This window comes from Magnolia sinica, chromosome 18, assembly GCF_029962835.1.
Source record: "Magnolia sinica isolate HGM2019 chromosome 18, MsV1, whole genome shotgun sequence".
Lineage (NCBI taxonomy): Eukaryota > Viridiplantae > Streptophyta > Magnoliopsida > Magnoliales > Magnoliaceae > Magnolia > Magnolia sinica.
Window position 1 is genome coordinate 18,997,369 of NC_080590.1, and position 60,948 is coordinate 19,058,316.

At 39.9% G+C, this 60,948-nt stretch overlaps 2 protein-coding genes and 1 long non-coding RNA gene across 3 annotated transcripts; 2 read left to right on the forward strand and 1 right to left on the reverse strand.

The window, feature by feature from the left end:
- Positions 1-6,958: 6,958 nt before the first annotated feature.
- LOC131233629 (BON1-associated protein 2-like) lies at positions 6,959-7,808 on the reverse strand. The gene has a single exon (XM_058230412.1). The coding sequence runs from the start codon at positions 7,770-7,772 to the stop codon at positions 7,299-7,301; it is 474 nt and encodes a 157-aa protein (XP_058086395.1). The 5' UTR covers positions 7,773-7,808; the 3' UTR covers positions 6,959-7,298.
- Positions 7,809-44,245: 36,437 nt separating this feature from the next.
- Positions 44,246-45,727, forward strand: LOC131233440 (uncharacterized). The gene is made up of 2 exons (XR_009165244.1): positions 44,246-45,347; positions 45,445-45,727. It is a non-coding gene; the product is annotated as an uncharacterized LOC131233440 (long non-coding RNA).
- A 10,558-nt stretch (positions 45,728-56,285) lies between these two features.
- Positions 56,286-60,504, forward strand: LOC131233345 (leucine-rich repeat receptor protein kinase EMS1). Its single transcript, XM_058230036.1, has one exon. The coding sequence runs from the start codon at positions 56,402-56,404 to the stop codon at positions 60,281-60,283; it is 3,882 nt and encodes a 1,293-aa protein (XP_058086019.1). The 5' UTR covers positions 56,286-56,401; the 3' UTR covers positions 60,284-60,504.
- The last annotated feature ends 444 nt before the right edge of the window (positions 60,505-60,948 follow it).

The following is a 60,948-nucleotide window of genomic DNA, read 5'->3' on the forward strand; positions in this document are numbered from 1 at the left end:
TGATTTGGGTCAGGTTCCCATCTGAAACTACTAAACCAATATATAAAATCAAATATCTAACCATATAGCACCATTAGGCCGCTCATCATCTAGCTCTGGCATTAATGGACTTGTTGACGCAGTTTTTCGGTGGATCTAATGTATGGGCCTTCCTTGGACCTGCAGAGGTTGCAGAGGTAAAAAAGAGGGACAAAGGAGGCCCTGGTTATCACAGGGGACTCTCCGATGCCTAAGTCAGGATGGAGGTCTTTGAAAAGGGAGTAAGATCTTCCAGAAAGTTTTCAACGTACTTTTGATGATTAATGGTGCCTTTATTTATAGGAGATTCTATATATTAATTTGGTTGGACTCTTCCTTGATTTTGCAGCTGTAATCCAAGATTTCCGTATGATGAGGGATTCCCAAGATTATCAGGATCTGGTATTATCCGTCAGAGATCTCAACGGATCCCCCGGGATGTTAGGAGATTAACCGAATCTTCTAGGTCGGCCTTAGGTCGGCCTTGAGGCAGGAACAGAGTGGGCCCTGGCTTGGGTCGGCCTTGAGGCGGGACCAAAGTGAGCCCCGGTCCTTCTTACGAATCAGCCCTTGCTATCCATGAACCACTTAAGAGTATTGTTGATATGTAACCGTGTGCGCCCGACCTATAGTCGATCCATAATCAACTTATTGCCAAGCTATAGTTGATTCGTAACCAACTGTCAGCTGAGATGTGGTCGATCCATAATCGACTTATTACCGACCTATGGGCTAGGTCGGTAGTACACGGCTATTAAAAGAGCTCTTTGAGTATCTTTAAGGTTGCATCAACCTCCTTGAAGGCTTCGCTCTCTAGACGTATAAGCCTTGTTAGGCTCGACGCTCGATGGGCCTGAGCTATTTCAGTAGAGTTGGTCCATTCCATAAGCCGACTTGTCAACTTGTCCATTTTCCCCCCAAGACTCATGAACCTTATTTTCCATGCATGAATGTCCTATATAGCTTTAGGTTCATAGCTTAGCTTGGACTTGATACCTACAGGAAAAGGAATAGTACTAGACAGCTTCTCATGGAACATAGGCCTCCCAACAGGTAACTGGGCTTATTTGGACAGTCTAATTAAATGGTTTGGAATTGCATTAGATGAAATTAACTTCATTATTGTACAATGATTACGTGTCTGGAAATACCATGGTATTTTCACTCGTCCAATCCCATGTTGGGAATTAAATTCCTCCCTTACAATACCAACAAAAAAAAAAAAACTGTATTAAGCGAAGCTTGCATTTAGTGGATATGAAATTATAGTTTACTGATCACATTTTATAGTTGATGCTGGTCACCTATACACGTATGCAACTTGAATGTCACATGTAAAGGACATGTAGATAAAACATACGCATCAACATGGTCCCATAGATGTAGCGGATATTGAAATCCAGCAGAAATCCTATAGTATTTACTATTAGTTCTAGTGACACAATATCAGGATTAATTCAATCCTTCCCATCGTGATGTAGAGCGGGTCGCGGACAATTTCATGGCCAAGATGGATCAGAAAAGGCCTGATCAACAATAGAAGTAATCCGGACCGTCAGACCTTTAATCGGGCGTATCTCGCAATCCAAAATGAGTTATCAAGGTAAAATATATGATTTTGGGGAAGAACGAACTACTTTAGCTACCCAACCCCGCTATGCCTGGTTGCGTAAGCCAGATTCGCGAAATACCACCAGATTGTTGGTCATTTTCCTATTTTAATTTTGTTTTTACTATAAATAGTAAGTTTTGGTTTGATTATAACTCTTCATCCGTTGGGCTTTAGGAGTTGCGAGAAGTACTTAGAATAATTAGGAGAACAGCTTGGTGAAGCCAAATAGGACACTGACTATTTTTGGCCGAAAACCTTGCCCACTAGTAGACATCACGACCATCTATAAATAGTAAGTTTACTATTTATAGTAAGTTGCTAATTCTAGGGGTTTTAGTTGTAGTTTGATTCTAATATCTCTCTCATTGCTTAGTATCCCCATTTAAAGGGTTGTGAACTTGTTTATTTCATTTATCAATCAATTTCAAATTTTATTGAATTTATTTTCTATTTTTCTTATTCTCCTGGTGGATTTGAGGAGTCTCTCTAAGGAGTCTCCCCTCCCCTTGAGGAACTACCTCACGTCCTTCCTTGCATCACATTGTTTCTATATGCCAGAGGAAATTTAGATGGGACCAAATGCAATTCCGTTCCACCTAATGTCATGCACTAAGGTCGGAGGGAAGTTCACGGTGCTACCCACCATCGTCGACGGATCCAGATCGTGTCTTTTTTCAATGAGTGTCATGATATTACGTTTGTCACATGTAAGTGATAACTCATGTGGATCTCTACAGAACGCAAGGTTGGGTTTGGATTGGGTCAGGTTGCCCTGAGACTCAATCCAAGCCCAACCCAACCTGGGTGAGTAGAGGATTTTCACCCCAACCCTCAACGGAATGATCCAGTCGGGCTTAGACCCAGTCGAATTTAGACCGAACCGAACCTAAACTTGATCCCCATGCCACAGCATGCATCAAATAAAATAAACAGAACGGTCTCAAATGTATTTCTTATGTAGTCTCTGCTGGCTTTTCGACGTGCATGGAACGCGTGTGTGAAAACCAGGCGAATCATCATGTGGGAATTCCATTTACAAAAAGCAATGGACCTATTTTCAAATTTTTATTGTTATTTTTATTTATTTATTTATTTTTAATTCTTTAGAATGGTCCGCATTGATACGATGGCTTGATGAGCAGACTGACAGGATTTTGTGGTCAGGCCATCTATATGTAGGGGAGCACATGATACACATCTCTGATTTAGCAAATCTCCATGAACTGTGATCAGGATCATTTACTAGAGAAGCGACGGCAGGGGATTTACCATGTACCATGGTTTAAAAATTATATTGGATGTGGAACACCAAGCGGAACCGTTCAACTAAGACCCATCGATTGGTATGGCTACGCCACGTAATCTCTGGGGCAATAAATGACCATCTTCACTTCTCAAATCCAATCGATGGTAGGGAACTTAAAAGCTAGGGGTTGGGTTTTGACGGGCTCAAGGTCTGTCCAAGCCCATCCTGTAAATTAAAACTTAGGTCCAAGCACATGCAAGGCTAGAACTAAAGCTCAGCCCATGATGATTACGCATCCCCTAAGCCCGATCTTCGCCACCCACTTTGGTTAAAGAAATGGATTGCTTATTAACTGTGCCCATCATTCATAATATATGGCAAAAATGCCCTTGAAATCTTAAATGAGATCGGTGCTTACTCTGGCCCCGGTGGTAAGACTCACAAGAGTTTCAACACCAGGTCAATGGTTTGAGTACCCATAGGTGGTGAAATCCCACTACTGCATGCTGTGAATAAAAATAATTCCTAAATGAGTTGGGCTGATTCCTGAATACCCAACAAGCCATAGCCGCATTGACCTCTAACGGGTTGGGTGGAGTTGGTCTATACCATTCCTGGTCTCTTAAGCCTTGGGCCTGGAATGGCCCAAGCACTAATACGCAAAAAGGCCGTTCCCCCCAAATTCCTCCGGCCAATGAAAAGAGTGAAATGGTTACGAGTATATATAAAATTAGTCCAATATAAGAATTTTATATGGCGTGACTTGGGTGAGACCACGGAACCTACGAAGTGGGTGTGACCCCAACGTGTCACGCAAGAATTGATCCAGCTAGGTGGGTGTCATGCGAGAGGAAGGCCTGGCTTCAGGCTCCCTCCCTCCCTTGGTCCAGCAGTGGTAGTAGGTTCAACACCGGGAGTGGCAGCAGGAGTGACACCGGGTGTTGGGTTTGTTTGGATTACAATCTAATCGACCGATTTGGAGACATCTAGTGTTAGGTTTGGTTGGATTACAAAAACAAAAAAACCAAAAAAAAAAAAAACAAGTAGAAAAGAAAGAAAGAAAGAAGAGAGAGAAAGTGGTCAGTGAGCTTTTGTAAGCACGCATACAAGTAACTAATGGGCTACTCCTGTGATGGTTCTCCACCATTTTGAAATGGTTGTGATTCACGTGGCCTACTATTATGTCCATCCAGACCATGCAAAGTATGCAAAATATTGTGCATGGATCATAGGTTTAAGATCACACTAATCAAGAAATCTTAACTATGCAATTGATAAATAAAAAAGAAAAAAGAAAAAGTAAAATGGTGATTGATCTGAATTCCAAGGATGCAACAGATGATTACTGTTCAATTGCCTTCAAATTTTTTCCCCTGGTTTCTTTATATATGTCAATGCCAAGTGTACAAAAAGCCATAACTTGCTTGAAACTAACAAACTAAAGCTACAGCCTGAGCAGCATCTTGCCTCTTTATTACTCTTTTGTACTGCCTGCAAAAACTAGAAGAAACTGCCCGATCTAGGTATTGAAGAAATTCATTTCTCTACAGTTCTCAAGAACATACCTTACTAAGAGGGCACTGCAGCCAAAAAAAAAAAAAACAAACAGCATCATATAAAAGCAAGAGTGTAATAAAGCATTTCTAGCATTAAGTAGAAGAATATTAATGTTAAAAATTACCTACTATATACTGGAGATGGGCAGTTACACATTCAATCATTGAGGTCAAAATAAATCTTCTATAAGTTATGTTGTAAGGAAATCATGACACTTACAAGATTAAAATAATCACGATGAAGAGTAGTAATGTTCTAGGAGAAACAAGAGCAAGTTTATCAACCTGTACGAAAATTATGCATCATAAGAAATGAACATTCCCGTTTCCCCAAATGAAAGTCTAACTAGGCACTGAAACAAGCTAATCTTATTCGTTCAAGTTGCAATATACTAGGAGGCTCTGTAAATTTCCCTGTACCAGTAGACATATTGTAGGATAGTTCAGAATCACACCAGCTTTCGAAAATTCACCTGAAAATAGGTACGAAACCGAATCTGGATAATCCAATATTTGATTCATCAATGAACCTCCTGCGACATCAATAAGTTGAACCACTCATTACATGTGCAAGGCTTTATGAAAGCTTCTTGAATTTAATAGCTCCTTTGAACTAACAGGCTTCTAAATTTAGGAACCTATTTAGGTGAATCCCTTGGTATTACAATCTTTTCATGTGTTGTATGAGATTCAACTAACATCCCATCACCTTGGTCACCTCAATAGAATATTGTATAAAGTTGTTTGATCTTAGAACCAAAGCACTGACAAGCATCAGTATCAATGATTGGTAGAGCAAAAGGGTAGCAAATTCAAGCATATGGGAGATTTGAATAAGCAATTCAAGAATGTGCTAAAAAGGGGGCTCAATCCGACAAGTAAGTCGTCAAGTGTAAGTTCATATATAGTTTTCATTATGTAAAATTAAGCGTATGTGAGTATGCAACTCAAACTCGAATAGATTCTTATATACAACTTAGGTTCTTGTATAGAACATAGGCTCTTATATGTGGTTGAGTTCACTGAACACATGTGCATACGTATTAGTTTCTGTGGAAGCCTTCGGTAAGAATAAGCATAGGTTCTTAGACTAGGACCAAAGTTGTCGGTTGGCCGATAGAAAACCAACTAAGTATCCGAGTGAGCCTCCGGTAGAAATGTATATTATATTCTTGTGTAGTATTTAGGTCCTTTTGTAGAGTTGTAAAGGTTGGAGGTGAACCTATTAAAAACATCTGATAGTGAATATCAGTACAGTCAAGAAGATTGTGTCCATCGGGATTAAAGTAGAAAAACCGAATCACTACAAATGCTTATATTTGCGATTGTGAATTACGTACATCTCTATCATTATTTATTTGATTAATTAAATCATTTGAATGCTCGAATTAGATTGTATGCTAGGTACTTAACTTATAATGCACACATAAGCTCACTATCTTTATAAACTAGTTGTTTTATTAGCATATCTCATGTATTCTATATGATTGAACTCACTATGACTTGAAAGCTTAAGTGTTAGTTGCTTTACTTGTTTAAATTGGCGAATTAATTTAGTTTGGCAATTATGATTTAATAGGCATAATTTTAATTAGTCTTATTTACCTCTATTCGAGGATATAATTATTCATTCATTTGCTCCACCAAGCTTTCACTCGCATAGCCCGTAGCCCTATCACGCGCAATTTTCATTATAAACTATTATTCACCTAGCGTATAAGCATAGGTGGACAATTCCTAGGACTACGATGTTCCTTTAGATTCGAGACATATGCACAAATAGAAGAGAATTAAAGCTATGAGTTACAATTAAGTCCATCTGGCTAAGAGTAAGGATGGACAAAATCCACACTAATAAGTGGTGGAGATGATGGTAAGTATTATGGAGGACTAGATAAGTAGCATTGTGCTAGAATGATTGATTATTTTGATATGTTGTAGGGTTTTGAATTGATGCTGGATCCCTTACTTTAAACTGTCATTTACTATTTATAAGCCCCAGAACAATGTCATGGAAATAACTGATGCTTACATGGTGACCTCACATACTATCAACCAAATGCATTCTTATCACAATAACAAGTCATTGAATGTGCATCGATGTTAATGTATCCTTAACGATTTCTCATCCTTATTCAAAGAATACCCGAATGCCACGACTTCTTGAGGATTTGCTCATTAAAAAGTTTTCTTCCTTATATTTGAGGCATGCCATGAAGATATCATGCATGCCACATGGCTACTCTTTGCACTATTAATTTAATACCGTCAAATCTTGTCCAAACAGGTGTATCTTGGACTCCAGTCAGCAACATCAAAGGTTTATAATTGTCAGGGAAGATGAAGATTACGCGAAAATCACACAGTGCCCACTCAGTCTACACACCGCACGATTCACTGTATACACCGGCAAAGTGTTGCTCTGTTTTTTCTTTTTAATCCAGAGTTTTCTCAAGCAAGCAAGCGTATCCACAAATTTGTAAATAAAATAAACGTTAGAAATGTAATCTAAGTGGCCAGTCAATATGTATAACAGATTCGTGAATTGGTACAGAAAATTTCATGGCTTGGAGTACAAATATTTAGTGGACACTCTTTAGGAACATAAAACAAGGCCCCAACGCAACGGGCTCGGATGCAAAAATTAGAGCGATAATCCCAACCGTTCGATCACTGGATTTTTGGGCTTTCTCTATTTTTTCAATGACAGCGCCACCAATCGGATGGAAAGGATCCTCATCAAGGTGCAATTTTCATGCCATGGCCCATTAATGGGGATTGCAGGACCTAATAGAAGGAAAGGAAGATCTGAAATAGCTCAAAATATCTCTTGCAACCAAAATGTAGTAACTAACTTCTGTAACCGTTAAGGCAGAGGAATCCCAATTGCAATCCCATCAGAACACTTCTCCCCCACCAACGGTGGCTTCGGCTGTTGGATGTATTCCGGGCCCACCATCCTAATCGACAAATTGACGATGCCGGTCGGCCCTCCATCTCGTTCTAGCAATCGGTAACTAAGGAAGTGAATCTGACAAGCTGGAACGTAGTCTTCTATGATATCCGATATGGGAATATTCACGCTCCCAACTTTCTTCAATCCGGTGATCCTCTTGCAATGTACCTCGACAGTGATCGACCGAGCATTAGGCGGCAATGCCAGTTGGAACTTCTCATTCCACAAGGGGTAGCTTCCGCCATCGCGATCGATGCTGGTCGATCGGTAGTTCTGGGAGTCGGTTCGGACGATCATGAAAGCGTTCTTCTTGATGGGACGGTTGGCAATTCGTAGGCCCTCAGCAGAGATGGCTGTGATCTCAATAGAGCGACCTTTCTCCATGTTTCCTTGGGTGGGTGGGGGTGTGTGTTCGTAAGTGGAACACGGTTAGATTTATGATGGATGGGATGTGATGAGAACGAGTGTAGAAGAGACGACGTACTTTCGTAAGTGGAACACGGTTAGATCTAGGATCGCGGCTAATCCGCGTTTCTAGAAAGTTGTAACCACAACGGCATCTGCGGTGACGATAGTCCGCGCCTGCGGTGACGATAGTCCGCGCACTACCCTGTTATTGTGGCCAGGAATCCCGTAGGGTTAGATCAGCTGAATGCTGGGGATGGGAGTCGCATGATGCACGGCCCGGATGCCATTCCTGATGGCAGCGGTGCCCACTGCCCACAAACCTCATCAACGTTTTGGTGGATTCGTGTACCCGCGGACTATGTTAAGATAAACTGGAACTTCTTGGAACCGATGGACGAGCCAAATGGTGTTGATTAAGACAACGGTGTCCAAAGCTATTAAAGCGATCGAGGTAATTTCTCCGTTCCGGAGGGTGATTGTCGATAGGAAAGGTTGGTGCGGCTCCGGCATCACCCAAGACGGTGCAGCCCATACGGTGGGGCCCATCATAATGTATTAATTGTATATCCACGCCGTCAATCCGTTTTATAATATTATTTTATGGTATGATCCCAAAAATGAAGTAGGTCTAAATTTCAAGTGGAACATACTATGAGAAACAGTGGTGGTTGTACAATCCACCACTAAAAACTTCTTAGGGCCCACGGTAATGTTTCTGTAATATTTTATTTTTCATCCAACCTATTGATAAGGTCTAATAAATCTGGATGAAGGGGGAAAACAAATATCAGATTGATCCAAAACATTTGTAGTCAATAAGTAGGTTTTAATAGTCAATCACCGCTGTTTCTTATTTTGTGGTCCGTCTGAGACTTGCATGTGCTTTATTTTTTGGATCATATAATAAAATATTCTAAAAAAACGGATGGACAGAGTGGATATAAAATACATACATAAAAATGGGCCCCGCTGTAAGTTCGCACCGTCTTCGGTGAGGCCGGCCGGGGCCGCACCAAGTCAGCTGGCGGACGCGGACGTACGTGGGACAACACCACGTCACACGGATTGCACGCGGCCCAGACGCGGCTGGGTGCGGCTTCGGTGGTTCCCGGATCCACCGATGTCGGTTGGATCCCTGACTGTGCTCCCCTTGATTTACGTGCCTTACATCCACGCCATCCATCAGTTTTGACAGCTCATTTTAAGACATTATCCAAAAAAAAATAAAAGATTTAAATCTTAGGCTGACAACAGCACAAGAAACAGTGGTGATCAAATACCCACCATTAAAAAAGTTTTGGGGCCACTTGAATATTTCTTTTCCATTCAACCTGTTGATAAGGTCGCAAAGACTTCGATGGAGGGAACATACAAATATCATCTTGATCCAAAAAATTTGTGGCCCAAGATAAGTTTTGAATGGTCAATCAGCTGTATTTCCTGTAGTGTGGTCCACTTGAGACATGGATCTGCTTTATTTTTGGAACCATGCAATAAAAGGATCTTTTAAAATGGATGGATGGCATGGATGTAAGGAAAATAAATCAATTTGGGTCCCACAGTCAGGTATCAACCTACCGAGCCCACCTCGGTGGATCCACCGATTCCGCGCCCGACGTGGTTGGGCGCGAATTGGCTACTGACCGGTTGAGTGGCGAGACTACTACTGAAGTGTGACGTCATCAAGTTATGAGGCTCCACCATGTTGTATGTTTTCTATCCACGCCGTCAATCCACCTGGAGAGATCATTTTAGGGTAATATCCAAAGAATGAGTCACATCCAAAGCTCCATTGACCCCATTACAGAAAACAGTGGGGAGAGTGACACCACCATTAAAAACTTGTAAAGGCCACAAAAGTTTTAGATCGAACTGATATTTGTTTTTTCCCTTCTTTGTTAACTTTTGAGCAGGTTGGATTTTGAAAAAACATCATAATGGGACTTAGGATGGTTTCAACTGTAGGATCCAATCTTCAGCTGTTTTCTATAGTGGAGTCTACTAAAGCTTTGGATCTGCCTCGTTCTCCGGTTCATGTCGTAAAATAGTATCTCCGATTTGTCGTGGATACAACAAATACATCACAGTAAGATCCACAGAACTTGGTGACCTCACTCCAGCAGCGAGTCTCACTATTATCTAATCCGCGACCGACGCGGCTGGGGTATTACCGGTCGCGGATTAGATGGTGTTGCCGACACGGACGCGGATTTGTCCTACCCCGGGCAGGACTCTGTGGGGCCACAGTGATGTAAGTATTTTATCCCCCACCGTTTGTAGATTTTCTCAAATCATTTTAAGGTATTATCCTAAAAATGATGTTGGTCCATAGCTCCAGCGGATCACAGCAAAGGAAGCTGCACTGATAATGACACCCATCATTGAAACCTTTCTAAGGGCAAACGTGATGTGTGAAAACACCAATATTAACCTGATCCGAAACTTCTCCAGCTCCCAAGAAGTTTTTAATGGTGAACGTTCAATCCCCACTTTGTAGTCTACTCAATCCTTGGACCTGCCTCTTTTTTTGGTTGATATCTTAAAAGGATCTGATAAAAGTGTTAAACGGCTTGGATAAAACGCTTACAGCACAGTAGGACCCCACAGAGCCCTGCCCGGACGGATTAGGGGTAGACGCAATCCGCGTCCTGCTGACACGACCTCCGTGGTACGTGATGTTCTAGGCGCTGTGAGGCCCACCACGATGTATCTGTTTTATATCTATGCCGCCCATCTTGAAACATCCGTTGGGCCACAGAAGTTTTGGATCAGGCTAATATTTTCATGTTTTCACTTCATCTCAGTATGCATGACCTTATCAAGGGTTTGGATGGCATATTAACATTACGTTGGACCCCAAAGAGGATCAACGGTCGGCATTTCCTTACCCACTCTTTCTTGTGGTGCACCACACTTGATCAGATATGCCTTATTTTTAGCTCATGTTAGGTCCTAACGTGATATGTCAAAACGGATGGCTGAGGTGGATTTCCCCCAAACCTAAGGGTGGGCCCCACCTAGCTTCTGAGTGCAATAACTTCCGGCCAAAGGATTTCCCAGCCAATCGGCGTCCACATCATTGCGTTATTTAATCAGGACCCGACTTCAAACCAACCTGGACTCGGCTTGAAACCAGGTGTCCAAACACTATAAATGGATATCATATGGGTCCCCAGACTCGTCCGGGTCCTCAAAAGCGATCCAGGAACTGAAGAGATCCGTACCCGGTGCTCTAGGACCCAACACAGACCCGTTTGCATGCCTTTTACTTCTGGGCTCCTGCTTGATACTGGTTGGGCTGAGATCTGTAATATATAGGACCCTGGATTGGACCAGCCCAGATTATATATGTATCGGGCTTATGAAGTTTTTCAGACTGTTCTATTAAGGACCGGTTCAGGCCTAGGAGTGAGCCCGTTTCTGCCTTTAATGATTGGGCTTGGTCCTGAAATTGAAAGTCTGATAGTGATACGGGCCATTTTACTCGGTCCAAAGCTTGATTAAAATAGGCCATTGGACCCAGCTGGCTACGCCATTTTGACCACCCATTTCCAATTTCCAGCCATGGTCCACCCGTGTGGTGACCCTTCGGGCTCGGCGACGTGGATCACAGTAAACACATGCTACATATAGCATGGACATGGGATGAAAGCAACGGCTGGCCATCTATGATTAATATGTTTGGATCATCCAAATACTGTGGTTTTTGATCGAAGTCTATTCTCTATTTGGACGACCAATATTCTACATTCAAATTAGATATGTGGCTTACTTGATGAGAGGCGGGCTTGATTATAGAATGTGGGTTGTGCTGGGTCCCACGCATCCTATTGGTGAGCGTGGGGAGCTGGTTAGTGGACTTTGAAAATTCTATAAAGTGAAATGATACTTTTACCCTTTTCACTTGGGATTGCATCTACAGCATATGTAGTTCAAAACTCGATTTGACTAGATAGCCAATCGAGTTTGGTTGATTTGAGACTTGATTCAACTCAACTCGATACCATCTGAGTTGGGTTGACCTGATGAGTCAACTCGATATTTGATAATTAAATCAGATGAGAGTGTCTTGACTCGATAGCCAGTTGAGCTGGGTTGACCGAAGACTTGATTCAACTCAACTGGATGCCAGCTGAGTGAGATTCAATTGATGAGTCGAATCAACCCAACTCCATATTTAATAACTAAACTAGATGAAAAGTTTTTTAAAAGGCACGGTTGCCCTGTGTACAACTAGCCTCCAATCTGTGGACACTGGCAGGAGGTTTCCTCCCGTTGGCTGCCCCCGGAGGAGGGCTGCCCCTGGGGTCCGGGTTAGACTGTTTGATTGGTTAGATTACACGGTTGTTCCATGCACAACTAGTCTTCAATTTATGGATGCTGGTGGAAGGTTTTTACCCCATGGGTTGTCTCCCAAGGGTCCATATCCTATCATTTGATTGGTTGCATGAGTAGAACAATGGATATATATACATATAGGAATGATATTGTATGCTTAATTGATACAGACAATAGCATGTAAAGGTTTAAGTCCAAAGCTTAAATTTAAAGTATATGTAGAGCTAGTAAAACCCATATCTAAGACCTCCATGTTCAAACCTCACAAAGGGAGTTGAGAAGAAAAAGTTAATAGTTTTATATGCTTGGTTGATAAAGGAAATAGCGTATGAAGGTTAAGATCCAAATCCTATCTAGATCCGGTGAAATCCATATCTAAGATGTTCATATCCAAAACTAATAATTATACTCATACTATTTGTAATACTTCATATAACATACTCGTATCCATCTATTGATTTGACTGACCACTAGCAAAAGAAAATGTTTTAGAATCAACAGTTGGAAAGAATTCATAAAATCGCCTAGAGATTGGGAAAACTAAAAAATTCTCTCAAATAACTCTTTGATAGATTTCGGATAAGAACCTCGATTACGGAAAAGGAAGAGGTTAGGTACCCTCTTACTACCTATGTTAAACATAGTCTCCACTTTGCTAAGTTATACACTTTTAAAGGGAGTTCAAGAAACTTCCAATAAAATATAAGATTTAGATGTCTAAATTGTAAAAGATAAACTGAAAATGAAATGAAAAAGGTAGAAAACGATTTTTCAACGAAAATAGGAAAAATAAAAATAACATGGACTTTTTTATTACTTATTTAAATCACGTATTTTGACCTCAAACTTCCTTAAGAGAAATGAGTGTATAGCATACTTTATGTGATGTCAAAGCAATTCCTATTGCCTCAAGTGTTCAAACAAAGGAGGTTGAAATGTACAGGTTGAAAAATGATAAATTGAAAATATAACATTGGCTTTGAAGTTGAATTATACTTAGAAAAGATTGAAGGAATAGAAGAGACCGAGAGAACAGAGTCTCTCTAGTCGGCTCTCTCTCTCTCTCTCCCTCTCTCTCATTCTTCACTCTCTTGCCCCCTCTTTTGTTCTGAAGGTGAGAACACCTTTTTATAGGCATTTCGGGTGTAGGTTCATACGTCACGAGCATCAGGCTTGAATGCAAAGTTAGGTTCGTGTGAACCATACCATCCCATGAGTCATGGATGGCGATTGGTGGTGCGCATGATGGCATCGATCATGGCATGGTTAATGGCAAGGATGACATCATGTGTGAGGCTTGTGCGAGCGGAGCTGACATGTTAGCGAGCGAGTGGACGGGCAGAACCAACCAAAAATGCCAAATTTTGATTTTTCGCGCGAAGACGGGCCGCAGGCTACCGCCTTTACGTAAAAAAAAACAGGCACTCAGAATGGTGCTGGGCTAATCCTGGCTCAATTAATCCAGATCATTGATTGTCTTTTTGTGGCGATTTTAACCCTTCAAATTTAAAGGTCACCCACGTTACAAAGCTAAATAATCATGCTTTGATTAGACGTGTTCTACACAATCACGGTCTACAATTAGCTCTATGGACAGGCTCCCTCCGTTAGTGTTTTCGATAAGGAACCAGTGATAACGTGACGTGTATTAACCAGATGGGCCCTGCATCAGGTGGGGTAGGCTGAGATTGTGTCATCCTGAAATTTTGGTTGATTCTCCACTTAGGTGACCCGCACCTGTTTAAGAGAAATGGTCTGTTAGAAAATATGATAAAAGGGTCCACATTCAGCATAAATTTGAGTTTGGTCGAATTTATTTGAGTTGGTAGAATTTATTAATGTCCATGCAATTTCCAATGAAGTGAATGGCTCGGATCCCACCACAAACATATAACTTGTCAGCGTGAGAACCGCGAGGACGTCCACCCGTGGTTTGGCTGGTGACGAACATCAGCCAGCTAGCTCTGTCAAAGCTCCGTGGACCCAACATAATGTCTTAGCTTTATCCACGCCGTACATCCATTTTATCAGCTTATTTAAGGGCAAGATACCAAAAAGGCAAAAACTACAGATCGAAAGCTCAAGTCGACTGCACCACGGCTGTCCACGGGCTGAGCCTGAGGTTTGTCTTGGATGGATTTTTAACTGTTTAGGGCTGGGCCGTTGGACTGGCCCTTTTCAAAATTCTGATTGAATGCTTGCAATAGAAAACTTTGTAAGGTCCACAGAAGATTTGGATTAAGCTATATTTGTGTTTCCCCTTCATCTAGGCCTATGTGACTTACCAACAGGTTCGATGACCAATAAATATCACTGTATGCCCTAGTAAGGTTTCGACGGCTGACATCATTTTCGACACTGTTCCTTTCAGTGTGATTCAAAACTTTAGATTTGCCTTGTTTTTGGGCTCATTTCATAAAATTAAATGGAAAAATGAATAGACAATACATTCCCTACTAAGGTTTCAACGGTGGGGTACATGGCGGATAGCTAGTTGAGGTTCGGGTCAATAGCCAAGCAACGTCCGAGACAGCCATTTTCACGAAAATATCAACCTTTATAGCTCACACGAACCTTCTTTCCACAGTACACGTGGCACAAATTATATCAACAGGGACTGTCCAAATAGTGGTCTCTGCAAGCTATTGCCCATATTTCAGAAATCCTAGCATTCATTTTTTTACACTTCTCTGTACTGAACTTTGAATGTCAGCTACTTCCTTCTTTAAAAAAAAATAATAAAAATTCTACCGTCGTGTCATTTTGAAGACCATCGATCATGTGGATAGGTTCGTAACCAAGCTACGCGTACTGTATTGAGATTCTGAGCTGCTGCAATGAGATCTACCCTACAAGGCTAGACTATGGGCCCAAGTTTCGAGTTAGACAGCTGAAAAGAATCATCCAGCCAGAGAAAGAAAGATGGCATGGCTTGTCGTGGCAGCTGCAACCAATCGTACATCTTTTCCTTTCAGAAATATTCAGCTTTGAAATGTAAGGCGTGAACGAGAGCAGGCTCCTTAAAACTCGCTTCTCACGCTTATACTTTGGCACACGAGTTGAAAATCTAAGCCGCTCCCTCACGTGACTGGCGTTCAGTCCCTATTGCATTCCATGGTGTTTTCTATCTGAGCTTTAGATTTGCCTGATTTTTTAGCCTATTCTCTAATATGATCTTGAAAAATGGATGGATTGTCCGGGTATATCCTATACATCATGATGGGACCCGAAGAATTTGCAGATGTGGATCCACATCGCGGAGTGCGAGTGGGCTTCAGCCTTGGTATATTTTAATTTTAGATGAATTTGAAAAGCTGTACAAATTTCGAAATACATTTCTAGTAATTCTTTTCAATTCACTTCTTATTTTTCAAAGATTGAAAAGCTAATTTTAATCCCATCTCAGACTCCTTCCAAATATGACATATCAAATTACGAAATAGAGTCAGCAATACAACCACATCTAATACAGCTTAATACCGTTGTCCAAAGAAGCCCTAAACAATCCATGTCCAATGGAAAATAAAAATAAATAAAAAACACAGCTAATGAAATAGTGATATGTTGGGTATCCCATTCAATGGTGAGGCCCATCTCATGAAACCGTATTGATCATCTGATACCCAAATCCTAAGGCTTTAGTAATCCTGAAATGCAAAGGCTTAAGTTCCACCTGTCCCAAACCTTCTATTTTACAAGAGCAGAGTCCCTCTCGTTGGGTTACTCAAAAATGGTACTTTTGTTAATCCAGAGCTTATTGAGTGAACCTTTGATAAGTTCAACCCCCTACATCAGGCACGATGCTTTATCTTCATCACGTAACATAAAAATCACCTTAACTTCTACATTACATTAAGACGATGCCATAGGAAATGGTATTAGAGTTGTGCACCAGAAAATCAGCATAGATCTTGTCATTTGATGACACGGGCATGATACTGAATTTATTATAATACCATAATTAATGTTAGTGTGCTTTAAGCATGTATAAATATTTGTTATAGGGGAAGAATTCTTTTGATTATCCTGTAAAACCTGAAATTGGATTCAATATGCATAGGCTAACAAAGAGATGTGGGACAGGGAGCTCATTATCCGTGACCATTTAAAGAAGTACTTGTATGGTTATTCTACCTTAAATGATCGATAATGAGTAAGATGGAAGTTCTTCACCATTATACTAAACAACAGGTTGGTACTTTTGCTCTATACATCGTATCATATGTACGTGTGTAGGTGGCTGCACGTGTGCGTGTATGTGTTATGCAAATAGGACGCCGATTGCCTCCTGACAGGGTAAGTAGCCAAGTGGCTACTGACAGTTCTCTGTGGGCCCGTGTAATATATATGTATTTTATCCAAGCTGTCCATCTACTTTTCTAGATCATTATAGAGCATGAACCCAAAAATGAGTGAGTTCCAAATCTCGAGTGGACCACACCACAAGAAAACAGTGAAATTGAATACCCACCGTTAAAAACTTCCAAGGGTTCACTGTAATGTTTATTTGTCATCCAACCTGTTGATAGATCACTCACACCTGGATGAATAGAAAACACAAATAACAAGTTTTGTGGCCCCTAAGAAGTTTTTAATGGTGAGTGTTCAATCATCACTCTTTCCTGTGGTATGGTCCATATGAGATTTAGGTCTACCTCATTTTTGGGCCCATGCCATAAAATAGTCTAGGAAAATGACTGGATGGCATGGGTAAGACATATACAGCAAGATGGGCCCACAGAGCACTGTCAGTAGCCACCTCACGAGTGACTATCAGTAGGCAATCCGTGTCCATGCAAATAAGATCCAAGTAATTATGGCTTGGCCGGCCTAAGTGCTCAATTGGCCCGAGTTTTAAGATCAAAACCAAGAAAGGGCGCGCGGCATGTGATGGAAGATGTGATTTCATGCATGCTACGTTGTTTTTCCCATGTTAATAGGTATTTTATGTTGTGTAAAAATGCCAACACTAAGATTTTCTTTGCTAAAAGAATAGAAATTAGGAAATATAAGGCCCGTCTCTGTTCCACTCTCCTCTTTCATGCAACTTGAGTTTTTTTTTTTTAAAAAAAAAAATTAGATAAAAAATACTAATTGCACTCGCTAGAGCGCACTTTAATGAGCCCAAGTGCATTAGATTTTACCTGACTCACGTGGAGACCGTAACTTACTAGATTCTATGCGATCCAAAACCAGGTAATCAAATTCAGCTAGTGGGCCAAACATAGGTGACGAATTTAAATCGTTGGTCGATATCACTAATCCCTCGTGGGCACTGTTATGGGAAGATCCGAGCACCTTACAATTCCAAGGGCTGACGTTATGCTAGCCCGATCGAACGACGACTACCCTATGTGATGCACACAACTGAAGGATTCACCGATGAGCCTCAAAGTTGCTTCGGCTCTGAGACTAATGATCGATTCAGCTCATGACGATTTAAGACCAAAATAAGAGGAAACTCAACTTGATAAAATAGGCCCGACACTTCATCTCGGACCTTATGAAAAAGCCGTTCAGAACATCCGACTGGCAAGAGGCTGAGGCCATCAACTCGGGTCGGACTGTAAATGCGGCCAGTATTCGACAAAGGCTTGTAACCGCTCTAATTGAGACCGTATCTGTCAGAAGGATCGAGCATAGGCTAGATCCTGAGGTGGACGTTCTATGATCTAAGCTTAGAAACTAACATAAGTGGGCATGGCCAGTTATGTCGCTCGCCAAAACGCATGATGTGCATAATATCTTATACGATCCTTGAATTACGTGCGATATCCCCACGATCTAAAAATCCTTCTGATTCAGTAAATCGTGCCGAGATTAACGATTTCAGACTATCCGACAGTCAAGTATAAATACGTCAAGACCCCATTGCTATAGGTATGCAAGATCTTGCACTCTCCCTTTACTTTTCAACTTAGACCCGGATTCCCTTGATCTAACTTAGGCATTGGATGGTCCCCCAGCTTAGCCAGGGCCTCCTTTGCTCACCTTTTGTGCAAGGTCAGGGTTCGTCGAGAGTTCCTCTCACAGAGTAGAGGGTGATCCAAATTTTGCCCTCAACGGGGACCATTTTAAGATACAGAATCAAACTTGGAATTACGTGATGAGCGGGCATCATCTCACTTAGTGTTGCTAATTCAACGCACATGTCGGAGCCCTTACATATCCACATGCGGGAGCGTGCTTCACATGCGCTGGATCTGAGCTTTCCATCACCTGACCTACGCTGTTTAGATCTTTCTGGCATAAAATCAGACAGTTTCACATGTCAGCTGGGAACATCATATTATAAAAACTGCATGGCCGTAAAATATTTATGTTGTGGCCCACTTGAACAGTGAAAATATCTAATTTTTTTGCACGAACTCTCAGCATTGTTTCCAGAAATCTCAGATCTCATCCACATGTTTCATATTAATTTGCACATTTGCCCTCGTAAGGACGTGCAGAGCATTACACGCATGGAATTAACCAACATCTATCTCGCACGTATGCACATATCTTCCGCGTGCGAGGGTAATGCACCCGATCGAGACAGCAATTAATCAGCATCCCTCCCAATCAAGACGCCTGCAGCACTGGAGGAAATGGAAATCTGGGCAGGCTTACTTTCCTAAGGCGGCGTGTTCTGCTTTGACATTTTCGCGAAAAAAGCCATTGTCCCTTTTCTCGGATCGGGTAGGTCCAGGTTGATGGGGCCCACAGTTACATATGGCTACGAGGAGGTGGACCTTTCTGATGCTCCGGTCATGTCAACCATCTCTTTCTATGTATTTTCTTACTTTTTAGGAACTTACTTTCGCAGCGGGATACAGTGTGCTTTCTTTTCTTTTAGGACGAGGCGTGCACGTTTGTATCTCTCACGACTCTTTGTATTGGCGGAGGGAGAGATTTCTGCAGGTTACTCTAAAATGGCAAATGTGCCCTTTCTCACACGACGCCCTTTCCCTGTGGCTGTGATGAGTTGGTAATTATACACTGGCTCAGTGGAGTGCAATCCTTTTATACTCCATCAGAGTGCGATCATGGTACACAGGTGACACATTTTTTATGAATTTAATAATAATCCAAATTGAACGGTCCAAATTTGCAGTGTGGTCGACTTGACATTTGGACCTGTCTTATTTTTCGGCTCAAGCCTTGCAACGAGCTCGCCAAATGGGCGGACGGTTTGGATATAAAATATACCTCATGGTGGGACCCATAGAACTTGGTGACGTCAACACACTAGCCACGTCGGTGGTGCGTGATACACCAGCCAATCCGCTTTCATTGTAGATGAGTTCGTACATTTTAGCACATGTGACCCTCTCCCATTTCGTAATGTGCCACAGCAGGATAGGGACGAGACCAATAAGCAAAACAACAATAAAATGTCTGTCCCTCAGGTGGCTGCGTATCATACATCACACTTCGACCGAGTACCACAAAGCTTTTCAAAGTACGGGGAATTGCGCCACTGGTACTATGTAGCACACTCTGTTATAAAATATTTGGAACACATGTGAAAGATCTGCACCGTTCATTTATGGGACTCTGCCGTGTATTAGAAGTACCCTTAAAACCACAGTAGTTAATTGATCACATGCTGTGAGTGGATGGTCTTTCTCCGACTACACTCTGTCAGTAGAAAAATGTTCAATTGGTGTAAGCCCATTCCAGATTGGGTACAACAGATGAGCTGTACAAGTATTCGTACATGTGATCTAGCTGCACTGTGTACACTAGTTTTCTGTCCTCACAAGTGGGGCCCATGAAAAATCCATAGTGCCGAAAAATCCTTCCTAACCGTTTATCAGAGCTGACATATAAAAGGGTTAAGACCGTCCTATAAGGTGGCAGCATCGACAATCCACGGCCGGATGCAAGTATGCAACAGCAACAGACAATTGTCTGGAATACGGAGCTGTAGGCCCCACTTGAAGAGCGGTGTATACTGTCCAAAGATATTTTCCCGTATCATGCAATTGCTACATCGCCAAGTCCATCCCATCACGTTGAGGAATCATATATTCAATCGAGGATTCGCAACGTGCGCGGCTACACTTTTTGTTCTGTCGGTACGACTGCAGCACGTGGGGATTGCATCTACACCGGTGTGTAGCTGGGTCCACAAGCATAGATCATACCTCAAAGATCTCATTGATAAAACGAATCTGTCCTTCCAATTCGTACTTGATAAATGTTTGACTCGTGTTTGGTGCATCCATTGTTATCGATGGACCTCAGCGTTTCCATCCAATGCGAAAAATAAAGAGGTTCTTCAACCACACATCAAAGAATGCTCCACACACGTGATTGATGTCCTACACACGTGATTAGGAACTCCAAAAAAGTAGAAGCGGATTGCGTGCAGCGCCTTGCTACACTTAGCCCATGTTGCAAAAAACCTAGTGAGGTCTACTGCGTTGCCCGTGTGACATCCACTCCGTCCATCAGTTTTTCAAGCTCATGCTAGGATGTGAACTCAAGAATGAGGCATATTGAAAACTCAGATGGGCCACATCACAATAAATAGTGAGGATTGAACGCCCACCATTCAAACATTATTGGGGCCCACCGCGATGTTTATTTGCCTTCTCACCCATTCATAAGGTCATTCCACCTGGATGAAAAGGGAAAAAATAAAAAAACCCAAATATTAAGCTGATCCAAAACTTATGTCGCCCTCAAGCGTTCAATCGCCTCTGTTTCATGTGGTGTGCCCCAACTCGTCTAAAGCACCTATTTTACCGTGTAAAACACCCTAGCTCTCCATGACCCACCTTGTATTTATGGCATCCACTGCATTCATCAGGTGGATCCCTATATGCTGATCCTTAAGGCAAAAAATGAGCCCAATCCACCTAGCATCTGGGCCACGTCCATGGGAAGGATGGAGAGGAGACGCCAATTGTAGGTTTGTGGCTGGGGCCTAGCATGGTATTATATTCCAACCGATCCATTCATCATGTGCGTTTCATTAGGATGACCACACTAAAAAAAAATCAGCCCGATCCGAATCTAGGGAGGCTGTGAAGACAGTGTGAAATCAGCTGCTTTAGTAGTGATTTTTTTTGCATTGGTCTGGTGGTGAGGTTTGCCTGAGTTTTGGATCGATCCTATATTTTAGATGTACGGTTAACAATTGAATACTGACCTGATGGAAGGAGTGGATGTCATACTTTCAACACAGCGAGCCCCACAAACTTAGGTGATTTCACATTGAGTAATCACAGGGGTTGTAGAGGATTCCTGTCCACATCCCAAAACCAGATTTGCCGAACCCTTAGACGCCATCTTGGCCGTCCAAACAATCGACCAGTTAAATAATCAAATAACATAAACTTTGATATCTGATCCGTCAAGAGCATCCACGTATTGGGAACGGATTACCTGCCTCCTGATGCACGGGCCGAATTATTTGTAGCACATACGTAACACACGTGTACAATGACCCGAACCAGGCATCATCCATAAGATTAGAAGGTCAAAATATCATAAAATTTTCATACATATAATCATTACCAAATAATGGTGTTAATCCCATCTAAAACAATGCAATGTATCTTTACAAACAGGCCCCAAAATTGTTGGGTTTTTTAATGAACATATGCAATTAGGTATTTTCAAGGGGTTCTACGAACCAGCTCGCGTGTCATATTTACACCCTTTGTATGCTCATGATCCTGTTACTCGCAGCAAATCCGACAAGTCCATTGGTCACTTTACACAAGTGTACACATACCAACATACTAACCATGATGTTGCTCTCTCTCTCTCTCTGTCCATTTTAGAACCGTTGGAACTGCATGAAACTTGTCACCACACATTGCCTGGGGTGCGTGACTCTTCAAATTTGATAATTGATGCTGATGGTTAATTAATTGGTACCGTTGGGACCCTTCTTGTTGTTACATAAAAATGAGTTCACCTCGTTTCTATTGTCTATAACAAGTGCAATAAAGAACCATAGTTGATGGGAGACTTGGGTCTTTACTCATGGGTTAGTGGTAGACTTACAATAGTTTCAACACAAGGCTATGGGTTCAAACACCCATGGTGTGGGTGGGCGTGAGGATGCGTGTTTAAAAAATAAATTAAAAGGTCGTTGGGAGAATAGGCAGTTTAGTTTAAATTATATGTATTCAATGCAGCAATTTCCAAGTCTCATATCATGCCTCACACTCCCCCAGAGTATCTAAGATTTTCTTCTTATGGTTGATTCAAAAGTACCAGCTGACTTGATACTTGGGAGCCGTGTGGCACCTCTACAAATAAAAACTTATTTGCTTACTTTTAAAATATAAGTTTTTAAAAATTAAATTATTTGATAATACTCTAGTGTAATATTCATTACTTTTAATTTAAGAAGGGAAATACCTAGTAAGAACTAGGTTAGTCACACTACAAAAATTACGTAAACCCATTCGTGAAGTCCTTAATTCACATGGTGTAGCCTACGTGAGCCTTGGAATGTCATGAGACTCTGTGTTTCCTTTCTTCCCCCTCCCCTAGTATGAGTTACGATGAGTAAATAGGATTGTGGTGGACATCACAATTATTTTAAAAAAATTAAGGCTACTTGGTTTTACCTGTGTGACCTAATCAACAGGTTGAATGGCAAATAAATATTACATTGGGCCGTAAGAAGTTTTGAACGGTGGGCGTTCAGTCAATACTGTTTTATCGTGGTGGGGGTGCACTTGAGATTTGAATATATCTCATTTGGAAAAATAGATCAATGGCATGCTAAGTCACCCGGTAAGGGCCCGTTTGGCCAGGCAGATTGGAAGGGATTGGATGGTATTGGAAGGGATTGGAAGTTAAATCTTGGGATTGGCAGGGCGTGTCAAACAGACTGGGTGATCTAATCCCGGGATACAACAATACCATGGATCTAAGACAATCCACTGACAACACCATCATTACCTTTAAATTTTAATCTAAATATTAATATTGATTTATTTTGATAATTATTTAATTTTAAAATAATATAAAATTTAAATTCTTATATTTTCAATAGATAAATTTAATAATATAAAGCTACCATCATTATTTCATTATTTTTAGAGGAGCAAGTATCCCTTCACATTACATTCGCAGCAGCAAGCAATCAGGCCGTTGGGGGGCGGGGGGGACTTTCCATCTGTCTCGTATCACTTTCCATCTGTCTCTTATCGGTACCCCACCTGGCTGTTTAGTCGAACTGATTTTACAACACAGAAACAAAGAGAGGGAGGCTCGTTTGATGGACGGGATGGATCTCATGCCCGTGAAATCGTTTCGATCCGTCCGGTCTACTGACGAAAGTCACGGAAACTGTCGGACACGAGTGCGTTTTAACAATGCATCCGTACTCCATATATCTTCTCAAACATCATCATTTATTACAGATTTCTCATGAGAAATGATCAAGCGACTCGCACGCGAAGATTTCAAACTTCAAACAGATAAGTCGTGCCACAACCGTAAACTGGTAATACGTGTAAAAGATCTAGTCTATGCATCTCCTCCGAATCTCCGTAAACGTGTACTTTGGAATACAGGCCATTTAATATCTATTTTAAACCTGCAATTATCTTCAATGGGGTACTTTGAAATCGGATTGGGTAATGAGTAAACTCCGTCGGGCCAGCCTTGAATGCATGTATTCTATCTACGCCATCCTCATCCGTTTTTCCATCTAATCCAAGGGAATGAGCCCAAAATTTAAGCATATCCAAAGATCAGATCATACCACAGGAAATAGTCGGGACAAAGATTTCTACCGTTGAAATCTTTCGAGGCCTCGCAGTTATGTTTATTTGTCATCCAACCTCTTCTAAGATCATACGGACATGGATGAAGGGAAAACACAAATATAAGCTTGATGCTAAACTTCTATGGCCCCTAAGAATTTTTCAACGCTAAACATTCAATTCAACTGCTTCCTTCGGTGTGGTACATTTGAACATTCTAAATGCTTCATTTTTGGGATTATGCCCTACTATTATATGGTAAAGTGGATGGACGGAGCTGATCAGATACATAAATCATGGTGGACTTCACGGCGTTTACTCAATTCACTAAGTTACTCACAAGGCAATCCGCTTCCATGTCAGGTGCCCTGTGGGCCCCACCGTGATGTATCTATTTTATCCACTCCGTCCATCTATTTTAACAGATCATCTTAGAGCATGAGCCCAAAAAGTAGGCCGATTGAATTTTAAAGTGTACCACACCATGTGAAGAAACAGGGATTGAACGCTTACTGTTGAAAACTTCTTGAGTGCTCACCTTGATGTTTTTACGCCATCCAACCTGTTCATAAGGTTGCATAGACCTGTACCAAGGAAAAATGTAAATATCAGCTTGATCCAAAACTTCAGTGGCCTGGAAGGAGTTTTCAACGGTAATCTTTCAAACCCCACTGCGTCCTGTGGTGTGATCCACTTGTGCCTTCAATCTGCTTCCTTTTGGGCTCATATTATAAAATGATCTTTCAAAATGGATGGACGGCCTGGATAAAATATATACATCACAGCGGACCCCACAGATCCCCTGACAGGGTAGAACCCAATCCGCGCCCGTTCTGGATATTCCGCTCGTGTGACACGTTCGCATGTGTTCCGTGATTTAACTTCAATTACTCTTTGCGCGAATATTGTTATCATTTTCGGTGTTTTTTGCTTGGGGCTATTCATTCGCACACCTCACCACAGTTTTCCACGTAGAACTCAATTCACTGTTTCTCACGGTCCCGTGCTGCGCTCGAAGTCGTCTCTCACGTCTCATCAAATCTCTTTTCCTCATAAGTGAGTCGATCAAAATGACGAAAACGACCCTAGTGACAATTCGAATTGCCTTTTATATACAAGACCTCCAGTAGCTTTTAAATCGCAATCGAGTGGAGTATCGTCGTTTCCCTGTGTATTTTCGTCAAGTTTCCGAATAGCCTCGAGAGTTGTTCTTTCTAATTAAAATTCGTCGTGGTTCAATGAGCCGCGCCTTTGGTGAGAGGGGAAGAAGACGTGTCAGAGATCCCTGTGCGCAGCATACGTGTTAGATATCTGAGCCATTCATCTGGTAGGGCACACTGTAATTATGTTATGTACTGTTAATCATGGGAATAAACTAATCAGCAGAGCGATACATGTGTTGGATTTTTTTTTTACGGTTGGGCATTTTCTCATAACCGTCCATTTCTTGTTAAAAATTTTGGATCTGCATGGTGGGTTTCTGTTCTTTGTTTTTTGTAATGGAATACTGCGAGTGTATCTACTTGATGAATAGATCAAATCTATGACACGTATTCTGCTCTCGCACGTAAGGGGCCGATCACGGAATCACGACACATTTAAAACGCAGGAGAACCTTGCCAGTAGTGAGCGAGAGGGACAAGGAGTTGAAGCAATCGAGTCTCTTTCGGAATACAGTGGCTAAAATGCCATGAATGCCCTAACGACGAGTAGCTTTCGTGCAGAATTTCGAGAGACATTTACCACTGTACGACCCATTCATGGCCCATTTACACGTTGAAACCCACCTCATTTTACCTTACCAGAATAAGCACCAGCTGTACGGACGCCTTCCCAAAGGTCGAAAATGCCCCTGCTTTTTGCTCCAAGCGGATCGGCTAGTGCTCGAAGACGAGCGCTGACGCTCCTCGAACTCCGAGTCGTACGAACGGTTCAAAAGATATCAACGTTACGTGGGCCCTATAGTTATGTATTTATTATATCCACAACGTTCATCCATATTTCAAGATCATTTCGGAGCATTATCAAAAAAAAAAAAAAATCATATGCAAAGATCAACTAGACCACACCACAAAGAGCAGCAGAAAATGGATTCTCACCGTTGAAACTTTTGTATGCCCACCATAACATTTATTTTCCATCCAATCTATCAATAAGGTCACAAAGACCTGGATGAAGAGGACAAATAAATTTCATAATCATCCAAACTTCTCTAACCCCTAAGAGGGTTTCAATGGTAGACGTTCAGAGCTGAATGTTAATGTCACAAGACACGAACAAACCTATAACTACATATTATAACCAATCATAGATGGCCCCCCCAATTGTTGGCCTGTTCGGCAGGGCCACGCCCACCTGGCGCCCCAATGGCTATAAATTATAATCGTAGCCATAGACAAATAGCTTTTACAATTATTTTTTTCATTTTTTTACATAGATAACGTTATTCTAATAATAATTTTCACTAACACACACACACACACACACACACACACACACACACACATATATATATATATATATATATATATATATATATATATAAATTAATTAATGGTGGGGCCACGGATCCCTTACCAGGACCATATGGTACACTGATCATTTGGACGTATCCTATATGATTTTGGGGTAGGAGAAGCTACTTTAACCAACTAGCGTAGTTATTTTCCAAGATTTCATCAGTCGATGGTCGAAAATCCATTTCATTCACTTAGCGGTCAATTTCAATCATTTCATTTACTTCGTGATCAATTCCATTTCATTCACTCACGGTCAATTCCCCTCACTTCACGGTCATTTCGATGCATTTCACGGTCAATCCCGGCGATTCCGTTTTGATTCACGGTCATTTCCATGCATTTTATGGTCAATTCGCTTTACTTCACGGTCATTTCCATGCATTTTACGGTCATTCCCGGTGATTCCGTGTTGATTCACGATCATTTCAATGCATTTCACGGTCAATTCTCTTCACTTCACGATCATTTCCACGCATTTCACGGTCAATTCGCTTCACTTCATGGTCATTTCCATGCATTTCACAGTCATTCCCGGCGATTCCATGTTGATTCACGGTCATTTCCACGCATTTCACGGTCAATTCCCTTCACTTCACGGTCATTTCCACACATTTCACAGTCATTCCTAGTGTGGAAATGACCGTGAAATGCATAGAAATGACCGTGAAGTGAAGCGAATTGACCGTGAAGTGAAGCGAATTGACCGTGAAATGCGAGGAAATGACCATGAAGTAAAGGGAATTGACCGTGAAATGCATGGAAATGACCGTAAAATGCATGGAAATGACCATGAAGTGAAGTAAATTGATCATGAAATAAGTGGAAATGACCGTGAAGTGAAGGGAATTGATCGTGAAATGCATGGAGATTGATGAGGGTCAAATATTGCATATCAGACACCAATTATTGCTTGAGTTTACGTACATGATAATGCTTAATGTCATATTTTAATCGTGTTTTTGTTGTAGGGAGTAATCAGGGAAATGACCGTGAAGTGAAGCGGTATCGTCGAAATTGAAAATTGTAATGTCCGTGAAATGCATGGAAATGACCGTGAAGTGAAGCGAATGACCGTGAAATGCATGGAAATGACCGTGAAGTGAAGCGAATTGAACGTGAAATGCATGGAAATGACCGTGAATCTAAACGGAATCGCCGAAATTGTCCGTGAAATGCATAGAAATGACCGTGAAGTGACGCGAATTGACCGTGAAATGCATGGAAATGACCGTGAAGTGAAGCGAATTGACCGTGAAATGCATGGAAATGACCGTGAAGTGAAGGGAATTGACCGTGAAGTGCATCAAAATGACTGTGAATCAAAACGGAATCGCCGAAAATGATCGTGGAATGTAAGGAAATGACCGTGAAGTGAAGTGAATAAAACGTGAAATGCATGAAATGATTGTGAAGTGCATGAAAATGACTGTAAAGTGAAGCGAATTGAGCATGAAATGCATGGAAATGACCATGAAGTGCAGGGAATTGACCGTGAAGTGCATCGAAATGATCGTAAAATGCATGGAAATGACCGTGAAGTGAAGCGAATTGACTGCAAAATGCGTGTAAATGACCGTGAAGTGAAGGGAATTGATCGTGAAGTGCATGAAAATGACCGTGAATCTAAACAGAATCGCCATAAATGACTGTGAAATGCATGAAAATGACCGTGAAGTGTAGCGAATTGACCATGAAATGCGTGGAAATGATTGACTTCACGGTCAAATCCCTTTACTTCACTGTCATTTCCATGAATTTCACGGTCAATTCGCTTGACTTCACGGTCATTTCCATGCATTTCACGGTCATTTCCACACATTCCGTTTAGATTAACGGTCATTTCCATGCACTTCACGATCAATTCCCTTCACTTCATGGCCATTTCCATGCATTTCACGGTCAATTCGCTTCACATCACGGTCATTTTCATGCATTTCACGGTCATTTCCAGTGATTTCGTTTAGATTCACGGTCATTTCGATGCACTTCACGGTCAATTCCCTTCACTTCACGGTCATTTCCTCACATTTCGCGGGTCAATTCGCTTCACTTCACGGTCATTTCCATGCATTTCACGGTCATTTCCGGCGATTCCGTTTAGATTCACGATAATTTACATGCACTTCACGGTCAATTCGCTTCACTTCACGGTCATTTTCATGCATTTCACGGTTATTTTCGGTGATTCCATTTAGATTCACGGTCATTTCCATGCACTTCACGGTCAATTCCCTTCACTTCACGGCCATTTCCATGCATTTCACGGTCATTTTGCTTCACATCACAGTCATTTCCATGCATTTCACGGTCATTTCCAGCGATTCCGTTTTAATTCACAATCATTTCGATGTACTTCACAGTCAATTCCCTTCACTTCACGGTCATTTCCACACATTTCGCGGTCAATTCGCTTCACTTCACGGTCATTTCCGGTGATTCCGTTTAGATTCACGATCATTTACATACACTTCACGGTCAATTCCCTTCACTTCATGGTCATTTCCACGCATTTCACGGTTAATTCGTTTTACTTCACGGTCATTTCCAGTGATTCCGCTTAGATTCACGGTCATTTTGATGCACTTCACGGTCAATTCTCTACACTTCACGGTCATTTCCACGCATTTCACGACCAATTCGGTTCACTTAACGGTCATTTCCATGCATTTCACGGTCAATTCCCTTCACTTCACGGTCATTTCCATGCATTTCACGGTCAATTTGCTTTACTTCACGGTCATTTCCATGCATTTCATGGTCAATTTTGGCGATTTCGTTTAAATTCACGGTCATTTCCCATGCATTTCACGTTCAATTCGCTTCACTTCACAGTCATTTCCATGCATTTCACAGTCATTTCCACGCATTTCACGTTTAATTCCCTTCACTTCATGGTCATTTCCACGCATTTCACGGTCAATTCGCTTCACTTCACGGTCATTTCCATGCATTTCACAGTCAATTCCCTTCACTTCACGGTCATTTCCACACATTTCACGCTCAATTCCCTTCACTTCACGGTCATTTTCATGCATTTCACGGTCATTTCCATGCATTTCATGGTCATTCCGCGCGATTTCATGTTGATTCACGGTCATTTCCATGCATTTCACGGTCATTTCCACGCATTTCATGGTCGTGAAGGGAATTGACTGTGAAATACGTGGAAATGACCATTAAGTGAAGGGAATTGACCATGAAATGCATTGAAATGACTGTGAATTAACACGGAATCGCCGAGAATGATCGTGAAATGCATAGAAATGACTGTGAAGTGAAGTGAATTGACCGTGAAATTTATGGAAATGAGCGTGAAGTGAAGGGAATTGACCGTGAAATGCATGGAAATGACCGCGAATCAAAACGGAATCGTCGAGATTGATCGTGAAATGCATGGAAATGACCATGAAGTGAAGCGAATTGACCGTGAAATGCATGGAAATGACCGTGAAGTGAAGGGAATTGACCGTAAAATGCATAGAAATGACCGTGAATCAAAATGGACTCATCAAGATTGACCATGAAGTGAAGCGAATTGACCGCGAAATGCATGGAAATGACTGTGAAGTGAAGGGAATTAATCGTGAAATGCATGGAAATGACCGTGAATCAAAACGGAATTGCTGGGATTGACCGTGAAATTCATGGAAATGACCATGAAGTGTAGGGAAATGACCGTGAAGTGAAGGGAATTGACCGTGAAATGCATGAAAATGACCATGAATCAAAACGGAATTGCCGGGATTGACCGTAAAATGCATGGAATTGATCACGAAGTAAATGAAATGAATGAAATTAACCGCTAAGTGAATGAAATGGATTTTCGACCATCGACCTGATGGAATCTTGGAAAATAACCAGGTTAGTTGGTTAAAGTAGCTTCTTTTACCCCAAAATCATATAAGGTACATCAAGTAACTAATTTTAGTTTAGAAGATATTCTTGTTAAATGAATAAAGAAAGAAATTTGAGAGAGAGAGAGAGAAAAAAAAAATTTATATGCTTATATATACATATTTATATAAATATGTGTTAGAGAAAATTTGAGGTAGTATAAAGTTCTCCATGTAAAAAAATAATAATAAGAAAAAAGAATAATGCACATACTGTCGAGATGGTAGTCCATTTATGGCTACGGTGCCATATGGGCCGCCAAATGGACGTGGCCCCACCAGACAGGCTAGTAACTGGCGCGGGGGCCGCTAGTTCAGCGAGCCCACCCCGGATAGACTTTTATGGCTACAGATTAGAGTATCTATAGCTACGGTTATAATCCGTAGCTATAGATCTAAGTGACTATACCATTCTACTTTGAATGTCTACCGTTGAAACCCTTGCAAGGGTCACGGAAGTTTTGGATCATTATGAAATTTGTTTTTCCTCTTCATCCACGTCTTTGCGACCTTATGAATAGATTGGATGGAAAATCAATGTTTTGGTGGGCCATACAAAAGTTTCAACGGTGAAAATCAATTTTCTGCTGCTCTCTGTGGTGTGGTCCAGTTGATCTTTGGATATGATTTTTTTTTTTTTGGGATAATGCTCGGAAATGATATCGAAATATGGATGAACGTTGTGGATATAACAAATACATAACTGTGGGGCCATGTAACTTTGATTTCTTTTGAACCGTTCGCGTCAGCGCTCGTCTTCGAGCACCAGCCGATCCGCTTGAAGGAAAAAGTAGGGGCATTTTCGACTTTTAGCAAGTCGTCCGTACAGCCAGGGCTTATTCTGGTAAGGTAAAATGAGGTGGGCTCCCTCGGGTAAATGGGACATAAATGGGTCGTACAGTCGTAAATATCTCGAATTTCGAGGTTATTTTCGCCATCTCAGGTGTACGCTCGTCAGGTTTGTACATTTAAAAACAATAAGATGTCGTAAAGCTAGAGAAACCTATTGGAGACCCATATTGCTACGTCACAGGTGGCCGGGTTATCTTTTCAATATGATATTGAGTGGACCACCATCCAACGCACGGTCGGATGATCTGGACCGTCCATCCTGTGGATCTTGCTTGCGATGCACGTGTTACAAGTATCAAAGGTTGGAAAATCATTTCAATCCGGTTTTCACACTTCAGTTGGACAGCTAGAAATAACTCCCGAAGAATCGAAACTCCATTCCCTTTTATCCTTGGAGCCCTGCTATGGCAACACGCTAGGTCAATTCACACTCTTCACACATATACCGGTGTTGCAAGTGCGTGCGAGATCAAGGCTACTCAAAATGTGGGCCACCCTGTCGTAGTACTGTTGCTAAAACATAAGGCCAAGATGCAGACACGTAGGGTTAGGCATGTATGTCAATTGTAGTCATGGGTTGATTATTTTGGACCGTCCATGCTTTCGTGGAAGTGGGGCACACCTGATGATCTAGCCGGGACGAACACTGCGAGGAGGAATATAGATACTGGAACAAAAAATAATGGCCATCAATCTGACGTTTGATTGCCAAATTGACACGTGTAAAGGGGGTAAGATTCGACACTGGAATGGTGCTTGGGACTATAAATAGCTCCCCCCCTACACATTTCTATTATTTAAAAGCAATCACAGCGCCTCTCAGGTCACACGAACCCCTTTAACCTCCTATTTTCATCCCTCTACCAAGGAGAGGGAGTGGCAAGAAAGTGTACGGCCCAAATGTAGTCTAATCTAGCCAAATTTCTAGCCTCTTGAGCTACCCAGCTCTAATCAATCTAAGCTACTTGATCCAATCCTCGCAACATCGATGTCCATCCTCTCATCTAACTTTAAATTAGTTTCATTCATCTTATATAAGCATCATGTAACACCTATTCCCTTCTTTACCCTTGCTTATCATATCCGTACGTAGTATTATATTCATAACATTGTGCACTTGATCAGAGCAAATGTAGATGCTCTACAACTCATTGAGTTAATCGGATCTTTTCCATAAGAAATTAGGACTAATTTGTTAATTAGTTTGAAAATTGGAATAGTCAAGGCGAATTTACCCAACCGAAATTTCAAGTCGTCATAAGCATTGCATTTAACACTGCATCACATATACATTGATATGGTTGGTCGCAACCCATTAGAAATTTAGACTAATTGGTTAATTGCTTCGATAAGTAAAAAGTTAAGCCAGATTCATCCAACCAAGATTACGGCTTGTCATAGGTGTTGCATTTAACACGACATCGCACACACTTCAAAGACTAATCTTAATCTTCAATAATTTATGCGATCTTATAAAGTAGAGATCGTACATTTATATGGGTAAAGTAGGTGCCTAACACAATCCTACTTTATAATTGTGGTCCCTTACTCATAATCTTTAGTCATGGATCAACGAATCATTCTAAGGTTGAGATCCTCCGGATCCTCATTCCTAGCATTTTTATAGGGTCTAATCGACTGTGGGAATAAAGTAATTGTCTAGTGGCGACTCCGATAAGATATAACCTATTCCATCATACTTAAACAACAATCAACTCGTGAGCGCAATCCAGTGTCCACAGCACCTGACAAAGAGTTGATAGTCTGTATAATAAACACTCGACGAAGAGCTGGAGGCATCAACCAAGCCATCATATATCATCACTCTCACAACGCGACACTGTCTATTTTTACCTTTAAGTCCTTTACTTTTGTCAAGCCCCGCTGCAGAAAGTCTTAAATTGGGCATAACTTAGATTTGCAACTATCTAGAAGCATCGCTACAATACACCTAAGAGTAGTGAAAATATATATATATATATAAAACTTCATCGTCGGATCCCTAATCAATTGAATCCATACTTAAAAAATCATACTGGTCACATCCTGTTGCCTATTTACCTCAATTATTTGCTCATGCAGTTAATCATAAGTAATTATCTTTTATTTTTCTACTTATTTTTATATTCTCGCTAATTGTACTTATATTCATTCCAAATTAATAAAATCGACGATTAACCTTTATTTTTAATTCTTTTAATTCATTATTGAAACCAGAGAATTGTAATCATCATTGAAAGAAAAAGCATTAGCTCAAGGTAAAAGAAGCACATTTAGAACTAATCCTCCCCTCCTAAATTGTTTCATTGTTGTACATTGGTGGTTGGACAATTAAGTTAGCCTTTATAGGTTTGATTTTATGGCCGATTTTCAAACATTGTTAATTTTTTTTACATCTCAATTTATTTCAAAATCTCAATTTTTTACTCACTTTTTTTTTTTCTTTCGAACTTCTCAACTTTGTTTTTCAAAATCACAAAAAATTTTAAACTTCTTAAAAACATCAAATTTTATCAAATTTTTTTTTTTTTTTCAAAATTATCAACCATATTCAAACTTTTCAATTTTTTTGAAAATGTCATTTTTTTTTTCAAAATCCCAAATTTTCTCAAACATTATCAATTTCTACTAAACTTCCCAACATTTTGTTTTAAAATCATATATTTTTTTAAACTTTCGAAATTTCATTTTCATTGTCGATTTTTTGTTAAAATTTTGATTTTTTTTTTTATAACTTTTTTTCTCTAAATTAATATTTTTAAATCTCATTTTTTTTTTCCCAAAAACTACGACATGGGGAATTTTTCAAGTGACATTGCCAAGCATTTAAAAATTGATTTTCATACAAAAGTAGACATAAATTCCACTCAATTTTTATATATAAAAAAATCAATGCATTCAATTAATTCATACAAGAAAAAAATTATATTGAGGATGGGGCCGATAGTTACTAATTCTATTAAAAATCACTTCTTAGATTAAAGCAGAAAATTTAATCAAATTCTTAAAAAAAATGTTAAGGTTTGGCAAAGAGCGAAATATGGAAAGATTTGCAGTGGACATGATCCGCCGCACAATTATTATAGTCCATCCGAAATGTTGAAACATAGAAGGGGCTGAAATCGGTCGAAAAAATAGTTTTGCAATAGATTTTGATCAAAATAGCAATTAGCGACGGATTCCGGTCTGCCTTAAAGAAATCATCCAAAATTCTGCAAAAGTGGAAATTCATGAATCAGTCGAGTTGTCCATGATGTTACGACGGACATGGTTCGTCATAAAACAGTTCTCGACGGACCATCCATTGTTAAACCAACAATTATTTGCGGTGGACGAGATCCGTCATAACACCAAACATTTTTATACCATGTTTTCACCGTTTCGGTGTATTGATATTATTCAAATGAGTAGATTTTGCACGCATGGTTCATACTTAGCGTTGCACGTACTTTTGCGACGGATGAAAATCTCTTGGTTTAACGACGGATTGAATCCGTCGCTAATGAAAAAAGTGCATCGCTATGCTCGTCTTTCTCGAATATCCGTAGTCCGAACGTCGCGAAATTTGGCGACAGACCAAAATCCGTCGCTAAAATCTGATTTACGACGGATTTTTGTCCGTCGTAACTACGCGACGGACAAAATTCGTCGCAAATTTTGATTTGCGACAGAATGAATAGTTGCAAATTCCCGCTCAAAATAACAAATGGCGCGCTTTTCAGTTGATTTTGCGACGGATCAGGTCCGTCGTAAAAGGACTTTCGCCTTAAATTTATTTAAATTTTTTTTTTTTTTTTTTTTTTTTTTTGTTTTTTGTAGTCTAATAATTGTTTTTTAATAGAATTTCAGTGGTTTAATTGTACATATTTGTATCTAAGATTATTTTTTAACAATTGATTGAATGCAAAGAGAATTTATTTGGTTTTTATATTAAATGAGTGGAATTTTTATTTTTATTATTTAATTTATAACTAATATTTAAATGATTTATACTATCACATTAAAAAGAATATTGAGAAGTTTAAAAAATTTAATAATGTTTGAGGAAAAAATTAGATTTTGAAAAAATAAAAATCGTTATTTAATAAAAATCTATTTTGTGGGAACAAAAAAGAATATTTAATAAAGTTGATAAAAAAAATTTTTAAAAAAAAAAGGAATTGATTTTAAGAAAAAATAATATCCTGAAAAAGAAAATTAAAAATGTGAAAATTTTCACAATGTTGAAAAATGAAAATATTTTAAAAAAGAAAATGAGAGTTTGAAATTTGAAAAAAAAAATTAAAAATTGTGGAGTTCAATAATAATTGACAAGTTTGAATAAAATGTTTTAAAAAAATGGAGAAGTGAAAAAGAATTGAAAATTTTTAAAATAAAACAATATTAAAAAATCGATACTTTATCAAAAACAAACATTTTGAAAAAAAAAATAATTAAGTTGAAAAATTTTGTGATTTTGAAAAATAATTGAAAATGTTCAAAATTCGAAATTAAAAGAAAAAGTTATTTATAAAAACTCTTAAGGTTTTGAAAAATATATATATAATTTTTTAAAAAATTGAAAAGTTGAAAACAACATGATTCTTTTGAAGAAAAAAATCGGCATTTTGGAATTTTTGGGATAAAAAATTAAAAATTGTGAAAATTTAAGATATTTTGAAAATAAAAATTCAAAATTTGTATTTTAATTTTTTTGAAATATTTTATAATAAAAATGATATTTTGTTAAAAGTTTTCAAAGAAAAATTAAGAGTAAAAAAATATATTTTGAAAAAAAAATGTAATTTTTAAATGGAAATTGATATTTATCTATGAAAAAAAATATTTTTTAATAAATTATTTGGCACATCTACTAATTGAACATTTAACCGTTTTTGGACAATCGAATTAATCCAGATTGAAGAGTAAATAACTTCATATGTTTAAATCAAATTTTACCCGAACTGTTGATCAATTTTGTATTCCCAATACCTTTCTCACATATACCTAACCTGATTGGGGCGAGTAACTAGTCATATTGAGGGTATTGATCAATAAAATAGAGTGAATAGACTATACATATAAAATGGGCTAAATATTATTGCCAAAATTGTGAGCCAACTTATTAACCTCTCGAGAATCTACGAATTAATGTTAATAAGTTTTGTGGGCCCCATCATGATGTGTGTCGAACATCAACACCATGCATTTAATGTGTCTCCTTTAGGTTCTGAGATATCTCAAAAATCATCCTTAAATGAAACTCAGGTGGACCATACCATCTAAAAAACCATGTCAAGACATCATAAAATATATAAAAGCACTTGGTGGGGCCCACATGAGTTTTGTATGTGGCTAAAACTTGGTCTGACCCCTCATCCAAGTGGGACACACATAATGAGTGGGTTGGATATGTGAATCACATTAAGGCAAGCCCAATATATGATTATGCACGTTTTCAGAAAACCCCTCTTCATTTAGGTGAGTTAGTCATTACCTTTACCAAAGTAAACTTTGTGGGGTCCACCGTTATTTATTTATTTAATCCATTCCGTTTATCCACGTTGACAAATAATTTTAGGTCTAAAGAACAAAAGGAAGCATATCCAAAGCCCAAGTGGACCACACCACAGGAAATAGTGTGATTGAACCTCTACCGTTGAAAATTTCTAGAAGGCCATAGAAGTTTTGGATGAAGCTGATGTTTGTGTTTTCTCTTCACTCATATCCTTTTTATATTATTAACAGGTTGGATGAAAAATAAACATTACTGTGGGCCCAAGGAAGGTATCAACGATGGAAATCATTATTCCACACTGTTTCGTGTGGCGTGGTTTGCTTGAGTTTTGGATTTATTGAAAATTTAGGATCAACCTACACTGTTCATCCATTTTTCGAAATCATTTTAGAGAATTATCCAAAAAATGAATTATATCCAAAGATTAAATGGACCACACCACAAATAAGGGGAACAGATTGGCTACTCTCCCTACACCAGCCAATGGCTAGTGGTCGGTGCTCTATGGGCCCCACCATGATGTATGTGTTTCATCCATGTCGTCCATCTATTTTTAAAGACCATCTTATGGCATGAGACCAAAAATGAGGTATATCCCAATCTGAAATGGACCACATTACAGGAAACATTGTTGAATGAGCGTCAACCATTAAAAACATTTTGGTGGCCATAAAAGTTTTGGATTGAGATGATTTTTGTTTTTCCCCTTCATCTAGGCCTGTATGACCTAATAAACAGATTGCATGTCAAATAAACAATACATTGGGCCTTAGGAGGATTTTAATGATGGATATCCAATCACTATTGTTTTCATGTGGTGTGGTCCACCTAAGATTTATATACCTCTCATTTTTGAAATAAATCCCTAAAATAATCTTTAAAAATGGATGAACGTAAAGGATGAAATACATACATTATGGTGGAGCCCACAGAGCACCGACCACCACCCACGGGGCTGGTGTCAGGGAGAACAGCGAAACTAGCTACCGAAGTGACGTCAGCAAGTTCCCTGGTCCCCAACATGATGTATGTTTTATATCCACACCTTCCATCCATTTGCAATATCCAAAGAATGAGTTAAATCCACTGCTCCAGAGGACCCTAACACAGAAAACAGTGGGACAGGGAAGCCCACCGTTAGAAACTTTTAAAGGCCACAAAAGTGTTAGATCAAGCTGATATTTGTGTTTTCCCTTATTTCATGTCTTTTTTAACTTTTGAACGGGTTGGATTTCAAATAAACATTATGATGGGCCTTAGGATGGTTTCAACGGTGGGAATCACTCTCCCGCTGTTTTCTGTGGTGGGGTCCACTACAGATTTTTATCTGCCTCCTTCTTTGGCTCATGACTTAACATGATATCTCAAAATGGATGTACGGTGTGGATATAACACATACATCATAGTGGGGCCCACAGAGCACCTACCAGCATCATTGGCCAAACCCGTCCGTAATGGTGTCGTTCGTAGTTGTGGATATAATGTAAAATGGTGGTGATTTGTTCTTATCACTTGTGGTAATGATTTAGGGTTATCCAGACCATCCAAATAGTGGTTACACTTGTAGATTGTTAATATTGATAATTTTACCATATAATAAAATTATAAACAACTATTAGGTGTTCCTTTAAATGTACGGATGATAACATATGATATTATTTAAATGATGTAAAACACACATTGTGTGGATTTGAATGCAAATTTCATTTTCGAAGAGGGATTTCTAAAACCCTCTTTTGAATTCCATTTCCCCCTCTTTTGAATTCCATTTCTGTTCTCTTCTTCGTCGGAAACGGCCTCCCTTTCGCCTTTTTCAAGCTGAGGTCTTCAATCTAGGTATGTACTCATTTATCTAATTTAGATCCTCAAAACCTAGTTGTAGCTCCCTTCCATCTTTCTATTCTCGTTTGAAATTCGATTGCGTTTGTTATTGGATTCTGATATCTGGGTTTTTTGGAGTGTCGGATTTACGGATTTCTGGATTTGGGTTTTCTGGATATATATATATATTTCTGATATTTGATTGTTTGCTTTATTTTTATTGAAATGGGTTTTTCTTTTTGGATATGTTGCTTTCTGGAATTGGGTTTTTCTACAATTTTTTTTTCTTTTCCAGGGAACAGGTGTTTGATGTTTGGTTATCGCTGTTTGTTTGTTTGTTTTTTTTTTTTTTTTTTTTTTTTTTTGAAACCAGTAGTTTTCATAAGTGAGTTTCTTTTACTTGGAATTTGGGTTTTTCTGTAATTGGGTTTTTGGTATGTTAGCTTATTACTCTTTGCAGTGGTGGGTAATATCTGGATGTTGGATTTTTGCAAATCGGGTTTTGGGTTTAGGTTTTCTCCTTTGAAGCTTGGTTGTTTGGAACTGCAGATGGTCAAGGGTTCTTTCATGTAATGCGTTCTTCAGTTCTTGGCTTATTTCATTCCTTTTTTGGATATGTCAGTTTCATCCTAGAGGAGAAATGGGTATGGCGATAGTCTAATATTCATCTAACTGGAGTTTCTTTTGGCTTGGGTTTTTATTTTTATTTTTTGTTGGAAAACATTAGATGGTTGAGAGGTTTTTCAATGGTGTATACATTTTGAGAAGATTGAGACTGTTTTGGTTTTCGGAGTATAGGCTTGAGTGATTATGTTTGTTTATTTATTTATTTCGGAGTATGTTTCAACATTAATCTGGTGCCGTTTCAACATTAATCCGGTGCCGCAATCAAACCAAATCTGCAATCTCTTCTCTACATTCTAACAACTGACTTGTTAGAAACTGAAAGATGAAGAGGACATGACATAGCTTGTGTGTGTGTGGAAATGAGTCTCTTTGCATTTTGTTATGTGCCGGCACTGTGCATATTGGTGCCAATCGTGGACCCACCCAAATTGTGGAATAGAGCATGGCTAAAATTGCCACCATTTTTGCAAAAAATAAAAATAAAAATGTTTCAACATTAATCACTGAAACTTGCTAAGATTTCTTTTCTAGAAAGATAATATGCCATTACTCGTTTGTGATTCGTATACATTTTACCATCGCATCTGAAGTCTAAGCCATCCTCTGCTTTATTTATACAAAGAAAGTTACCTTGTACACTGACCACTGCCAACTTCAGAATACTCTTCTAGACATCAACATGCATTGGCTATGCATTTATCTGAGTTGGTCTTCATTATTTCACTTTGCATTGAAGTTTCTGATCTTGGCTTTGTATCTGTTAATGCTTCAGCAGTCTAGTTTCAGTCTGTTGCATTTGAAACCTTAAAACTCATATGATATTCCATTATGACAATAGAAATGGACTTGGTTGTCTCTCAAGAGCTAGATGTCTTGACTTTTTCACCCCTAGTTTATTATGAAATAGTTCATCCTTAAATAGCTGTGATGGTACTTAGTTTAAGGTAATTGGAAATATCGTTGGTTGCAAAACCCAACTCTTTTTAGCCCATCATTCTTTCAGGCTACTAAAAGGGTCAACTAGACTATTCCTGAACTGAATCATGATCTCAAAAATTATCTATGAACCAAGGGAGATTTAGAAGGAAACAAGAAGAACAAGATCTAGTAACATGTTCGCATGATAAGAGACAAGCTCAATTCACACAACCAAAGCATAAATGTGAAGAAAGAGTGTGCACTGAACTGAAAGGTCAACATTAAAAGAGATAACCAAGTTACGTTTAAGATTTTCTTTATTTGCATTAAAACGCTCCTTTTTTCCACATTTACAATCTTCAAACTGCAGCTATAATAATTTATAGATATTTCAAATTCTCATACCTCTCTCTCCCTCTCTCTTACTTTCAAAGAGAAAGATATTACAGAAAATGACCCATAAAACTCCACTCTACAGAGAAAAAATGGCAAAAATCATGATGGGATTTCTCGGAGGGCCCCCATGTTAGAAGACAGAGTTTTTGTTCAAAAAAATGGGCCCGAGAATTAAAAAAAAGCCCATCACGGGATCTCATGATTATGGCCTGCTAGTCGGATTGATTTCATATTTTAAGTTTTGCTTATTGTTATTATTTAGAACATCGTGAACGCTTTAGATTTCTTTGTTTGGTTTTTATTTTAGTTTACTTCCTCACCAAGTAATAGGTTGCGCACATGGTGCGAGTTTTGGGGTGTAGGGTTTTCTTATAAATAGGCACCCCTTGTAACTTTTGGAATTCATTGAAGTTAATAAAAAATTCCTGCTTTATTTTTCTGCTCTCTTCGTGAGTTGTGGAAGAATTCAAAAGTGGGTGCGAAGCCCTCCCTTTTCGAAGGGCTAACTACCATGGTGCGAAGCCACATCGATCCCAATTCACCCCCATCTTCCATCATCTTTTTTTCCATCTTCCCCCACCATCCGTACTTCGAATTTGTCCTTTTGTTGCATCAGATTTCTTCATTGAAGCAGGTTTCCAGATTTCGGCCCGCAGGTGAGCTGAAACTTCGGCGGAGCACCACGCACAAACCGTACATCGGATCGAGCTGAAATTTGGAGGTTTTGGAGTCCATCCCTGGCCGACAAGGGCCAAGGTGGCCTTTTTCTTAATAGTGGGCCCCACACACGTGCGACCGGGATCACACGCACGTCCGTCTGGGCCATTGTTGCTGTCCACATGCGGGATCATCTTTTGGCTCAGGTTTTTATCCTCTTTTATCCTCTCATAGCCGTTTTTTCATGAATCCTAACCCTATATTACATGATCCCTAATTGATTTGCCCATTTTTATCACCTTAGGGTTCCTTGAATTGAAATTAGGGAATCCCTTGGATTAGGGACTGATTTTTATGCATGAGTAGTTGATTTTATTTCCCTTTGACATTGTTTGACTTATAATTTTATTAGTCCAGTCCTAGCCTGTGTCGGCTTGGACCCGCATAGATTCTCTTTTAATTGAATGTTTGGATTTTCATGTGGGATGTGGAATTTGTGTGATTGTTTCTAAATTGGTGTGATCTAAGCTTGCGATCTTGCAAATCATACCTCTCTTTCTTTCTCTCTCTCTTACTTTCAAAGAGAAAGATATTACAGAAAATGACCCATAAAACTCCACTCTACAGAGAATAAAATGGCAAAAATCATGATGGGATTTCTCAATTGCCGGATTATTCTCTAAATCTTCTAATTCCAAATAGACCTAAATGAGAAATTCAATCACATCAGCTCCAACTTCCACGAATCATACTGATTGAAAGGATCAACTGCTAGTTTCCTGTCACCATCATCACAAATCAAATCCCATCCATTGAAATCATCCATCCCCCACAAGTACATAGGGTCTGCCCAATCCAAACTAGAAAAGTCAAGTTCTCCAGGCAAGGTGGAAGAGCTTGAATCACAACAAGATGAAGAAGAGGCAGATGAGACTAGGATTTAATTGGGTTGAATCAAAGGGACCTCATCAGTACAAAAGATGGGAATTGCTGAGGAAAGCATCAGCTTCTATAGAATTCAATGCACTTGTAACGCCATTTATGATATGCAAGATTACAGGCTTAGATCACACCAATTCAGAAACAATCACACAAATTCCACATCCCACATGAAAATCCAAACATTCAATTAAAGGGGAATCTATGCGGGTCCAAGTCGACATAGGAATGGACCAATAAAATTATAAACCAAACAATGTCAAAGGGAAATAAAATCAACTACTCATGCATAAAAATCAGTCCCTAATCCAAGGGATTCCCTAATTTCAATTCAAGGAACCCTAAGGTGATAAAAATGGGCAAATCAATTAGGGATCATGTAATATAGGGTTAGGATTCATGAAAAAATGGCTATGAGAGGATAAAAGAGGATAAAAACCTGAGCCAAAAGATGATCCCGCGTGTGGACAGCAACAATGGCCCAGACGGACGTGCGTGTGATCCCGGCCGCACGTGTGTGGGGCCCACTATTCAGAAAAAGGCCACCTTGGCCCTGGTCGGCCAGGGATGGACTCCAAAACCTCCAAATTTCAGCTCGATCCGATGTACGGTTTGTGCGTGGTGCTCCGCCGAAGTTTCAGCTCGCCTGCGGGCCGAAATCTGGAAACCTGCTTCAATGAAGAAATCTGATGCAACAAAAGGACAAATTCGAAGTACGGATGGTGGGGGAAGATGGAAAAAAAGATGATGGAAGATGGGGGTGAATTGGGATCGATGTGGCTTCGCACCACGGTAGTTAGCCCTTCGAAAAGGGAGGGCTTCGCACCCACTTTTGAATTCTTCCACAACTCACGAAGAGAGCAGAAAAATAAAGCAGGAATTTTTTTATTAACTTCAATGAATGAAAAGAACTACAAGGGGTGCCTATTTATAGGAAAACCCTACACCCCAAAACTTGCACCATGTGCGCAACCTATTACTTGGTGAGGAAGTAAACTAAAATAAAAACCAAACAAAGAAATCTAAAGCGTTCACGATGTTCTAAATAATAACAATAAGCAAAACTTAAAATATGAAATCAATCCGACTAGCAGGCCATAATCATGAGATCCCGTGATGGGCTTTTCTTGATTATCGGGCCCATTTTTTTAAACAAAAACTCCGTCTTCTAACATGGGGGCCCTCCCTGGACATCGTCATCGATCCAGATCGACGTTGGGGCCCTCCTACAAAAGATGGGAATTGCTGAGGAAAGCATCAGCTTCTATAGAATTCAATGCACTTGTAACGCCATTTTCTTCTTTTGAAAGTAGAGTATTGTATTGCTCTTGTTGTGGTTGTTGCTGTGGCTATTGTTTTTGTGATGGTTGTTGTTGTTGTGGTTCTTCAATTGAAGGAGAGAATGGTTTATGTGTGATGGGGTCAATGCCCATCTTCTTTAACTTCTTTTTAATGTGGGTGTTCCAATGGTTCTTTATTTCATTGTCAGTTCTGCCAGGAAAATGCGCAGCTATTTTAGACCACCTGCAAGAAAAAAACTAATACAGGAGATGAGACACAATGAATATGGGTAGAATATATATACTAATGTGCTAAAAAAAATGTGGTCCAAATTGAAAAAAAAATAAAATGGGAATCTAAGATGGGGCCTAAATGTGTTGAAAAAAAAAAGACAAAAAAGAAAAAAAAAAGATGAAAAAAAGAAAAGAAAAAGGGTTGAGATGATGGGAAGAGTACCTATTGCCAAGACTGGCATGGAGATCAATGACCATCTTCTCTTCAGATTCTGATAAGAGGCTTCTCTTCAAATCAGGCCTGAGGTAGTTGGTCCACCTTAATCTACAGCTTTTCCCACACCTCAGCAATCCTGCAACAACACCCACAAGCAAAAATTCAAAAACTAAATAAATAAGTAAAATAAAATAAAAGGAATGCAAAAAAAAATGCAAAACACCTAAGCTAGCTTTTCATCTTCTTATTTGACTAAATCTTTATCTTGAATTATTTAGTAGTTTTTCTTGACTAATATGGTGATTTGTTTCAGCTTTTCATCTTCTTATGCGTGACAAAAGGTACACGTATTTCTATTATGATTTGTTTTGATTTTTTCTTTGCATATGCATAAAATGTTCTGATTTAAATATTAAGAACTACATAGTGACTTGATCCCAATCTTCCAACATTGGATACGTAGGCAGCCGTTCATACTAGACCGTATCGGTGCAGCCACAATTTTTTTTTACCTTCTCACAGTGTGGATGCATTTTCGTCAGGACTACTTGGCAATAAGAGTGAGGTGGATGTAAGTTCTCAAAACCTTACAAGGCTTTTAAACATAAACATTCCTCGTGAATAGTTTTTTGTGCATCATCATTCTACCATCAAGTTTCCTTGTATGATTGACCGTTTTTCTTTGGATGTCCAAAACATCTTTTGCAGTTTATATGTGAAATCATTAATGCTATTATTATAAACGCAGCATGTATAGCATTATATTATATGCATGCTACCGAATAAAGCAAAGTACAAAATCTCTGCATTGTAAGTATAAATTTGCATTACAAATTAATCAACAATAAAGGCGTAGAACCATAAATTCGGGTGGTTCAAAGTAGCAACAAGTCAAACCCATGCACAACCCATTTACTAAATGGGTCGAGATTCAAACTAGAGCCCAACCTAGAACCCTTGAACTGCAACCCAAGCAGACTTACTATATAGTCTAGAATTTAAGCCTGAGGCCCAACTTGAAACAAATTATTAGGCTCAAGTCCGACTCAACTTGACCTATCTAGGTTTGGGATTAAAGCTATCTATTACTATTTATAAGCTTCTTAAAAGTGGGCCCAGTTGGGGACAGAGCAAACTCCTACCTATCTACTTAACAGAACTCATTTTATGGCTGAACCTGACCAACGGTCCATTAAGTGTGGCTCAAACTTTTCTAAGAAGTGGGTTGGACCAGCTCAACCACTAACAGATTTGACCCATTGCCATGCATAAATCTCAGTCTCATTTTATTTTAACATCACAAACAAAAAACTCTTCACTTTATCAGTTGCCATGTTAATGTTGTTCACTTTTTGCACTTCGGATATTTGAATACGATCGATTGTTTCTTTCATTTTGATGTTCTGCTTCCTGTAGCCATATTGGCATTCACTGCTGTTCTTTAATATTTTTGGCAGGAGGTTGTTATTTTCCCTGATTATCTTTCATATGGGGATAGTCTATTAACTCGGTCTCAATTAACTTTCTTTACCGATCACATCAAGCTTGAGGATTTGAATGAATGTGAAAGCAGCGGATCTGCTAATTTAGAATGGGCAACTGATAATCTCATTCATATTGAGTGTCAGCAAAGTGATAGCGTAGGTTTCATGATTATATGCGGTTGAGATTTTTTAGTCTTCTTTATCTTATATAGTTGGAGCTTATTATTTCGTGGTGTCAAATATGGTGTTTCAGGTTGAAACTGCTCTGGTTAAACTTCGTCTACGACCAACTGATGTAGTGAGAGTCAATGAACATGGTACTTCAGGTCGGTGCACCTCCAAATTTATTGTTCGCTTTGTTACTTTCTCATTTGGTGTCCATTCCACACCACAGCTGGACATGTATCGGCAACTATTGGATTTATTTTTTTGAAAAGCTGGCAACTTTTGCATTCATTGACCTTCTGTCATACCGTTCTCTGAATCACTCATTTAAGATTTTATTCAAGCTGTATTGATCCTCCGAATCTTTTTTTTATTTTTATTTTTAAATTGTTTATTATGGTTGTCTGGTTCAAATTTTAATTATTAGCTTAAGATATGCTTTGGAATTGGGAAAATGGACTTGATTTTACCACTGTATTGGGTAATGTGAAGGGAATACTTGTATGCTAATTGAAGCTGTGATTTATCTAAAAACATCCTACTGCTCCCAGAGCTGTCACAGCAACCATACACCTTCATGTTTGCAAACCTTACTCTGGATTCCCTTCACACTATCAAAAATCAAAGATGCGTCCCTCTTTAGTACCAAAATAGTATGTTTCCATTTCAATCTGCTGGAAAGGAAGCTTTTCTTGTGACAGAGAACAATGAGATCCATTTCAAACTGGTTTTCTCCTCCTTTTGTTCAAGGCAGAAAAAGAAAGATCCATTGGTACTTGTTTGTTCCCTTGGAGATTGGAGCCAAACTCCATAAAACCTGTTTCCTTTTGTCCGTATTGTTTTCCCAACTATACTTTGTATTGCTTTTATTTGGAGCTTGTTTATCCTTAATTTTATTGTTTAAGTTTTTGCCAATCTCCTCTGCAATTTTTGTTGTTCTTTGTTGATCAAGTTGCTATGTTACAACTTTCATTTTCCTTCCTGCTGCAAAACTTATGATTCTTCTCTGTTAGTAGATTCCCTATGATAAATTTCATTTGAGAACTTCTCTCTAGGCATTGTGAAGTTCGAGTTTGCTGTTAGTGGTCCTCAGTGGCAAGAGAAAGAGCAAATGATTACATCATTGGCTGCAGTTTACAAGGCTAGATGGAATTCCATGCTTAAGTAAGTTTTTGACTGCCTGTTTATAGTTTGCATCCTTGTTTCTGTTATTAGTATATGCAAAGATGAATTGTAGCTTTCGTTGTTGGTTGGAAAAGAGACGTGCCCAACCCAAGAGCCAAGGATCCAGGCTTGAGCCCAGCTTGGTCTGCAAGGCATCATCCAATGATGTAGCACTACTTGAAAGAATTGAACTAGGATACATGACTAGAAGATCAGAACCTCCAAGACTCTACCAAAAAATTGAAGGCATAGGATTAAGTAGTTTTGGAATCATAAACCTTCTTTATCCTGTGGGATGCCTATCATTGATTTGAACTGTCTTTTCATTCACAAAACTTGGGGCAAGCCATAGTTCAAAAGTCACACCAAGATGATCGTAAACATCTGATCAATAGTGCGGAAAATGGACCGTCAATATTTTGTAAAACAAAATAGGTCCAGTCATCACTTGAAACATCTATTATATAGATCTCACTTTGTCTTGTTTATGATTCCAAAGTAGCGCTTTGGTTCAATGATTCTAACCATGTGATATTATTCCCATGTTTGGAATAGGATTCTTATCAAATAATAGTGTGAATTATTTTTGAATGACTATCAGGTGCAAGATTAAAAAAAAATAATAATAATATATAAATATTTTTTTATTCACAGATATTTTAGCGACGGACCAAATCCGTCGCTAATTTTGAACATTCAAAATCTACTTATATTAGCGACGGATCTTATCCGTCGCTAATTTTGACCGTTGATAATCAACGACGTATTTGAGGTCCGTCGTTTGTCATATTAGCGACGGATCTTATCCGTTGCTAATGTTACAAGTGACCACTAATTTTTTGAATTTTACCGACGGATTTTTTATTGTTTACGACGGATTCTATCTGTCGCAAGGATGTGACCGACCTTATCCATCACAGATTAAACGACGGATTTTATCCGTCGAAAATAAAAAAGACCTAGTAAACAGTGACGGACGAAGTCCGTCGTTTATTCGGTTTTATGACGAATTTGGTCCGTCGCAAACCAGCGATTTTGGCGTAGTGGCATGGTTCATACTTAGCGTTGCAGGTGAGTCGTGCCCATTAACATGGCGGTCCTGACCATCAAGCAGGTCTTAGATGGTGAATGTAGACCATTGGATGAACTTTTATTAATTTATCTCTCTTCCTTCTCGCACGTCTGGCCAACCTGTGGACCATACTCATGCACATACAAAATTGGGCTCCATCAGATGGATGACTGGACCTCGCCCACACTTGCCTCATTACAAGTGTGGGAAGCGTAGGATTCAAAATCTCTGTTTTCCCGCAATTCTCCTGTGGCCACATTCACTGTCCAGGCAGCAATGTTCGTTCGTTTTCCACATCTCACAAGGTCGTGGCAACTCACCCACAGCACTTGTGACCCACATGCAAAGTAATCAGGTCCATCCAACAAATAAATTGTGGGCCCCGTTGTTTATGAATTGTAGCCTGAGAATCATACCAATAGTTTGGTAATCCAGACCATTGGTCTATTGCTCCCGCCTATCGATATTTCAAAAATCTCTTGGATTGGATGGAACAATCTTAACCTTTAAATTTGTGGCCTGCATAAAAATGGCTGATCAGAAAAATAACTCAAAAGGTCTACTGGAAAAGTCCTAATATTGGTGTCTCGGATTATTCAATCTTGGTGTTTTCTGGGGCAACACCTATCTACAGTGAGGGTAACAGATGAGCGGTCTTGATTATCCCTTGGCCCCACTTACGTCCGAATTGAGAATAAGCCGTGCAAAGACGTGCCCCTGTAGCTTTATCGTATGGTTGTATGCGTCGCAGCAAACACCCAAGCTCTGTGGGGCCCACCATGTTGTATATGTAAAACCCACTCCGTCCGTCAGGCGGGAACACTCATGTTCACGTACATACAAAAGGTCAGCCTGATTAAAAAACTCACGTTGGCCACTCCAAGAGAGAAAAATGTAAAGTGGCTCGCAATGTCGGCCTGCCTGAGTTTTGGATCCGGCTGATTTTGTATATTCTCTTCATAATGGTGAGTTATAGCTGATGAACGGGTGTGATGAAAGATAAACACCATCGAGGCCCTAAAACAAACCTATGGTTGGTCTACCATCACCATTGTTCGACGTGGTGTGCTCCCAGCTTTGCATTGGAACAGGCTAATGTTTTGGTCTGGGGCCGAGCAGCGGGCATAGCAACTAATGGACGGTATGGATTTAACAAATACAATACAGTGGACCAAAACATGCGTTGCATAGGATTCCTCTCCCTTAAGGTAAAATTCCTCACTCTGAGCCGGTCGTTTTCCCTACTGGATGTGGATCAGGTGGTGTTGCCAGCACACCCCCAGCGGTGATGCGTCGATGTGTAGTGTGCTGTGAGGCCAACGTGATATATATGTTTTATATCCAGTCCGTTCATCCGTTTTGTCCCCTCATTTTAGGGGGAAAAAAATAACCCAAAAACTAAGTAAATCCACATCTCATGTGGGCCACAACACAGGAAACAGTGGTGATTGAACGCCCACCATTTAAAACTTCTTGGGCCAAGTTTTGGATCAGGTTGATATTTGTGTTTTCCCTTCATCTAGGTTTGGGTGACCTTATCAACGGGTTGGATGGGAAATAAAAATTAAGGTAGGCCCTAAAAAGGTTTCAACGGCAAGTGCCATTAACCTCACTTTTTCCTGTGGTGTGGTCCACATGATCTTCGGATCTTATTAACTTGTTTATACAAAATGAGCTGGAAAAACGGATGGACGGCATGGATATGGAACAAATACATCACGTTGGGCCCCACAGCTCCCAACACATCAACACACCCTCACTAGCCGCGTCCATCCTACCGCATTTTTAAGACCCCACTGCTCACAGTCACGTGTCCTTAATTAATTGAAAGAGAAAGACACTGACAGTCGTAAGTACGACTGTACATAAGCATGGGCATATATGTAGATCAGTACAAACGTTCGGAGCTGTGGACCTCATTTGCCATGATTATATAAAAAAATCAAATTGATTGGACAATACCATCGGCTGTTCAATTAAGTGATATTTGATTGTTGAATTTGACTTGACTATTGTCCATTTACTTCATCTGATTGATGGCCACAAATCAGACAAACAGTAATTACAATGTCAGTTGACTTATAGCTTTGAGTTTGCAACCATATAAAACATAGTCCTTCGTACGGCTTTATCCATACCATCCAAATTATTCAAGACACATTCCAATGAATCTCAGCACACAAAATTGAAAATATTAATCATCCATAAACTACTGGTCATTAAGAAGATGGTGAAATTGAAAGGTAGCCTCCAGTTGAAGTACAAGTGTTTGGTCATTTAATTCGACGATTAGAATCATCTGAATCAATGTGAGTTTAGGTTATACACCATTCAAGTTGGGTCCATGATTTGGATGTTTGAATCATGGTACATGCTTGTTTCGCGTACTGAAAGGCACATCCATATGTATGATACACCATATGAGTAGGGTTTACTTTTTTACTTTTTTATTATTTATTATTATTTTTTATTTACTGGCTTCCACAATTTATATATGGACGCACTGTTGGTTGTACACACCTACTAGAAAATCCATCCGAACCATCAGGTGTCACCCCATGTTATGTCTCTAATGATTTAGAAACAGTGCACAGGCAACACACCTTTCAAAATGTTTCCACATGAATAATGTTAGGGCCTGATTTTTGGGGTTCAACCCTAAATTTTGATGGGCATCCTGCGCTCGGATTGGATTATACATGATCTGTGGCCATGTGAAAATTAAGGTGGACGTCTCTCAATGTTTTCTTAGGTGTGGCCCACCTGAATCATAACTCAGCCTGATTTGTTAGCCTGAACGTAATCTGGGGATCACATCACTGAGGCGTGTCAAAAAAATTAAGGGCGGGCTGCTTTCTCAACCTTATCAGTGAAGATTACCTCGTTTCAATATTGAGTTCTTGATATAGATTATCAAGTGGGGTCTGGCTAACCGTGGATCGTGTACTGACAAGCTAACCCAGAAAAAAAAAAAAAAGAAGAAAAAAAAAAAGACCAATTTCCTTCATTGTGGCCACCTGGAATTACATGTCTACTGGTTGGAGTAGATTTCACATACACATTACTACATTAGGGCCCTTCAAAATTAAAGGCAGGATCTACACCTACCCACAAATAAAAATTAAAGTTAGTATCTACACAAAACCTCAATCCATGGAGATCACTGCAGTGTGCATGTAAGATCAACTCTAATCGTTAGAAGTGTAATCCTACACTAGGCCTAGGGCGAAAAAAAAAAAAAACCATAGACACAAAAGCATGTGATTCAAGTGGGCCACACCAAAGGGAACAGTTCGAAGAAAGATGTCCACACTTGATTTTTACATGCATCGTTTCCACTCCCAACAATTATATGCTACACCAATCTTTAGGCTTGGGTCCGAAAAACCAGGCCCACCTATAATTCATGCAAGCCACACCAAGGAAATAATTCGGAAGATATGCATTTGCTTGTATATTTTTTTTAATTGTGTGGTCCACTTGAATCATGGATAAAGCTGAGTTTTGAGCCAAGAGCGTAACGTGGGCTGATAAGGGATAGGTGTTGGTAGAGATTACAGTAGAATAAAACATTTTTCAACACTATGAATCAAGCTTGTATATCCAAGACTTTCCATAAATAATCATATCAAATTTTCTAAAAGCATCTAGGCTTGAAAAGTTTAAATCATAGCTATGGAAACGATCCAACGGTGTAGAATGTTCTAAAGTTAATGCATGTCCTTTATCTTAGGAGGTCTCTCCATTTTATCCCCGTATCGAAGAGTTAAGGTAACCCAACGTCTAATCTCTTGGTAGCTATCAAGAATGATGTAAATTGTACACAAAGGTGGACCTGATGTGAGGATGTAGGATGGTAAGGAGTAGATCGCCTGTACTTTTTTTAAACTCTCTTTTTCCATTTTCCCACACGTCCCAATGAATGATGACATTTGGGAGTAGCTTACTACTAATCATCTCTTCTAAGATAAGATCATATAAATAAGGAAGAAATATAGTTTCAGGGATGCATTCAATATAGTACTCTATCACCCAATGCACAACTTTATAACTTATTATGAGAAAAGTGAGTTGATTTGCCTCATTCATGCCTATACATTTGATCCAATCCTCCAATGCTATGTCCATACATCACATATCTATATTCCATATTGATCAAATAATGGATCATTAGATCTTCATTGCAAGTGATTAAAGTAGTTTTAATTTCAAAACAAACTTTAATGGTTGAAAACCATCAAAAAGTCAGTTAATTCATTACAAGTGTTGGGTCCACTTGATGAGTTCCTGATCTAAGAGATTTAGTCATTAACAATCCCTAGGTAAAATCAAATGGGTTCTTTGTTGGTCCGTGAAACAATTAACAATTATTTTTTTAACAAAATTACTTAACCATGTTTAATTTCAATGGCTTCTAGGTAGCCTCGTAGGAAGAGCTAAAGTCTACCAATTAGGGTTTTGACTCCTACACGTCATCAAGTTCATTGATTAATCAAATTCATTCAGCATCAAGCCCATGATGATCATCTGATCTAAGTTACATCTTGAATCAGTGACTTGATCTCAATTTAATTAATATAAGTGTCCCAAAGATTCAATCCTTGGACCTTATATGCACGGCATACTCACACTCTTATGTAAGTGAAGAGAGAAAGCGTACAAAGTTAGATAACGGAGGATGTCCTTACTGACCTAAGTTAGTTTGTTCACATAGGATGATCATATATCTCATGATAGAATGTCCATGAGTGTGTTCTATGTACTTGTGACAGTTATGACGTACACATGATACTCATATCCATGGTTCATGATTCTCCTTAGTAAAAAGGCCATTGTGACCAATCTATGGTTCCCAACAACTACAAGGAGTCGATACTCATCCAATCCATATACATGTAAGAGTTCAAGGTGACATTATACACTAAGGTATGTCAAGGCATCTACGAAGAACTCAAGGTCATTATGATCTAGGGCTGAGGTTAGCCCTATCTTATCCACATGGCCAGTGGATTAGGGCTTACATTAGTTTTCCATGGCACATATTCCAACAACACACCTAGTGGTTGGGGTTAATTTCACTTAAACATCATGGCATGTCCCTCCTCATCCGCCCACCTCTTTGCTCACACGACAACCATCAAGAAATCTAACCAAACTAAACTCCAATGATAATCTTATATTAATGAGGTAGCTTATTGGAAAACTTTCTGAAAAATGTACCAAAATTTAAATGTAAATTCTACATTAAACAGGTTTTTTTTTTTTTTTTGTAAATTTCCCTTTTCTTTTCGTCCTGAATATGATGAGTACATTTCCACCTGTTGCTACTAAAGACCAGTGTGTGTTACCGCTCATTGAGGGCCACTAGATGGTCTAATCATCAAAATTGTCAATGTTGTTTACTCTATGTTACATGGCCCATGGTAAGAAATTGATGACGGAAGAGACAGTTGAGACCATTTGTATCTTTAGGCCCTCTTGGTTAATGGTAAATAATTGACATTGGTGGTAAATGGATGCACAGGGGTAAAGAGAGTCGTCGCTTGATGGTAAACAATGGTAATTGGAAACAATGTGCAATGACCTGAAATAACATAATATGAATTGGAATCCCCTCAAAAGGTTGAGAATCAGTTGCAAATACTAAAAATAACATGATTTTTGAAAGTGGGCTCACATTTATGGTCTGCTCGTGGCTTAAATTTTCCTCTTTTTTTTTTTTTCAAAATATATATTATGGGTTTATTACAATTATTACATCAAATGTCATATATTTTTATTTCGGGAATTAAAATTGATTTACTTTAATGCATTTCAATTCCGGGCATCAAAACACAAGTGTTGGGTTTTACGTGTATTCTAATTAATCATAGGTATCCAAATACAACTTAGGATTCTAATTCGCTTTGATTCAATTTACCATGTGATTTGCATTTCATTGTACTTCAATTACAAGCATCAAGCATATAATTTTAAAGATCAATGGCTCACTCTTAACTTGAAAAGGCAACAGTCATTATCATAACAGAAGTCTGATTATGGAGTAATAAATTATTTAGTGTAGCAGGTAGAATATGGACCATTCAATGATATGATTTTGGACCTGAGGATATTAATTGCATATTTGGGTTGATGATCTCTAAAATAAAGGTTTGAAGATCAAGCCCCAGAAATCTCCAATGTCTGAAGATCCTATCTGTGTTCTAATAAGAGGCCACCATATGTACGCCATCACTATGAGTTTGATAATGACAAAATTATACTCATGCACTTTGTCACTTTTTTCCTTTGGTAACTTTTCCCATCATAAATGTAGTGGCACATAACTATGCGCTTGCCTTTAAAGAAATGAAATGACAAATGACATGTAGCCCTGAGGCACATGATCGAAGTAGTGTATGCAATATGTTTATAAAAGACCCAAAGAGGCAAGGATCCTATCATGGATCCATATATGATTGGTTAGTCCATCTCTCACAATCCTTTCGAAATGAGACATTTTCCTAGAGATGTTCGGATTTCTTGCAATGATTATAAAAATTATGAAGGTCCAAAGATTTGATTGCTATCTGAGTGTATAGGTACTAATGGATTAGGGCCTGATTAAGATTTAGTGGGACTAGTTTCATCAGTTCCATGAATATTTAAGGTCACGATAGGAGATTTAGCGATGGCTCTGATTGAGCTAAATTTAAATGTAATAGTGTCCTGAAAATAATTTTCGATATATAGAAATCATTGTGGCCACGTAAAAGTGGAGATCAAAAAATAGTTTTAGATTCACGGAGATCTCCTAGATAAGACTATGTAAAAGTTGTGGCTACGAAGAATCCCAAAACAATAAAGAAATTCAACAAAGAAGCTATAAAAGGAGAATGCGATGAAAAGCTTTAGACCTACACTAAACACAGTTTATCTTCTTTATATTTACATTTATCTTAGCATAGATTAGTGTAGTCTTATTTATAGCATAGATTGCTATCGTTCAACTCCATTGTTGTAGTACCATATGAGTAGATTAAATGTCCACAACATTTCCTTGTTGGATTCTGGTCAACTGAGTTCTTACTTAGAAGATCAAACACTTTGGTCATATTTTACCAATCATTTGCTTAGATTATCTGTTCCTACGGATAGATTATGTATTTATCTTTCATTTTATTTTATTCTCTAAATTATTTGATATCGGGTCATTTGCAATGAGCATTATTCACAAATTAATAAAATTCGTATTGTTTTGGCCTTCTTTTTTTTTTTTTTTGGCCCAGTTTTACTCCTTTAAAAAATACATTTGTTATAATGAAATAAAAATTCTAAATGGAATGTAAAAAAGAATCCATAGGAAAGATTAACCTCTATCATTTTGTAAATTGCGATAATAACTGATGGTTAAGAGGCATCTGAATTCTTAGATTCAGTTCTTAATCAGTTTCCCTCAGCCCTAAGAAATTGGATCGGTACTGAGTTAGGCAGTATGCTCGTACTGAATAAACTCAGTTGGGCCACCTTAAATGCACGTGGTCTATCCATGCCATCCATCCATTTTTCCATCCAATTTACGGTGTTGAACCCAAAATTGAAGCATACCCAAAGATCAAGTGGATCGTACCACTGGAAACAGAGATAATGATTTCCACCGTTGAAACCTTGCTAGGCCCCACAGTGATGTTTACATGTCATCCAACCAGTTTATAAAGATCATACATACATGGATGAACCGAAAATACAAACATAAGCTTAGATCAAAACTTCTGTGGGCTAGGAAATTTTCAACGGTAAAAGTTCAAGTCAACCGTTTTCTTTGGTGTGGAACATTGTATATGCTTCATTTTCTAAGCTCTAAAATTATCCGTAGAAATGGACGGATGGAGCAAATAAAATACATAAATCTGGGTGGACCTCACGCAGTTTACTCATTACGCTAACTCACCACGCAATCCACTTGCCAGCGCTAGGCACTATATTCAATCAAATATTAAATCGGATGACAATTTCCTAATCACACACGTGTGCTACCTTGTGTTTGATGGAATCATGCAAACACTATATCCACGTCTACCTTTGCATCTTCTTTTTCAGTTGTAAGACGGATAAGGTACTTTGGTGGGTCCCTTACTGTTGTGGGCCACCATGATGCATGCATCCACGTCGTCTATCTGTTTTGACACTTCATTTTAAGATAATGATCCCAACAATGAAACAGATCTAAATCTAATGTGGACCATCCACAAAAAAAGGCAGCCATTGACCATTGAAATCTTCTTGTGGGCCACAAAAGTTTTGGATCAAGCTGATATTTGTGTGGTCCTTAGTCAAGGTCTTTGTCACCTTATCAACAGGTTGGATGGCAAGTAAACATTCCGGTGCCCCAATAAGTTTTTAATGGTGGGTATTCAATCACCCTGTTTCCTATGGTGTGGTCCACCTAATATTTGCATCTTCTTCATTTTCAAGATCATACACTAAAATGAGTTGTCAAAACAGATGGACGGCGTGGATGTAAGGCACATACATCAAAGGGCCCACAGTCAAGCATCCACCGAACCCGGGCCCTGTACTGTTACGGTGCATGGTCCATCCGCGGTGGAATGAAAGCACGGGAGGTCCTGATCACTGGAAAATGCACCACGGGTCATTTATACATTCCCTGTTCGAGGATGACATGACTCCTGAGTATTTAATAACCCCTTCAAAGTTCAAACAGAAACATACCCTTCCTCTCCCTCCATCTCTCATGGACTCCAGAACGAACCTCTGTTTCCCACCGTAGAAAGGTAGTCTCTCTCTCTCTCTCTCTCTCTCTCTCTATATGGCAATCCGGTCCATTTGCCTCTTCATCATCTTCTCTCTCTTCCAATCTCTCACCGTCCATTCAAACCCAGAAAGAGAATCCCTCCTCTCCTTCAAGACCATCCTCCAAAATCCACACCTCCTTCCTTCATGGCGACCTTCTGTCTCTCATTGCCAATGGACAGGTGTCGTCTGCAGAAATGGCCACGTCACCTCCCTCTCCCTCCCTTCCCTCTCTCTCAAAGGCCCTCTATCTCCCTCCATCTTCTCTCTTCCTTACGTCTCTCTCCTAGACCTATCCGGCAACCTTCTGTTCGGCACCCTCCCTCCATCCATCGCCAACCTCCGATCCGTACGCCAGCTGGCACTCAACGACAACCAGCTGTCTGGAGAAATCCCAAGTCAACTCGGTCAGCTCACAGAGTTAGAGACGCTTAAACTCGGCCCCAACTCATTCACTGGGGAAATCCCACCAGAACTCGGCAATCTGACCCACCTCAAATATCTCGACCTTGCCGGCAACGCTCTGACCGGAAACATCCAGACCCAACTCCGGAATCTGACCCACCTTCAGCTTCTCGACCTCGCAAACAACCTTCTCTCCGGTAATCTGCCGGCGGAGCTCTTCACTGGCCTTGAGGCTTTAACCTCTCTCGACATTTCCAACAACTCGTTTTCGGGCAAAATCCCGTCCCAACTCGGCCGGCTTAGCAATCTCACTGATCTCTATCTGGGCATCAACCGATTCTCCGGCGTGTTGCCGCCGGAGCTTGGCCTGCTTTCGAATCTACGGAACCTCTTTCTACCATCCTGTTCTATCAGAGGACCTCTCCCTGATGAGATTTCAGAGCTTAGATCTCTCAGCAAACTCGATCTTTCGAACAATCCTCTCAAATGCCAGATTCCCAAGTCGATTGGCAAGCTCCAGAACCTCACGATCCTGAACTTGGTTTACGCAGAAATCAACGGTTCAATCCCTTCAGAGCTTGGAAACTGCAGTAGTTTGAAGACATTGATGCTTTCCTTCAATGCCCTGTCTGGGTCTTTGCCGGAATCTATGTCAGAGCTTCCAATGCTATCGTTCTCTGCTGAAAAGAACCAGCTTTCGGGTCCTCTGCCTTCTTGGCTCGGGAAATGGAGGGAGGTTGTCTCGCTGCTGCTAGCAAGCAACTACTTCAGTGGCAGAATCCCGCCCGAGATAGGAAACTGCTCCTCTCTCAACCACATTAGCTTGAGCAGCAATCAGCTGATAGGGTCAATCCCTTCGGAGCTCTGCAATGCAAAGTCGCTGGCGGAGATCGATCTCGACAGCAATTTCATCTCGGGCACAATCGAGGATGTGTTTGTTGGGTGTGGGAATCTCACTCAGCTGGTTTTGGTGAACAATCAGATTGCTGGTCGGGTGCCTGATTACCTCTCAGAGCTTCCGTTGCTTGTGCTTGACCTCGACTCTAACAATTTCACAGGCCCAATCCCCATTAGTCTGTTGAGTTCGATCAATCTAATGGAGTTCTCCGCAGCGAATAATCTTCTAGAAGGTCAACTCCCTGTTGAGATTGGCAATGCAGCATCCCTCGAGAGACTGGTTCTTAGCAACAATCGGTTGGAGGGGAAGATACCCAAAGAGATTGGGAAGCTCAAATATCTCTCTGTTCTTGCTTTGAATTCGAATTTACTTGATGGGAGTATTCCATCGGAGCTCGGCAACTGCAGTGCACTGACGACATTGGATCTTGGAGATAACCGCCTTGATGGGTTGATTCCAGAAAGCTTAGGCGATCTCGCCCAGTTGCAATGCCTGGTTCTTTCTCACAATCAGCTATCGGGATCCATCCCTTCAAAGCAATTGTCATATTTCCGTCAGGTAAATATCCCTGATTCAAGCTTTATCCAGCACCATGGAGTTTTCGATCTTTCATACAATAGATTGTCAGGCCAGATACCTGAAGAGCTTGGTAGATGTGTGGTCATGGTAGATATGTTGCTTAGCAATAATCAGCTATCTGGTGAGATTCCAAGATCTCTCTCTCATCTTCTGAACTTGACTACACTTGATTTATCTGGGAATTCTCTGACGGGTGCAATTCCACCAGAACTTGGATTATCCATCAAGCTTCAAGGCCTGTATTTGGCTAATAATCAGCTGACTGGAAACATCCCTGAGAGTTTAGGTAGGCTAACTAGCCTTGTTAAACTGAATTTAACTGGCAATAAGCTCTCTGGTCCAATCCCATATAGCTTTGGGAACTTGAATGGGCTTACCCACTTGGATTTGAGCTCAAACAAGTTGATTGGCAAGCTACCACCATCCCTTTCTAGCATGCTCAACATTGTCGGACTCTATGTCGAGCAGAACAAACTCTCCGGTAGCATCAGTGAGCTGTTTTCGAACTCTGTGGCGTGGAAGATTGAGACTATGAATTTGAGCAGGAATCTCTTTAGTGGGGTGTTGCCAAGCTCTTTGGGAAACCTGTCGTACTTGACGTATTTGGATCTTCATGGGAATGCATTTACAGGGGAGATTCCACTAGAGCTTGGGAACCTCATGCAGCTTGTGTATTTAGATGTTTCCGAGAATGGGCTTTCTGGGCAGATTCCGGAGAGCTTATGCAGCCTTCTCAATCTGGTTTATGTTGATTTGGCGGAGAATAGATTGGGAGGAGCAATACCCAGAAGTGGAATTTGCCCGAACTTGACGAAAATGTCACTGTCAGGGAACAAAGATCTGTGTGGTGGGACTTGGGGTTTGGACTGTGAAATGAAGAGAAGATCGCCAATGTTAAATGCTTGGGGGCTGATAGCGGTCGTCGTTGGCAGCGTTTTGGTTGCTCTTAGTGGGGTGTATGTACTGGTAAAATGGAAAATTGGCAGCAACAGAGGAGAAAAAAGGTCTTCCGTGGAGGTTGAAGATGAAAGCAAATTAAACAGCTCCATCGAACCCAACCTCTATTTCCTTAGCAGCAGCAGATCGAAAGAGCCCCTCAGCATCAATGTGGCGATGTTTGAGCAGCCCCTTCTGAGGCTGACATTGGTAGACATACTTCAAGCTACCAACAACTTCTGCAAGACAAACATCATCGGCGATGGAGGGTTCGGGACTGTCTATAAAGCCACACTTCCCGATGGCCGCACAGTTGCTGTGAAGAAGCTAAACCAAGCAAAAACTCAAGGCCACAGAGAATTCCTTGCAGAGATGGAGACATTGGGGAAGGTTAAGCACCGGAACCTTGTCCCCTTGCTTGGGTACTGTTCTATCGGTGAAGAGAAGCTTCTTGTCTATGAATACATGGTAAATGGGAGCTTGGATCTCTGGTTGAGAAATAGAGCGGGGGCTTTGGAAGTTCTAGATTGGCCCAAACGCTTCAAGATCGCAATGGGAGCTGCTCGAGGTCTGGCATTTCTTCACCATGGATTCATCCCCCACATTATCCACAGGGACATCAAAGCCAGCAACATTCTCTTGGATTCTGATTTCGAACCCAAGGTTGCGGATTTTGGGCTGGCTAGGTTAATCAGCGCCTGCGAAACTCATGTCAGTACCGACATTGCTGGGACCTTTGGGTACATCCCGCCGGAATATGGGCAGAGCTGGCGGTCTACTACAAGGGGGGATGTGTACAGCTTCGGTGTGATTCTGCTTGAATTGGTTACAGGGAAGGAGCCGACTGGTCCTGATTTTAAAGAGATAGAGGGCGGGAATCTGGTGGGTTGGGTCTTCAAGAACATCGAGAAGGGGCAGCCAGCGAATGTCCTTGATCCGACGATTGCAAGCACTGTCACGAGGAACAGGATGCTGCAGATGTTGCACATTGCTGCGGTTTGCTTGTCAGATAATCCAGCGAATCGGCCCACAATGCTTCATGTGCTGAAGTTCATGAAAGGGATCGAAGAGGGTCAATAATCCCTCACTGCCTGCAGTGGGTTTTCATTGTGGGTAATCTATCTATTTTCTTGTTTTCTGTAATATGTTTCTCTGATGGTAGGGTGGATTGTAGCTTGTTTAGTTGTACTGTTTTAATCGTCTTTGAAGAAATGAGGAAAGCTCTTTTTTGACAAACGGTTCCCGGGTGTTTGCTGATGTTCTCATGCATTTGAAATTTTAAATTTCCTGTTGACCGTTGAGTTTTCATGAATGGCGAATGCCCTCGGACGAATGCTATTGGGTATCTGTACCTCAGGTTACGATTGTGAACATGTCCAGGCTTGAAAATCATGTAGGCTTGCTCTCATCAGCTAGGCTACGGATGCATGTGGGCCCGTGGAACATGGCCCATCGTCATCTGTCTGAGATCGACTCCATCCATCATTTGTTCCCGCACATTTTAGGACGTCAGGACAATCCAAAACTCAAGCGAGCGAATATGTCACACACATCACGGTGAGCTCTACAGCATTCTTGTGGCACGGACCCTGTGATGGCGTCAGTTACGTGCGGTTTAGCAACAAATGCCGCCTCTTGTGGCACCGGCACATTGCTAGCATGGTTGGACCAGAAGGTGGACTATTGCTGGATCAAAAAATGATGGAAAGTAAATTGATTGTAACTTTTGATCCGTATAAAAGTGG

Bases quoted from the DNA above. Each gene is read 5' to 3' on its own strand.
- LOC131233629 (XM_058230412.1), bottom strand. From the start codon at position 7,772: ATGGAGAAAGGTCGCTCTATTGAGATCACAGCCATCTCTGCTGAGGGC.
- LOC131233345 (XM_058230036.1), top strand. From the start codon at position 56,402: ATGGCAATCCGGTCCATTTGCCTCTTCATCATCTTCTCTCTCTTCCAA.